This window comes from Suncus etruscus, chromosome 11 (genome assembly GCF_024139225.1).
Source record: "Suncus etruscus isolate mSunEtr1 chromosome 11, mSunEtr1.pri.cur, whole genome shotgun sequence".
Classification (NCBI taxonomy): domain Eukaryota; kingdom Metazoa; phylum Chordata; class Mammalia; order Eulipotyphla; family Soricidae; genus Suncus; species Suncus etruscus.
The window spans coordinates 9,803,017-9,869,381 of NC_064858.1; the positions used below are offsets into that span (position 1 = coordinate 9,803,017).

Below are 66,365 nucleotides of genomic sequence, written 5' to 3' on the forward strand. Positions count from 1 at the left end.
CAGGACATACTCCTGCCTGTCGGTGCTTTGTGACCTCTCCAGATAGGGCTTGAGGGAATACTCTGGGATCAAAACAGGGTCAGCTACATGCAAGCAAGTGCCTTCCCCACTGTACTATCTCTCTGGCTCTTATTATTTGAGGAGGGGCAATTCAGGGTCACAACCGTAAGTGCGCAAGGCTTACTCCTGGCTCACTTTGTGCTTGGGGGACCATGTGTGGTGCTAGGGACTAAACCTGGATCCGCTGCATGTGAGGCAATTGCTTCCCCACTGCCCTATCTCTCTAGTCAGACCCTTAAAGCAAACCCCCCTTTACTACATGTGACTTATCTGCCTCCTTTTGGGAGCTCCAGCCTCTCTATTTACTATCTTTTTTTTTTTTTTGGTTTTTGGGTCACACCCAGCAGCGCTCAGGGTTACTCCTGGCTCCAGGCTCAGGAATCGCTCCTGGCAGGCTCTATGAGGGGACCATATAGGATGCCGGGATTCGAACCGATGACCTTCTGCATGAAAGGCAAATGCCTTACCTCCATGCTATCTCTCTGGCCCCTCTATTTACTATCTTGATTTTTTTTTTTTTTTTTTTTTTGGTTTTTGGGCCACACCCGTTTGACGCTCAGGGGTTACTCCTGGCTATGTGCTCAGAAATCGCCCCTGGCTTGGGGGAACCATATGGGACGCCGGGGGATCGAACCGCTGTCCGTTCCTTGGCTAGCGCTTGTAAGGCAGGCACCTTACCTCCAGCGCCACCGCCCGGCCCCAATTTTTGGTCATACACAGCAGCAGTTCTCAGGGCTCCTCCTGCCTGGGGGGGGGGGGGAAGCGGTGGTTGGAGGGAATATGAAGTGCTGGGGATGGAATGGGGCCTCCCGCGTGTGCAGCCTGCACCCCAGCCCTGAGACATGCCACTCTGGTGCCCTGAGTCTTTATTTTCTCATGCTGCTGGTTGAAAACACTAGGACAAGCTCCACCTCCAAGCTGCATCCCCAGCCACAGCCAGGAGAATAGGAGAAGTGATGGGGTTACTCCTGGCTTGGTGCTCAGGGGCCCATGAGGATTGAACCCAGGCCTCTCATATGTACTCCAGCCCTTTGGGAATCTCTTTGGCCCCTGGTTGTGTGTGTGTGCGTGTGTATTTGGGCCATACACAGTGATGCTCGGGGTTACTCCTGGCTCTGTGCTCAGAAACAGCTCCTGGAAGGCTCAGGGACCACATGGATTGCCAGGAATTGAACCCAGGTCCATTCCAGGTCAGCCTCGTGCAAGGCGCCCAACCACTGTGCTGTCTCTCAGGCCCCTCCTTTAGTTTCTTGAATCTGACTGTGGATGCTCCTTAGAATTTGAGGCTGAGGGAGCATACTGCCTGCAACTTAAGTGTTCCCCCCAAATTGGAGACAGTTAAAAAAGCCAATGAGGAGAAAAGTTCAGTAAGTAGGAGAAATCACTCAATGGGCAAAACATGATCTTCTCATGTCGGAGCCTGGGTGTGTGTTCAGGGTGGAGGGGAGGCAAGATACAATGGGGAGGGCACTGGCCTCTCATACAGACAACATGGGTTCAATTCTCGGCACCCCATAGGGTCATCTGACAACCTCCAGGAGTGATCCCTGAGCATTGCCGCATGTGGCCCCCAAACTTAAAACAAAACCCAAAACAAAACCCAAAACAATACAATGAATAAATTTATTTATGGGGTGGGCAAAGAGATAGTCCAGAGTATGTTGTTTGCCCTGCATGAGGCCAACCTGGGTTCAATCCCAGGCATCCCATACAGTCCCCAGAGCCAGGAGTGATTCCTGAGTGCAGAGTCAGGAGTAACCCCTGAGCATCAATGGGTGTGGCCCCAAAAGCTAAACCAACAGATTTCATAATAGAATGGGGGTGAGGGGAACCCTAGTTTCTAAGACGTCATGAATCTTGTCTAACATGACAGACCCAGGAGGTGTCGACAAGGGTCGCTGCCTCCTCAAAGACTTTCACATTCCCCAGGACCCAGAAATACTTGAGCCCATACGGGGCAACCCAGGAGCATCCGCTGCTCTCCGATGCATATTTTCACTTCCTCCTGGGGCTCTGTTGGGGGGTTCTATATGCTACCATCCCTCCGTCCTGGAACCCCAACCCCAACACCCATCTCGGGAGGCCTTGGCCATCCAGGCTGCTTTATCCAGGAGTGGAGCCGGGCTCCCCAGCTTTGACGAATCTGCTGGGATTTGCAGGATTTGCTCCATCACGCCAGGCTCCCCCGAGTCACAGCTCACAGTGTTTGCTCTCAGGGTTCCATCCGTACCTTCTCCAGCTTTTTTTTTTTTTCAGCTCCCAGGCCCCAGCGACTCATCAGATCTGTGGCTTACACCGCCCCCCAAACCCTCCAGGATTTAGGGCCTCTCCCCAAAGGGTCTCTGGCACACAACACCCTCCAATCTCTTCCCCACGCCCTGGCCTGGGGCCTCCTGAAATGTAAATCTAGTCTCCCGCGGCTTCTTCCCCCATTTCTGGTCACCCAAGACTGTTCAGATCCTGAGCCCCCCATATACCCTCTTCCCGCAAACCCAGCTCCACCTGGGTCATCCCTCTTTCCCTCTCCCTTCTCTCCAGGACTGAGGAATCAGCTCTCCATGCTGCCCCCTCACTTCAGCCCCCCAACACAGGCTTGTCACTTCCATCTTTTCTCTAGGGCCTCAAGTTCAGGCCTCCACCCAGCTTGTTCCATAACACACAGGAGCCGGAGGGCTGAATAAGGGGGGGGGGGGGACAGGTGAACTGAGGCCGCCCCCCCCCCGCAATCAAGGGCGCAGGTGGAGGAGAAAAATGAGGGGGACTGTGGAGCAGGGGCCAGGGGCTGGAGCGGCCCAGCGTGGACCCCCAAAGGGGCTGGAGGGATGCAGAAGGGCCAGAGCGGGGTGGAGGTGAAAGTGGGGGTTCCTGCTCCTCCGCGATCCTCCGGCTCTAAGCAGGCACGGGGTGCTGTCCATGGTGCCCAGGCGCCTCCCCTCTCCCGCCCTCCCCTCCGGGGTGCCCTGGCACCGCCCCTCACCGCTTGTAGTCGGACGAGAAGATGCCCCCACTGGCGGGGTCGTGGCCATACTCGGGCTCCCCGGCCCCGGCGGAGCCGCCGCCCTTGTCCTCGCTGTAGGCGGGCGCGGCCGACATGGGGGCTGTCCGGGCGGCTGCACTGCGGAGGTCTCGGGGGCTGCAGCGGGGTGCTCGGGGGTCTCGCGGGGTGCAAGGCCTGGATGCATCAATCAGGGCGGAGCAGCCGCTGGCAGCCCCAGGGTCGCGCAGGCGCAGACAGGTGCGCGCGGAGTGGGCGTGGACACGGGCGGGGTCTCGTTATGACCACGCCCCATGGCCCGAGGCGGGGCGCAAGGCCTGATGCATCAATCAGGGAGGAGCAGCCGCAGCCCCAGGGTCGCGCAGGCGCGGAAGGATGCGTGCTGGGGTTTGTGGGCGTGGTCTCCATCTGACCACGCCCCAAGCCACGCCCCAAAGCAGGAGGCAGGCCTAGGGATGCGCGGCCTGGGCGGACCCGGCTTCCCAGGGTCGGGGTGGCACCGCCCTGGGGGGCTCTGGGGGGTTCAGACTCGAACGCCCGTGGGCACCCACGCGCTGGAGGGGTCTGCGATCTCGGGGTGCTAGTGCCTTTTCCGCCCGGGCCTGGGGGGAGGGGGTTCAGGGGCCCCCAAGAGCCCCGCGCAGCCAAGTGGAGCCAAGTGGAGATTTGGAGAATCTTTTAATGCGCATCTGCTCGGTCCCCGGCCCGCCACACGCTCCTAGGTCGCCTAACGCAGGGCCACGCCGCAGTCCGGCGACACCTGGGAAGGGAGCGAAGGGCCGGGACGTGAGAGGGGCCTCCGCGGACAGCCTCCACGAAGGCCCCGTGAGCGTGCAAGGCAAACGCCCTCCCGCTGCGCCACTGCTCCGGGCTCCAGATGTGGGCTTTTTTTGGTTTGTTTTTGGAGCCACACCAGGTGACGTTCAGGGGTTCCTCTGACTATGCGCTCAGAAATCGCTCCTGGTTTGGGGGACTCTATGGGATGCCGGGGATCGAACCCAGGTCCGCCCTAGGCTAGCACATGCAAGGCAGACGCCCTACCATTGGACCACCGCTCCAGCCCCAAGTGTGGGCTTTTTGTTTTGCTTTTGGGGCCACACCCGATGACGCTGGGGGGGGGGGTCCTCCTGGCTATGCATTCAGAAATCGCTCCTGATTTGGTGGACTATAGGGGATGAAGGGGATCGAACCCAGGTCCGCCCTAGGCTAGCGCGCGCAAGGCAGACGCCCTACTGCTTGCACCACCGCTCCGGCGCCCAAGTGCGAGCTTTTTTGAAGGTTCCCGGGAAAGGGCCTGGGTCTTGGGGGCGCGTGCGGCATGGGAGACAAGGATGGGGTGCAGGTGGGGACCTCACCGGGCTCACGGTCCCCAGGTCCGGGTGCAGGTGGACGTGCTCCAGGTCGGGGTCGAGCAGGCGCAGCGCGAAGTGCAGGCAGTTGCTGCGCGTGGGGTGGTAGCGCGGCGGGTCCGAGTTCATGGCCTGCTGCACGCGGCGCTGCAACGCGGCCTGGTCCACGCCGCCCCGTCGCCTCAGCACGCGCCACAGGGGCCGGGAGCGCAGCAGTGGCCGCTGGCCCTGCTTGGACACGACGCCCTCGCACGAGCCCAGGAGGGTGCCCCGGCTCCTGTCCATCGGGCACTTGCCTGCGCCAGGGACAAGTCAGGGGACTGGACTGCGGCCTAGCCAGGGCCTGCCCGGTCCCCCCACACCACCCCGACTGCCCCCGGGCCCCGGGCTGGGCGTCCCACTCACCCTCAAAGTGGATGATCTCTCCGTGGCCACAGTACACGCCCACGTGCGCGCCCACCCAGCTGCCCACGGGGGACTGGAGGCGGAAGAGGAAAAGGTCTCCGGGCTCCGGCTCCGAGGCCCCCAGCTCCACGGTTTTGAAGTGGTTGCCCAGGAAGCCCTCAGACAGGAAGAACTGCAGGGTGCTGGCCGCCCCTGCCACCGCCTATGACAGAGGGGGCCCTAGGGCGCACTGGTCCTCTGGGACCTCAGGGACCCCACTTTCATCCTCCCCTCTCATCCCACCCCTCACCCTGTCATCCCAGAGGCCGCTGGGTCAGCCGGTACCTTGACAGAGCAGACGACCTGGGGGATAGAGAAAGGGGGTGAGCTGTGGTCGCACCCCAGGGTCCTCCCTTTGGACAGGTGTGTGGCCACTAGTAGCATGGACCCAGCACCTCTCTGCTAAGGGACAAGACACACCCCCACACCCACCCCAGCTCTGTACTGCTGTCTTTGCTGGGGATTGGGGCATTGGGGGGCCTGAGCAAAGGGATCTCATTTCCTACTTAGGTGACCCCTGCAAGCCCTGGGGGCCTTGACTTTGGGGAGGGGACAGACACTCTGAAACCCTCTGGGGGCACCTTACTTCTGTGCATTCATCAGATTATCTGAAGTGATCAGCTGCGAAGGGGTGGACAGCAGGTCCCAGGGGGTCAACAGGCAGGCGAGGGGATTAAGGGGCTCTCTGTGTATTACCTGGGACGTGAAACTCATCTGGAAGGAAACACCTGTGGTCAGCAGCTGTCGATATCAGAAGTCCAGACCCCATTGTACCCCGAGAACTCTACGGGCCTACTTCCCTGCTGCCCCCACTGTCCCATGGCCACATTCTGGGAGTGGGGCCAGGCCACTGGGCAGGTTTTCAGCTGCTACAGGCTCATGTGCCCTGCCTCTAACTCCCCTGGATAGGCCCAAGTGTCCAGTGGGAGTTATAGTCAGCAGGGGGCCCCTGAGCTGAGTTGGGGGCTCAGTAAGATGCCCCTTCAGAGGGCCTTGAGCCCCACCTGATATACTCAGTGACATTCATTGCCAGCAAAGGCACAAATGTGTCAATCCTGACCATGGGGGCTGGAGCCATAACGCAGCGGTAAGGCATTTGCCTTGCACTAAGCTGACTCAGGACGGACCTCGGTTTGATCCCCGACATCCCATATGGTCCCCCAAGCCAGGAGCGATTTCTGAGCACATAGCAGGAGTAACCCCTGAGTGTTACCGAGTGTGGCCCCAAAACAAAACAAACAAAAAAATTCCGACCATGGCCGCCAAGAACTGTGTCCTTCACTCCTCAGAGGGAAAACTGAGGCTGAAGGCCCAGGGAGGCCAGCCAGGGAGGGGGAGAAGTGGGCTCTGAGGATGGAGGGCGGCTGCAGTGATTGTCTATCCCCTCCTCCCACCCCTCACTGCTGGAAGGACGGACCCCATGTGCCCTCCCAGGAAGTTTCCCCTGTCTGACTGTGCTGCACCTCTTATCTGCTCACCTCCCCAAAAGATGGGGGGCTCTCCACAGGGTGTTGGGACAATTTCTCGGTACCCATCAACTTTGCAGGGTCTTGGTCCCAGGGGGATCCCCATTTCTAAGCACAGCCAGGGCTGGCCCTTGGCTCTGGTGGGTCAAACCCACATCTCCCACTCATTCCTGTGGAGCTTTGGGGGTCAGGTCACCACTGTCTGTGGGGACAGAGCTCCTGGGCACCCCCTCCCTGGGTCCCGACAGCTCACCTTCCAGGCTCCAGTGAGATAGGCCAGTCACCCCACTCCAAGGGGACAAAAGGCACAACAAAGAGCCTGAGGGCCTGGCCTAGCGCCTTGGCCACATCAGACCAGGGTGTGGCTCCCACCCCTGCTGGCACCCGTCCTCTCACTGGCCCAGCCACTTGGCCTCCAGGGCACCTTCATGCCTGCCTCATAAAGTTGGAGGAAACAGGGGCCGGAGAGATAGCATGGAGGTAAGGCGTTTGCCTTTCATGCAGAAGGACGGTGGTTCGAATCCCAGTATCCCATATGGTCCCTCGTGCCTGCCGGGGGTGATTTCTGAGCATAGAGCCAGGAGTAACCCCTGAGCGATGCCGGGTGTGACCCAAAAACAAAACAAAACAAAAAAGTTGGAGGAAACAGCCCAATCTCAGCACCCCTGAAGACAGCAGAGACTTCAGAGGGTGTTGATGCACAGAGCAGTGTGCATGCATGGTCCTAAGCACAAACTCAGCTTCATCTGAGGCTCTTCACCGCTTCTTGTCCACTTTTCTATCACTATCAACAGAGTGGGTACAAAGAACTGGGGAGCTAGAAGGAAGAAAGGGCCAAGTGTGTGTACTTTGCATGCCAGAGGAGTGAACCGCCAGCACCCCAAGGTCCTCTGAACACTGTCAGAAGTGGCCCCAAAGCACTGCCCAGGGGTCACCCCAGGAAAAACAAAGCAAAGTAGCAAGTGTATGGAGTTTTTCCTTTATTGCTTCAGAGCCTCGCTCCATGGGCTTGAAAATTTTTACTTTTAGGAACATGAATGTATCATGACCCTCCCTCTCTGCGTTTCTGCTCTGAGGAACAACAACGTGGCACCACCTTCCCTCTGGTGGCAGGACCCTTCATTCACTTCAGCCTCCTGCACAGTTAGGGGCACAGAGCGTCTCCGGCACACAAGATGCATGAATCTGTCCCAAATGTTCACATTGCCCAGTCCCATGAGCAAAGCTGGCTTGAGGTGGCCACTATTTGCTGCCTCTCCCTTCTGATTTTTCACCCTTCTCTCCTCTCTTCCTGCCCATGTTTCTCTCAGTATGACTCAGCCTCACACCAAGACACTCGGGGGATCTGTACAGAAAAGAGACACGCTGTGCAGAGTACAGCAGGGAGAGCTTTGCATGGGGCTGGCCTGGGTTCGGTCCCCAGTAACCCATAGGGTCCCCAAGCCCATCATAAGTGACCCCTTAGCATCACCAGTATGTTCTCTCATATTGACTACGTGTGCATCAGCAGAACTATTCCCACATCTCTGCCCCAGCCTTTCATCACGTGTTAGATGCACTTAATCCATGAGTGCTTCTGAGCATGTAACATTTTTTTGTTTTTGTTTTTGTTTTCCCAGCAGCACTCAGGAGTTACTACTGGCTCTACGCTCAGAAATCACTCCTAGCAAGCTCAGGGGAGCATATGGGCTGCCGAGGATTGAATCCAGGGTGGCCGTGAACACGGCAAAAGCCCTACCTGCTGTGCTATCATCCAAGCTCTAACAGTGATAACTTCTGTTTTTAATGATCTTGTGCTTCCAAGAGCTAGAAGGAAAAGGCTTTTACTCACTAGGTACCCATCACTTCCAAAGCACCATATGGGGACCCTGGGCAGTCCCTGTTACCCCATCCCCCAATTTTCTGTGTAATCTTACCTGATGGTAAAACCAGCCTATTTCTGGGAGGGGTCTATGGAAGGTAACAGAGGGGTTGCCTCAGGAGTACAAAGGGGATTGAGAGATTCTGGAAGCCTGAGCAGAAGTAGGGAGCATGGAGAGATGGCAGATTCAGGATTAAATTCAGGGTATCTTAAGGGGCTGCTTAAAAGGTTAGCCCAGAAGCCACACATGGTGGCTAGGGTGTATTATTAATAAAGCTTCATGTCTCCTGAAATCTGACTGCTGTGGGTCATTTCCTCACCCCTATCCTGGAAGGGGATGCAGGCGCCTGGCCTGGCTGAGAAAGGCCTCACCATCCATCCACCATCATCCAGCACCATCGAGGACTCTTATTCATTCAGGGGTCCTCAAACTATTTAAACAGGGAGCCAGTTCACTGTCCCTCAGACCACTGGAGGGTCTGACTATAGTAAAAACAAAACTTATGAACAAATTCTTATGCACACAGCATATATTTTATTTTGCAATGAAGAAACAAATACAAATACAATATGTGGCCCGAGGGCCATAGTTTGAAGACCACTGAATACTTTAGTCCCCCTCCACTGTCCCATCCGAAGAACTTCCTCCAGCATTTCTGGGCTGTGTGGCAGAGCTTTATTCTTGTCCATGGAAATTATTCTTGTCAATGGAAAACTGTTCCACTCATCCAGATGACTGATTCTACAGCAAGAGCCAGTATCTTGACATCTTTTAGTACTTGGTTTAGGGTGGGGGGGGTCACACCCAACATTGCACAATGTCAGGATCAGCGGCAGGCCACTTTCACCCCTGCACCATTTCTCTGGTCTCTCTTGGCATCTTCATCTTCTACAATCACTCACCCGCATCTTTCTGGGTGAGTAACCACAGTAATTCCCAGAACTGGTTCCTGGCACATCCTGCTAGGTTTACCCTTATCTGGTTTCCCCACTGTCCCTTGATTTGTTTTCAGCAATTTGGCTTGCATGTACCTAGGAGTGGTTTCTTTCTTGGTGATCTGCAGTTCTAAGGCATTATTTTCCACGTGTATTTGTCTTTATGCAAAGGAAAGATTTTTTGTTTTTGTTTTGGGATCACACCTGGTGCAGCTCAGGGATTACTCCTAGCACTACACTCAGAAATCGCTCCTGGCAGGCTCAGGGACCATATGGGATACCTGGGTTGGCCAAGTGCAAGGCAAATGCCCTACCCATTGTACTATCACTCTGGACCTTGGAAGGATTCCTTTTCATTTACCCTACCCCTTTTCTTCTTACAATTCTAATACCATCACCCTCAACTGGCAGATTTTCTCCCCCACTCAGCCTCCATATTTTTTTCTGTTTCTCAGCTGAAATCTATCACTTCATAATTTCTCAATTTTACTAACCCCTTCTGACACTTTCACTGACAACTCATTAAAATTTTAAGTCCTAGAATTTTTTTCTCTATTTTATCTATTAGAATTCTTGACCAATTTATTTGTGACCATCTTTCCTTTTTTTGTTATTGGGCCAAATCTGATGATGTTCAGGACTTACTCTTGGCTCTGCACTCAGAATCATTCATGGCAGGCTCAGGGAACCATATGGGGTGCCAGGGATTGAAGCCCGGTCAGCAAGCCATAAGGGAAGTACCCTCATTGCAGTACTCTAGACCTTAATTTTAGTTTTTTTTTTTTTAGAAAACATATTTCTTGAAAGCAACTGTTTATTAATTGACCAGATTACAAAAATATGGTAGGTACCTTAGTTCATCATTCTAATCAGCCAGTTGATCTGGTCTTCCCTGTTGCCAGCATCTCCACCTTCTGCAAGATGGGTGGTCTTTTTCTTCTTCCCACCTCGAGAAGATAACTTAAAGGGCCAGAGGAAGTTGTTTGCCTCTTTGAAGCGTTTTCCAACAGTGCAGATCTCATGAATCAGATCCTCCATGCAAACAATGCCGTATTTACCAAGAGTTCTGGCAATCAATGCATTATCTGTTAGGGCAATTCGCTTCTGGTGGATTTTGCCATAACCACGCTCATAGATCAACTAATTTACTGACTTCAGGTTTGGATACCCCATGCAATATAGGGTTCTACAATCCTCAGCATGTTAATTGAAGCCTTGTTGAGCTTAACAAAGGTGCCATTGAAGATCTGGCGAAGGCGAAGAAGTTGCAGCACCTTTTGGACCTTAGGGCTCACACCATTGATATCTCTGATGCTGATGACAAAAGCCAATTTGGGTTCAGCAGGAACGTAAAAGTTGCCAGCTTTTCTCGCCATCCTAGCCATCCGAATCTCTGTCCTGTATATCTGTCGATACTTCTTGTGATAATGCTTAGCTTTTTCATAGATCAGCTTTCTCCTTGCCTTTTGAAGCATCTTTTGGGCAAACTTCTTTCTCAGGCGCCAAATCTTCAGCTCTGCGAGATTCTTGCGCTTTCTCTTCAAGGTTTCTGGAACATCAGGAACATCAGAAGCTGCTGCTGCTAGCTTAGCAGGAGCCTTTTCCGGTTTAGCAGGAGCCTTCCTTTTCTTTTTTTCTGCGCCCTCCATAGTTCCAGTCGGAAAAGAGGCAGGAAAACATTTCTTTAAAATAAAAAAACTTTGGGCCCAGAAAGATAGCACAGTGGCATTTGCCTTGCAAGCAGCCAATCCAGGACCAAAGATGGTTGGTTCGAATCCCGGTGTCCCATATGGTCCCCCGTGCCTGCCAGGGGCTATTTATGAGCAGACAGCCAGGAGTCACCCCTGAGCACCTCCGGGTGTGGCCCAAAAACCAAACACACACACACACACACACACACACACACACACACACACACACACACACACACACACACACACACACACACACACACACACAAACTTTGATTGGTTTTGGGACCACACATTAACTCAGGGGTTAATCCGGTTCTGCCCTCTGGCAGGCTCTGAGGACCATACAGTGTAACCCCTCCCCCAACTTCCTGCCAGTCTCACTTGGAGAGGGAGCCCCCCACCCATAGCTGGGAGGGGTCTGGTTGGTAATTTAAGGGGTTGCCTGGGAGAGGGGTGGGAGATTCAGCAACAGAGCCTCAGCCAAGAAGACTCAGCATGGAGAGATGAGAGGATAGATGCAGGCACAGGAAAGAGGCTGCTTTTTATCTTTTTTTTTTTTTTTTTTTTTTTTTTTTTTTTTTTTTTTTTTTTTTGGTTTTTGGGCCACACCCGGTAACGCTCAGGGGTTACTCCTGGCTATGCGCTCAGAAGTCGCTCCTGGCTTGGGGGACCATATGGGACATCGGGGGATCGAACCGCGGTCCGTCTCCTAGGCTAGCGCAGGTAAGGCAGGCACCTTACCTCCAGCGAGAGGCTGCTTTTTAGAAGCCATGTGAGACATGCACATGGCGGTTAGGGCCTTATAATAAAGGTACCTGACTTCTACTGATTGGCTGTGGGTCATTTCCTCGCAGTTGTCCTGGGCCTACGAACCCACCAGGCTGAAAGGGGTTCAGGTGCAGTGCCGAGCCGAGAAAGGCCGAGCCGAGAAAGGCCTCACCGTCAATCCACCATCATCATGGACTCTTATTAATTTAATTAATACAACAATATGGGATTGAATATATAATATATTTAACATATAGTGAATATATAATATATATTTCAATCTATGTATATAATTGAATATAGGAATTGAACTAGATCTGTCCCTGGTCAGCCGTTGGCAAGGTAAATGTCCTACCTATCTCTCTGGCCCCTTATTTTTAGTTTGTTTTGGGGCCACATCTCGCAGTGGTCAGCACTCACTCCTGGCAGGACTTGGGGACCAGATGGGATGCTAAGGAGCAAACTTAAGTTGGCCACTCTTGTGACAAACACCCATCCTACTGTCTGAGAACTCTGGCCTGGCTTTAAGTGTTTCTAAGCTCCCTTCCCACTCCTTCCCAACCACCATGTGTGTGTTTACCTCTCTCTCAGGCAAGATTTCAAACGAGACACTGGGGACAATGGATTATCTTTCCCCAAAGAACCACATAGCTGTGTTCAGGGCTTAATCCTAGCCCTATGCTCAAGGCTTACTCCTGGTGAGACCTGGGGAAACCACATGGGGTGCTGGAATAGAATTCAGCAGGCAGTGTGGCAGGCAAGAGCCTCCCCCCACTGCTTTGTCTCTCGGGCCTCCCTGCCCCATTCTTCCTTGATTTTCATTATATCAGAGACCCTAATGGTATCATTTGCATTTCAGAACCAGCTTGATCTTTTCTTAGAGAAAGGGAGCAGAGGTTTGCTGGGGGCCACCAGCATGTGGAGGATCCATGATTATTTCAGTGGCTGTCACGTGTTAGTGACCCAGATACATGTGTTCTGCTCTAGGGAGCTTAGCTGGATGTTGCAACCACGGCCTGGACAAAGGTCTCCGCTGACGTCCTTCAAATTGTTCTCACTCTCTGACCATCAGTTGCCTCAAAGAAGTGGTGTTTGGAAGGAGAGACTGACACTGGGTTGGCCCATGTGAAGATATGGTTGGGAACGCAGCTCACAGGGCACAGAGGGTGCTATGGGCGACTCTGGGTCATTCCTGGCACAGAACAATACTAAACACAGAACAGCCTTTGAGATTATGTTCCCTGTGGCCCACTAAACCAAGACAAACTGGGGCCAGAGAGATAGGACAGGGGAGGGTGCCTGTGGGTATGCCCTCCCCCACCTGAATATACCCCACCTGAATGATCAGAATTGCCCACACCTGGAGAGGAGTCTGCAAGGGGGAAAGAGAGAGGATAAGAAGGAGAGTTAGAGAGAAGTGGAGGAGAGGCATCAGGAAGGAAAGCCATCATCATCAGAGATACAGCATCGGATTCAGCATCAGCAACTCGGTATAATCAGAGAAACAGGAGCAGTCAATCACCAGAGGGAGTTGGTCAGCCTGGAAGCCAGTTAGGAACCCTGGTAAAAGCAGCTGAAAGGGAGACAGAGGCCAAGAGAGCCCAGTGGGAGCAGAGAAGTAGTTGCTAGGAAAAGGCTTAGTATAGAGGCCATGAGGAGGTGTGCATGGTAGAAGGGACTGTGACATAAAGCTGGCTGACTCCTGGAACTTCTCTGACTGCTTTGTGAATTTCTCCGCCCTCACCCTGCAACCTTCAGACCTGCCAAACTATAGGGGCTACAGGAGCTGGATCGAGCCCAGAAAGACCTCACTATCCCCACACCAATTCCGGGACTCTTTAATTTATATTAAGACAAGTGCCTGCCAGCAACCCCATGGTCCACCAAGCTCCACTATCATCCACCAAGTAGTGGTCCCTGATAGGTCAGGAGCTAGTCCAGACCAGCACCATTGGGTGTGGCCCAGACACGAAAATGAACATCAGAAGGCAGAAATCAGAGTGGCAGCGCAGTGTGGTCCAAACACCAACCAACCAAAAAGGCACCTGGAAACAGGAATTAGCAGTAGGAACTTCCTATCTTTCTTTAACCAGCAGCAGCATTCGACTAATAAGGGAAACCGGGAGGAGGCTCACCAGAATTTTTTGCTCTCCCTGCAGTGCTGTGAGACTGTGAGACTGTCACTATGGCAGATCACAAAGGGTTGTCACTTGCAGCTTGTGAAAACGGCCCCCAAGAAAGACGTACCATCTTTGAAATCTGAAGTCTGGGGCTGGAGGGAGGCAGTTCAAAGCACCACAAGGCTCTGCCCAGCACTGGCAGGCCCGTGGTCCTGGAACAGAGAGGTTTCTTCTACACTGAGCATTCCTATACAATCAGCCTTTCTGGAGCGTCCAAAACGTTCCTGTCTGCCTGTGAACTGCTCTCAGGGTCACTCCTGGCTCTACACTCAGAAATCACTCCTGGCAGGCTCGGGGAACCATATAGGGTGCTGGGATTCGAACCACCGTCCTTTTGCATGCAAGACAAACACTGTACCTCTATGCTATCTCTCCAGCCCCTGGGTAATGATTCTTGAGCTTCTTCACAATGAGAACGCATAGGGGACTCAATATTTGGGCCGGGTTCAGGCTTCCCTTTCAACAGCAAAAAACTCCTGTTTGGGTCGAAGTGGTTCAGTGTCTAATCTGTGATTAAAAGTCATTAGCAGGGGGCCGGAGAGATAGCATGGAGGTAAGGCGTTTGCCTTTCATGCAGGAGGTCATCAGTTCGAATCCCGGCGCCCCATATGGTCCTCTGTGCCTGCCAGGAGCAATTTCTGAGCGTGGAGCCAGAAATAACCCCTGAGCACTGCCGGGTGTGACCCAAAAACCACAAAAAAAAAAAAAAAAAAAAAGTCATTAGCAGTTTCTGCCTATCAGACATGTCCTGCAGAATCTTTGCTTTATTTAAATATCCCACTTAGCCCACGCTTCTCCTGATATTTCATATCATGAGATATGGGGGACAATGTATCAGGAATTAGAGCAACTTTAGGGTGAAAACAACTTTAATACATGAACCGGAATAAGCTTAATTGCCACAGAGGCCCTGGAACATTCTGAACTCCAGGGAGCTACTGAAGATGTCTAAGCCAAGAGGATTTTATAATAGTGAAGCTTGAGAAAATAGCTGGGGGCTGTGAGACAAACAAAGGCCACAAGGCGGGTGTTTTGGTTGTGTTTCTGGATGGGGCCAAATGAATAATCCAGTGACTTGTGGTGGCCAATGCAGTGGCACGAAGAATAGGTAGGGGAATGGGAGTTTGGGGAGACGACAGCTGACGCCCCGTTAGCCTTTCCATTTTCCCTTCCCAAGTTGGCTAAAGATTTAAGTTTCCCTAACCCAGTTCTTTTTTGTTTTGTTTTTGGTTTTTGGGTCACACCCAGCAGCACTCAGGGGCTACTCCTGACTCTATACTCAGAAATCGCTCCTGGCAGGCTTGGGGGGCCATATGGGATGCCGGGATTCGAACCACCTACCTTCTGCATGCAAGGCAAATGCCTTACCTCCATGCTATCTCTCCAGCTCCCCTAACCCAGTTCTTGATTCATGTCCACAGGTAAATAAAACCTTGCAATACTCATTCCCAGTGCAGCAGCTTCAGTCCAGCTGATTCAATCAGATGGATTTTAGAGATTCACTTCCATTTTTTGAGGGGAGGGTACATCCAGCAATGCTTATGGGGACCATAAGGGGTTCCAGGAATACAACGCTTATGAGCCACCTGTTAAAGACAAGCACCCAATAGGCCATGTACTGTCTCTGGTCCAGAGACTGATTTTAAAGTAAGTTTTCAGGGACCAGATTTGCTAGCACAGCCGTAGGGTGTTCTCCTTGAACGCAGCTGATCCAGGACAGACAAGGGTTTGATCCCTGGCATCTCAGATAGTCCCTCGAGCCAGGAGTGATATCTGAGTACCACCGGGTGTGACACCCCCCAAGGGAAGTTTTCAAAGCCGATCACGCAGTTTTCCAACTCTAAGATTATAGACACACGCTATAAACACATATATAACATTCACAGCTGCACGTTTCCTGATCTTAGATTAATTTCTGCCATGAACCTTGTTCCAGATGGAGCGGTTGAACTCTTAACTGCAGTTTTTCGGCGCAAGCCGGTCCCTTTGCTTGTCTTGTTGGGGGGCTCCCATCATAGCAGGTCACCCCAAGAGAGGAGGGAAAGCTGGGGACAAAGTGGCTGTCTTGAAGAAAGGCCCAGCACGGTCAGGCACCAGGCTGGGAAGGCGCCGGACCACAAATTCAGGCTTGTGCGGTGCTGGAGGGATAGTATAGGAGGGGAGAGCGCTGGCCTTGCAGGCGTGCCGACCTGGGTTTAAGACCCGTGTTCTCCGAGCTTATCAGGAGTAAACCCTTGAGCACCGCCGGGTATGGCTCAAAATCCCAAAATAAATAACATAGGGCCGGAGAGATAGCATTGAAGGTAGGGTGTTTGTTTGCCTTTCATGCAGAAGGACGGGGGTTCGAGTCCTGGTATCCCATACAGTCCCCGAGCCTGCCAGGAGCGATTTCTGAGAGTAGAGCCAGGAGTGACCCCTGAGCGCTGCGAGTGTGATCCAACCCCCCCCCAAATTAAATTAAAGTAAAAAATAACATAAAGAAATAAATCCAGGTGGGTGGGCCACGGCCACGGTGAGGGGGCCCCCAAAGCACGACCCCCATCTCCGCTGGACTAAGGCGAGGCCCACTACTCCCTGTCCCCTCTCCCCCAGCGCTGACCAGGCCCGAGCCAGGACAAGGCCCGGTCGCCGGCTCGTTAAGCCCCTTTCACAGCAGCACCGGGGCCGCCGCCCACTCGGGGCCCCCAGACTTTCCGGGAGCCACGCACAGGAAGACGGCCGCCCCCGGCCCGTGCCGGTGCAGAACCCCGACGTCAAGCCCTGGAGCGCGCCTCGCTCACTGACAACCCGCGGTGCTGACGTCACAAGCGCGCCGCCAGCTGGGCGCCGACGTCACCGCGGCGCGACTTTGTCCCGCCCCGGAAGTGCGTCTGGCCTTCTTCCGCCGGAAGTGGGCTGCGGAGGCTGCGCAGGTCCTGGTGCATCCTCTCGCTGCTGCATCCTGGGACTCTTCCGCGCAGGTTGTGTTTTTGGGGTATTTCTTGTTTTTTTCGGGGGGATTGGGCCACACCCGACGCTCAGGGGTTCCTCCTGGCCATGTGCTCAGAAATCGCTCCTGGCTTGGGGGACCCTATAGGATGCTGGGGGAATCGAACCGCGGTCCGTCCTAGGCTGGCGCGTGCAAGGCAGACGCCCTACCGCTTGCGCCACCGCTCTGGCCCCTGCGCAGGTTTTGGGGGCCACAGCTGGCGACTTTCGGGGGTTACGCCTGGCCCTGAGGTTCAGGAATGATTCCTGGTTGGGTTCAGGGGAACCAAACGGTTGCCAGGGATTGAACCTGGGTCGGCCAATTCTGAGCAGTTCTTAAGGTTCATGATGAAAGTTTGGGAGCTGCGGGGGCTGCGGTGGGAGCAGTGGAAGGAGAAACACGCAGCCAGGGCGGGCGAGTGTAAGTCAACCCGCATCGATGAACGTGGCAGCTTCCTGAGCCTGTTTTCCTGGTACCGACGACCCTTAGGGTTTGGGTAGTGCAGGGCTGGGAGCACTGAGCAAGTCCCTTCCCTTCCAGCCTGCTCGCCAGGAGGATGCTCTTTTTGCATTTGGAGACGCATATCTGCCTCCGGGATCTATCTCTCTTCCCCTCGCTTTCTCGCCCACAACCAGTGGTGCTCACACTGGCGGTCCTCACTCTGGGATACCCAGTGCTGGGCGGCACACCCCACCCGGTGTCTTTTCTCTCTTCAGGGTCGTGAGCGAGTCATTCTTACTTGGAGATGGAGATTGTGGGGTAACGTCACCGCCTTGACTGGCTCCCAGACCAGGGAAGCAGACAAGAAGGTCAGTGCCAGCTATACTGCTCTGGGGCGATAAGAACAGGGAGCCCCCTGAAGAGGTCCCAGCTGGACTATCAGCTGCACCCAGATCTCTAGAGCATCTCCATTTGCTTGCACATTTCCCGAACCCCTCTTTGCTCAAGAGGATTTGGGCTATAACATCTGGAGGAGGAAACTGTTCTTAATTGTAGAGTAACAGAATACGTTTGCCCAGAAGTGCTGTTCCCTTAGTAAATCAGTCCTAAAATAGAGTCTCTGAGTGGTTAAAGGTTAAAAACTGCCATGTGTTGGGGCCGGCACAAGCCCCACTCAGCCCTTTCCTCCTGGAGACCAAGCACAAGGAGTCCTTGAAGTCAAGGTGACTCTCTCTGCTGGGAGCCTCCAAAATGAAAAGGTAGATTGAACAGGTCTTGTGTGCACAGTAAAAGCAAGACCTACTCATCTACCCACAGCATTTAAGATTTGGAGAAGGAAGGCTAGAGAGCACAGCCAGGAGGGCCCTGTCCTAAATCAAAGCTGACTGCTGGGTGGGGTGTCCAGAGGACTTTCCCTGCTGTGATTTATTTACTGGTGAGGGGAAGCCCACCCACTGCTTTTGCTGGTCAGTGATGCCTGTTGGTGCTGGGGGTTGAACTGGATTGGCTGCACTTGAGGCCAGCATCTCATCCCTCATCTCCCTCATCTGGCCCAGAGCCACAGCTCTCTGGTCATTCATGTCCCTAAGACCAACATGATGGAGTCACCATTAACATGTTTTAGTCAATAAGGGTAGGACCATTTAGGCAACACACCTCAATAAGAACATACGTGCTTGTGTTCTCTGGACATATTCCTGAAGGCTACACACTGTAACATACCTGACTTGTGTCATGACTGTCATAATGACAGACACGTGCCTTCTTTTGAACTGTACAGTAATTGAGGGCTGTGGTGACAGGGTTGACTTTTTGAAAATCTTTTTTTTTCCCCCAACAGATAAATCAGCAGAGAGCATGGCCCAGAGGTAAATCCTGCCCCTTATCGAGATTTACTTCGTCAGATTTTAAGGAATTCAAGGTATTGGATTCAAGGAATTTAATGGATTTTAAGGATTTGGAATACTTTACCAAAACTCAGGATTTGGTTTGATTCTATTTTATAGTCTTTTTGTTTTGCTCAGGGGTTACTCCTGGCTCTGCACTCAGAAATCATTCCTGGCAGACTCAGGGGACCACACAGGAAGCTGGGAATCAAACAGTTGTCCTGGGTTTGGTCACATGCAAGGCAGATGCCCTACTGCTGTGCTCTCTCTCAGCCCCTATTTTATATTTTTTAAAAGTCTTGTAGCCCTGGAAAACAAGTAAGGCATTTACCTTGCATGCAGATGACCCAGCTTGAACCTGTCAGCTCTGGGCACCACTGGGTGTAGTCCCAAAATAAACAAAACAACAAACTTCTCCTAGAATAGTAACATTCAGTGTTCTCTCTTTTTTTTCCCCCAAAATGGAGGGAGGGAGGCAGAGTTTGGACCATACCTGGCAGAGGCTTCTCCTGGTGCCAGGGGTCACTCCTGAAAGTACTAGGAGGACCATTATGTGGTTCTGGGGGAAAAACCATGTTGGCATCATTTGTAGGCAAGCACTTTGCCTGCTGTTGTGTGTCTCTGGTTTTGAACAAAGGTCCTTAGTTTGGAGTAATTAGGATCCTTGAAATTAATCTTGAGCCTTTTTCTGTTTTGTTTTTTGGGCTATACCTGGCTGTATGCAAGGCTTACTTCTGGCTCAAGGATCACTCTTTTTTTTTTCTTTTTTGTTTAAGGATCACTCTTGGAGTGCTTGGGGGACCATATAAAATGCTGGGTCTTGAACCTGGGTTGGCCATAGGCGAGGCAAATGCTCTACTTGCTGTACTATCAGTCCGGCCGCTTCTGCCTTGTTTAAATTAAATGAAGGTTGTGTCAAAATTAACATAAAAGAATTTTTTTTTGCCAAATAAAACTATTGACACTGAGATTTTATCCGTGTTCTCTTTATTCCATGGAAGTCTTTCTTAGCAGTTAGAATCCTGAATTCAAACTTGTTGTGCCACATCCTACTACCTTCTTAGGGTGTTTTTAGTTGATGATGAACCATCTGTCAGCCTGTGGACACCTGGAAGGCACTCTTGTCCATCCACTGTTGCGTTATTCCACAGCCCAACAGGCAGTGTGGCATGAGACTCAGGCTGTCCCTGGGACCTGACAGGGAATCCTGTTGTCTGAACAATCCTAGATACTGGGATTCCAGGCACGAGTTGGCAGGAGAGGGCAGAAGTCAGGCTCTGCCTAGTAGAGAGCGGCTGATGTGGGCACTGGGATGCCTTGGTAGATCTTAAGGCTGCCAGGCTGCTCCAGAGAGAAGCAGGGGTGCACATAGTGGGGAAAGTGGCAGCTAAAGGTGAAGAGGTGCTGAGAGATGGCCACATTGAAGAAGGACAGCTTTGCACTGTCGTAGTCTAAGAGGATGCCAATCCTCCTCGGGGGCACTGTTATCCGAATATCTGGTGTCTTCTGGTCATGTAGAAACTCATACTTGGGCCTAAGGGTTCAACATTTGACAGAAGGGAGTTCAGAAATTCTGAAGATGAGCTTTTTACTGGTGGGAGGGCACACCCAGGGGTGCTCAGGGCTTACTTCTGGCTCTGCACTCAGTAATCACTCTGGTGGGGCTCATGGGCCCCTATGGCATGTTGGGGAATGAACTCAGGTTAGCCATGTGCAAGGCAGACGCCCTCCTTAATGTACTAATTGTACAACAGGTTACTTCTAAAACTTACCTTCTCTTTTCTAAAAGACACCCTGAGAAATATTGCACTCTTGTTGGGAGAACCAAAGCTGGGACTCTTGCCTGCCAAGTCCCTGCTCAGCCTCCTGAGTTGTCTCCGGCCACTATTATCAAGCAGAACATGAATGGCTCAGAGAGCAGGTGTGTGGCCTGGCATACCTGAGACCTGGTTTGTCCCTGGCACCATCGGCCCCCTCCAAGCACTACCAGGATGAACCTGGTATTACCACACTCCCTGTTACTTGAGCACTGCTTGGGTGAGCCCCCAGAAACATGACATCGTCCTGAAAACCTCTCCTGTGTCACCTGCCCACAGCGCCACTCACCGCCCAGAGGTGACCGTGTGCCGCATGCACCAGGACTGGCGGTTGGCGCCCAGCTGCTCTTGCCTGGGCACGTCCTCTAGGACCACACCCACCGTGTAGTCCAGGCCCGTGTCCACCTCCACCTCCCAGTAGTGGCGCCCTCGGACAGGCGTCAGGTCCCCCAGCACGGCCACACACCTGGAGAGACAGGAAGCAGTGTGACTCGGGGTGACCTGCCACTTTCTCAACAGACATGCTCCCCCTATGCTGAAGAGGGATGGGCAGTGTGGAGGGGAGAGGTGAGGTGAGGTGAGAGGGTCCCTGTGATAGCACAGCCAGGGCTCCCAGGAGGTAGAGGGATGCTGGGAGCTCTGTTGGGTCCATCAGTAACTCCTCAGCCTGTAACTCTTCTAAGCACAATGGCAAAGGCCTCCCAAGTGTCCCAGGCTCAGACCTGCTCCTTTGAGGTACCCACTGGAGATGCCTCTCTACAAGGGGCCTCCCCAAATGTCACACTGCTTCCCAAGATTCATTCAGGGGTTATTCACTCCTGTTTTTGGCGCTCCTCCTGAGTTCTCACTCAGGAGTTCTGGAGCCCAGGCTTTGGGTAGGGTGGCCACACACCCATTTCTGCAGACGGAGAAGGCCCCAGTCTGGGACCCTTGCCATCTGCCTGGAAACCCTAGGCTGAAACTCAGTTCACACAGGAAAGACTTTGATGCTCCAGGTTGGCCAGTAGGCACCTTCCTGTCCCGTCCCATTCTGTCCCCACGCACACCTATGTATCACACTTCAACACCCCCCAACAGCCCAGTGGGGTACCTGGAGAACTGGGTGCTGCTAGGGGGTGGCCCTCTCTTGGTGTATTTCTGCTCTCGCCGCTCTACCCTAAGTCCGTCTTCATCTTCAGAGATGCTCAGCCAGGGGTGGCAGGTGAGGCGGTTAAGGGGGAAGCAGCTGCCTATGGGTGTGTGTGTGTGTGTCACAGAGCTGCCCACCTCTACACTGATACCTCCTCTCAGAATGACTTCCCCTTCCCCGGCTCACACCCTTGGGGGCGTCAGTTCCAGCCCTGCCAGGAACGGTCATCAAATGCATCAAGAAAGGACCCAGCAGGAATGAAAAACAAACAAAATGACCAAGCAGTCTGGGGCAGCTGTGCCTGGGGTCTGCACAGTTTATGGAACAGGACTGGTTGATCAGGTCACAGGGAAAAGATGGTGCACATGGAGGGAACATGCATCTCTTGATGGGGCAGAGGGCACACATGACCCCATGACCCACCACCTGCCCCAGGCTGCAAAGCTTGGGTCCATCGACTGAATAGCAACTGGTTGCTGCCAGCCCAGCAGGGGGCCATGGGACAAGCTAGTGGCCAGTACTGGAAGGTGGCAGAAGAGAGTGGGGGGGGGGGCAGCAGGAGAAGGAAGGTCCCAAGAGCAGGGACGTGTCTGCAGACCACCCCAGGAGTCTGGACAGAAACCCAAGTTCTGCTGATGGTGGGGGAATGAAGGTTTGGCCCACACCTGGGCTGCTCGGGGTTTACTCTTGGCAGTGCTCAGGAGTCCATGTGATGTGCTGAGATCAACCTGCCCTGCCTCTCCAGCTCTGCTGTTCTGTTTTGGGGGGCCTTGGAGGCCACACCAGGCAGTGCCCTGTGCCTAGGGATCATTCGGTTTCTGGGCTCCTTCACCCTGGGGTTCAGAGACGATGCTCACCACACACTGACCTGTGGTGCGCACCATGGCTGGCTGGCTGCGGGCACTGGGTCCTCCCACGTTGAGGGCCCGCACGCAGATGGTGTAAGTCTGTCTGGGCTGCAGTTGCACCAGTGCCTCGCAGTTGGGGATGCCCACCACCGACCTGCAGGGGCAGGCACAAGAGGCTGAGCCCCTGACCCCTGGACACACAGGCAGGAGCCACCGTCCTAATAACGAGTTGAGGGCAGGGTGCAGGGCCCTCTGGGCAGCTCCAGGCCCAGGTGCCGCCCATTGTTTTAGTCATCATCTCCCATTTGGGTCTGTGCAGGCCGGACCCTGCTTTCCCGCTGTCCCACATGGTGGTCTCAGGTGACCAGCAGGACTGATACCCACAGGAGTTGCTGCCAAATGCCCCACACAGAATGTGCCTTCTCTTACTGTCCGCCCAGCCACAGTATGCATGGATAGATGCTCATGTACATCTGGCTCTGGATCGGTCTTGGGCCATCACCCCCACACCCCAGTGACTCACTCAGTGACACCCGACATGCCAGGTGCCTCCTCAGGGGTCAGCTCCAGTGTGTAGGAGTCTACAGGGTTCATATTCCCCGAGTCCCAGAGGACAAGCGCAGCCTCCTCGCAGCTCCTCAGCTCCCGACTCCTGATGATGGGGGGAGAAGGAGCTGCAGGGGCAGAGGTAGTCTTAGCTCAGGGCAGCCTCTTAGGGGCACCTCAAGATCCCGCCATAACAGCAGCTCTTGGCTTCCTTGCAAGGGACCCGTACCCCAAGACACCACCTTGTTTTACAAATGAAAACAAGAGTGTCCCAGAGTGTCCCCAACTGTATGTTCACATGTCCCCTGGGAATGGTTCCCAGAGGGGTGGCCCAAGTCAGGGCCGGAGTGTGTGGGGTCTCCCAGAGAACCCTGCCACTAAGCTCCTGCCACTGCAGGAATACACAAAAAAGCAGGCTGCCTGAGTGCCAGGAGGGGCCTCTGTCCTTGAAGCCAAGTGGGAGTGGAGCTCTGTGACCCTGAATGAAGGAACAGGCTGCCCGCCCCATTCTCAGGACTCAGGTGGCTGCATCAGAGACGGTTGTATTATGGACATCCTCCCCAACCAACAACTTGGCAAAGGGATGGGCTTCAGGAGACAGTGATGACAGCACCCTGGCCCACACCCACGGCATAGCCTCCTCACCTGTCATGTATACAGCTCGCTCACTGGCTGGGCTGCAGCCGGCCCGGTTCTGAGCTGTGACCCAGAACTCGTACTGGGTATTAGGTGCCAGGTTTCTCACCAAGCAGTATGTCTCTTTGACAGTCATTGTCAGCTCTCGAAAGAAAAACAGGTAAGAAGCCAACCTGAAAACAGGCCTGAAGGCTCTAAAGTCCCATGGTGCCAAGCCCCCAGGAGAGGGCACCATGCTGCCCCCACAACCCTAGCCCCAGCCTCACCCGCCTGCTGGTTTCCGGGTGGGCCATCCTGAACAGGCTGGTAGCTCAGCAGATAGCTCTCCACCGTGTCATCCGAATATAGGCTCCAGCATACTCGCACCGAGGAGCCTGTGGCCGAGTTGGGGGCCTGCGGGTTTATCACTGGAGCAGAAGGAGCTAGAAAGAAAAAGACCAGTGCAAATGAGGCCCCTTCTTGGCCCTCCTTGTACCCTGGTCTGGGCAGTGGCAAGCAACAGAGTGGAAGAGCCTTAGCCAGGGTCCTTGCGGCCACTAGGTAGAAATGGGTGTGGCCAGGAGCCTCCCTGGGGCCTGTCCACCCGTTGCATCCCCCTTGCAGGCAGGAGCAACCCCTGCCCTCACGATGCAGGAGATGCTGGTGTCTGGCAGTTCTGCCCATGTCCTCTCCCAGCAGCATTCTTGGGGCATCAGGTCCCCTGGCGAGGGCACAGTCTATCAGTGGTCCTCAAACTATGGCCCGAGAGCCACATATTGTATTTGTTTCTGTTTTGTTTCTTCATTGCAAAATAAGATATATGCAGTGTGCATAAGAATTCGTTCATAAGTTTTGTTTTTACTATAGTCAGACCCTCCAATGGTCTGAGGGACAGTGAACTGGCCCACCTGTTTAAAAAGTTTGAGGACCCCTGGGAGGAGCGGCTCAGCTCCACTGATCACAAATTCCACACAGCTCATTGGCTCTCAGGGGCTGAGAAAGCAGCCATCAGGAAGGGCTGAATTCTGGAATGTTCCTACAAATGTCATTGTTGTAGCTTTTTAGGGTTGTTTGGGATAATAAGTAGCAGTGCTCATGTTAAAACCCTGATCCCACAGCAGAATTTTTTTGTTGTTTGTTTGTTTTTGGGTCACACCCGGCAGTGCTCAGGGGTTATTCCTGGCTCCAGGCTCAGAAATTGCTCCTGGCAGGCACGTGGGACCATATGGGGCGCTGGGATTCGAACTGATGACCTCCTGCATGAAAGGTAAACGCCTTACCTCCATGCTATCTCTCCGGCTCCCTTTTTTTTAGGTTTTGGGTTACACTTGACACTGCTCAGAGCTTGTTCTTGGGTCAAGAATCAAACCTGGGTTAGTCATGTGCAAAGCAAGCACCCTTCCCTCTATCACTCTAGCCCCTACAGCTGCACGTTTAAGAGCTCCTGACACCAGTGTTTCACCAAACATGACCTCAGCAGCTTCGCACCAGACACCCATGGGACTTATGCATCCATTTTGCAGCTGAGGGGAACAGGGCCAGATGTATGGTCAGACAAGCCATCCAGACTCACTTGAATGGGAAGGTAGGGGTGGAGGACCACTGCCTGCTCAGTTGCAAAACTGGTAAGTTGGGGAGACATACACCCAAAATGGTGTTGATGTGCAGACACCACAATGAGACACACACCTGGGATGGAGTGGATGTGCTCCATCAGCTGCTCCACTTCAGAGAAGTCCAAGGTCTGGTCCTCCAAGTCAGACCGGCCCACGATTTCCACATCTGTGTCTGTCTTCAGGAACTCCCCCAGTCTGTGGGCAGACACATGGCAGGACACAATGCCCATCTGGGCCCACTCATCTCCCCATTGGCTGCCATAGCTTCCACACCAATGTAAGAGGTTGCCCGGGGGGAGCAGGAGGAGTTTGTGCCTTTGAGGTTTTCACAGGTGAGCGGGCAGCCTGACAGTGCTCGGAGCTTACTCCTGGCTCTGACTTGGGAATAACTCCTGGTAGGTCTTGGGGGACTGTATGGGATGTCAGGGACTAAATTTGGGTCAGCCATGTGCCAAGACCAGAGAGAGCCCTGCCTGCTGTCTTATGGCTCCAGCCCCATGTCTAAACATATATGGCATTTAGAGGCAAATGACAGTCACACACAGAGCAGAATTACCTGTCAGCCATCACCAGAGCATCCTGAAAAGGAAAAAAGTGATTTTGGAAATCAATGTCTCTTTCAAAACACACATATAGGACCTGTGGAAAAACTGGAAACTGGGAGAAAGACACTCTCAGCCTCTAGCCCCCTGGACCAAGGTAGTATAGATTCCACAATGCTCCCAAAGAATGGTCTGTTCTCATCTGTCCAGTGTGGTCTGCCTGGGTCCCTCTCACTGACACCCTGGAAACAGAAACTACAGGTGCCTCAGCCAGGATGCCCCCTCTGCCAGGCTTTGAGAGGTCGTCTAGGGTGGCCAGAGGCTGAAGGGTGGTGGGCCTACCCTCAGGAAGTCGGCCTTGCCCTGGTGGCATAGCTCCTCCAAAGTCTCCATCAGCTCGCGGCATGTGTCTAGGCTCTCTCCGCAGTGCAGCAGCTGCCTGTACAGGGTGCCCAGCTTCTCCCGCTTCCGCTCCCCGAGAGTGCAGAGCTTCTCTTCATACTTCTGGGCCAGCGTTTCCAGGATCTCGGAGTAGTGGGACTCAAAGTTTTGTTCTTGCTTCCCAAAGTTCTCCTGTGAGACAGCAGACCACAGCCCTGCTCTCTTAGAATGGGGGAGACACTGGGGTGGATGCTGATAAAGGGCAGGAGTCTTCACTCAGAACCTGGCACCAGACTAACCCCCACACTGCTATCCAGTTGCCTCAGCCCTACCCTGACAGCACCTGGCCGTGTTGGCTAAGCTACACCCAAAATGCACATGGGTTAGGGTAGGGAAAGAGAGACTGGTCAGTAGCCGAGGGACAGTGAGCAGAGGAGCCACGGTGGGAGGGTATGTGTTGGCCTGTGAGAGACCCAGAGAGTGTCTGTACATCACTGCGTGTGAATGAGTGACTGTGTGTGTGTGAACCCATGAGAGACCCATGGTGAGAATGAAGCCTCGGGCTCCAAAACCAGGACCTGGAGAGATGAGAGTCTGGTAGCAAACGCCAATGCAAGAAATAATCCACACAGTGAAAGGGGGGTAAGAACGGGCTCAGAATTCCAACTCTCAAGCCAGGAATTCTTTTTTTTTTTTTTGGGTGGAAATATTAGCTTTATTCGGTGGACAAGACTGAAGCCCAAAGCCTCAGCATCAGTTCCAGCCAAAAGCCCAAGCCAGGAATTCTAACTCATAAGTCTTCTGCTCCTAAGGAAGGAAGGTAGCTTAGTAGAGGAAGACTGGAGAATGAATGCCCTGTCTTTCTGTGAGAATTTTAATTAGCAAGAACCAGACCCTGGGGTGGAGAAAGAATACTGAGTAGGGAGGGACCCCATAACCCAAAATTAGGGAGTGTGTCTGTCTGTATATCTCTGTGTGTGCAAGGAGCAGGCAGCAGAGACACAGACAGAGCCTGGAGAGAAGGTGCTGGCTGGGCCCTACCTCCACAGTGATGAACACCTCCTCCAGGTGGCTGGCGAAGTTCTCCATGTCCAGGATCTGCTGCTCCAGCCTGCTCATGTTCTTGTGAATCTCGTCCTGTCCAGCAGTGGGAGAAGGGACGTGTCAGCTCGGCCCTTCACTCCTCCAGTCCAGGCTGCTCAGGGATGGCTGTGCCCAGACTTGGGCAACCAGGGAAGAACCAGAGGACAGCATGAGGGAGGGGCTCAGACCAACTCACCCGGGCACCTTCCAGGGCCTTGCTGAGTGGGGTCACCTCATGCTCCCGATGCTCCTCGGACACCATTGCTGAGCCCGTCACAGGGATTCTGCAGGTGACGCAGAAGCCGTTGGGCGCCTCCTCCTCGTCATCCTCCTCAGGGATGACATAGCACTCGTACTCCTCACTGGCACGACCGTGTGTGTAGTAGTAGGCCTCTCGTAGGTCCTGGCATGCCCCCGTCAGGCCCCAGCCCGGGTCCTCAGGCCCCACAGCTTCCCCGCCAGACCTCCAGTTTCTCTGCTTGAGGGCAGTCTGGGTCTTCCTCAGGGAGTATGGTGCGAACTCAGAGGACCCAGCCTGCAGGGCACCGTCCCCCACAGACCTGTCCCCCAGCTCCTCGGCATCTGCTAGCTCGTATAGTCGAGCCAACTCCTCTGGATCCTTCCTAAAGTGCGGTGGTGCCCGGCTGCTCACAGCCCGGCCCAGTTCTGCAGGGTGCCCAGTGGGTCCAGGCAGGAGGGGCAGTCGGTCCTCAGAATTGTATAAGTCCATGGGGTAATAGAGGCAGTCGTGGGGGAGGGCGGGCCCTTCGGCCTCCTCCTCCTCCTCCATGGCAGCTTGCTGGCTAGCAAGGACCTCCCAGGACACACGTTGTCAGTCTCCGGCCCTAGGACAGAGGAGGGGAAAGAAATGCTGGTCTCTTACAGGGTTGACTCAAATCCACATTTCAGCTTCTCGGTCTGGGGAAGATGGTCTGACTTTATTATTTATCGTTTCCGGCCCAGAACTGGCTGAGCTCAGGGATCACCTGTGCTGGTGCTTGAGACCATATGGTGTCTGGTACGGAATCCAAGTGGGCTTTGTGCAAGGCAAGGGCCTTCTCTATTATGCTATCTCTTCATACCAGGGCGATCTCTCTAGAGATGCGCTTCCTCCCAGGGTGGACACACATGACTGAGAATCCCCACAGCCCTCACACATGCAGCAGCATCTGGTGGTTATTTGGGGGTGATCCTCAAACGTGCCCCTCATTTTTTCATGGAACATAATGGTTCCAGTATGGGAAGACCCTGAGAAATAATCTACAACTCCTGCTACACGGTTCAATCTCTGACACTGTACATGGTCTCCATGCACTGCCTCTGCCTTCACTCTGGCAAGTCCCCGAGCCAGAGTAGAGGGTCCCGGTAGAGGAACACTTGCCTGCTGAAGGGTCCGTGCTGTCAGGGATCAGAAAGCAGAAGCGCCTGCAGGCCTGTCCTCGGCCCTCCTGCAAGGTGACCTCTGCCCACAGCAGTAACCCGAGCCAGCCCTGCAAATAGCAACAGGCCAGTGTGTAACCCAAATAAGGGCCTGCAGGCTGGGCACTAGGAGAGGTGGGGAGCTGTTTGGTGTTTCATAGGAGGGCCCTTTCAAGTTGCCCGTGAGCGCTTCCACCGCCCTCAACAACTGCAGCACAGTCCTCTAGAAATTGCTTCAACTCTCCCAGAAGCCAGCAGCTGGCCTTGCCCAGGCTGGCTTTCCCAGCTGCTTCAACAACCCAACTCCCACCCTTACTTAACTCATCACGGGGACTGTATCTCAGCCTCATTCCCGTTACTTTAAACAGGTGGCCCTAGGTAGGCAGGTGGCTTTGAAGGGTGTCTGTTCGTCTGTGGGAGTTTTAGGATGCAACTGTATACAAGATTACAGGTGGAGGGCCGGAGAGATAACATAGAGGTAGGGCATTTGCCTTGCATGCAGAAGGATGGTGGTTCGAATCCCGGGATCCCTTATGGTCCCCGGAGCCTGCCAGGAGCGATTTCTGAGCGGAGAGCCAGGAATGACCCCTGAGTGCTGCCGGGTGTGACCCAAAAACAACAACAACAACAACAAAAAATAAACAAAAAAATGCAGGTGGAGAGCTGGGTATAGAAGGGTTGAAAGGCAGACATCTTTGGCATGCTCCCTTGCGTGCCTCCAGATTGGCACGGAACACACTTACACACTTGGCAAAATAAATAAATAAGGGCTGGAGAGATAGCATGGAGGTAGGGCGTTTGCCTTGCATACAGAAGGATGGTGGTTCGAATCCCGGCATCCCATAGGGTCCCCCACAGAGCCTGCCAGGAGTGATTTCTGAGCGGAGAGCCAGGAATGACCCCTGAGCGCTGCCGGGTGTGACCCAAAAACAAAAAACCAAAAAAAAAAAAAAAAATGCAGGTGGAGGGCCCAGAGAGATAGCACAGCGGCGTTTGCCTTGCAAGCAGCCGATCCAGGACCAAAGGTGGTTGGCTCGAATCCCAGTGTCCCATATGGTCCCCCGCGCCTGCCAGGAGCTATTTATGAGCAGACAGCCAGGAATAACCCCTGAGCACCGCCGGGTATGGCCCAAAAACAAACAAACAAACAAACAAACAAAATACAGGTGGAGAGCTGGGTATAGAAGGGTTGGAAGGCAGACATCTTTGGCATGCTCCCTTGCGTGCCTCCAAATTGGCACGGGACAGAAACTTGGCAAAAAAATAAACAAATAAATAAGGGCTGGAGAGATAGCGTAGAGGTAGGGTGTTTGCCTTGCATGCAGAAGGACAGTGGTTCGAATCCCGGCATCCCATAGGGTCCCCCCCATAGAACCTGCCAGGAGCGATTTCTGAGCATAGAGCTCCTGGGCGCGCTAGGTGTGACCCAAAAACCAAAATAAATAAATAAATAATAAGCAAGCTGTTTTAGTGGAATAGGTGTATTCTCTCTTTTTTTAAATTTTTGACATGCTTATACAATCAACTGTTCACATTCAATCCCGTACTTGGAGGAGCGTTCTCACTAAAAGCTTTGTCAGTCTGCTGTCTCCAGTTAAGTCTGGCCTGTTCCTAGATGGGACCTAGGAGATGGGCCCAGGATGCTGGAGGAGGCGGGAGCGCAGTCAGGTGGGGTTCCCTGACTCCGCAGAGGCAAAAGGCCCGAGAGAGGAAAGGGCAAAAGTCAGCCTGGCTGCCCTCGGCACTTCCGCGTTTCCGGGAAGTCGGCGGGAGGCGGGGCCGGCGAGGACGGCCGGCGTCCTCATTGGCGGAGAGGGACCCGCCCCTCGCGACGCAGCCAATCACGGCGAGCGGCAGGAGCCACGCCCCCGCGGGCGGCCAATCGGAGGCGGCGAGGGCGGGCGCGCAGGCGGCCCGGGGCTGGTCGCGCGACAGCCGGGCCCGCGGCGCCCAGCGGCCATGGCGGACGAGCAGCCCGACAGCCTGGAGGGCTGGGTGCCGGTGCGCGCCGGGCTGTTCTCCGAGCGCGAGCGGCACCGGCTGCACTTCCTGGTGGGCTGGAACGCCGCCGAGGCGCGCTTCGCTGTCACCTGCCACGACCGCACGGCGCAGCGGCGGCTCCGCGCGGGGGCCGGGCCGGACGCGGCGCAGGCCGGGGCGTCGCTCGGCTGGTCCGGGCTGCTGTCGGCCGCCGCGCTCCGCGGCGCGCACCGGCAGCTCTCGGCGCTGTGGCCGCCGCTCGAGCGCTGCTTCCCGGAGTTGCCGGCCGAGCTGGACGCGGGGCGGCGCGGCGGCTGGACGCTGTGGGCGCGCGCGCCCGAGCCCGACGACGCGGAGCTGCAGGCGGCCTGCGCGGGGCTGGAGCGCTACCTGGGCCTGGCGGCCGACGGCTGCGGCGGCGCGGCCGTGCGCGACGCGCTCCTGCCCGCGCCCGGCGCGCCCGACGACTGCGAGAACCCTCGAGAGTTCCGGGAGCGCGCTCTGCGCGCCAGGAGCGAGGAGGCGAGCGTGCGCCTGCGCCAGGTAACTTGGGGGGGCGTGGCCGACCTTGGGCTGGAGGCGGGGCATAACCTAGGGGCGTGGCTGACCCGAGACGAGTGACGGGTCATTGGGGGCGTGGTTGACCTTGGGATGAGGCGGAGCTTAACACGGGGCGGGGCTGGCTGTGCGTGAGTTTGGGGCGGAGCTTCACCGTGGGGGCGTGGTCGACCTTGGGATAGAGGCGGGGCATAACTTAGGGGCGTGGCTGGCCCGAGACGAGTGACAGGTCGTGGCCGGCACGTGGGGACGTGGTTGACCTTGGGATGAGGCGGAGCTTAACACGGGGCGGGGCTGACTCGGGGGCGTGGCCTGGCTGTGCGTGAGCTTGGGGCGGAGCTTCACCGTGGGGCGTGGCCGACCTTTGGGATGGGGCTGGGCATAACTTAGGGGCGTGGCTGGCCCGAGAGGAGTGACAGGTCACTGGGTCGTGGCCGGCACATGGGGGCGTGGTTGACCTTGGGCTGGAGGCGGAGCTTACCACGGGGCGGAGCTTCACTGTGGGGGCATGGTCGACCTTGGGATGGAGGCGGGGCATAACCTAGGGGCGTGACTGGCCTGAGACGAGTGACAGGTCATTGGGGCGTGGCCGGCACTTGGGGGCGTGGTTGGCCTTGGGATGGAGGCGGAGCTTAAAACGGGGCGGGGCTGACGCGGGGCGTGGCCTGGCTGTGCATGAGCTAGAGGCGTGACAAGTCCTTGGGGCGGAGCTTCACTGTGGGGCGTGGTCGACCTTGGGCTGGAGGCGGGGCATGGCCTGGGGGCGGGCCTGGGAGGCATGGCCTGCAGGTGTTCTGGGCGGGGCATCAAGGTGGGGGCGTGGCCTAGACATGGGGGCCTGGCTGACCCTGGAGGCGTGACCTGGCTGTGCTAAGGCGGGGCATGACCTGGAGGCGTAGGTCCTTGGAGCTGGGCATCACTGTGGGGCGTGGCTGATCCTTGGCATAACCTTGGTCTATGGTGGGGCTTGGCATAATTTTGGGGCTGTGATAGACATTTTGGGGCGTGGGCATGGGCGGAGCATAATCTAGGGGTTGTGGTGGGACCTTGGAGGCAGGACCGAACTTTGGGGGCGAAGCCTGGTGAGGGTGTCATTAGGCAGCAGAAGCATTCTGGCCTGCTGGTTCCAAAAAAAACAAAAAAAGCCCTTTGCTTGTTTATTGGTTGATTGGTTTTTGAGCCACCTACCTGGTGCTCAAAGGTTACTTATTATTATTATTATTATTATTATTATTATTATTATTATTATTATTTCATTTTCTGGGTGGTGGTAGTGGTGGGGTTTTTGTTTATTTTTTGTTTTTTGGGCCACACCCAGTGACGCTCAGGGTTTATTACTGGCTATGCACTCAGAAATCGCTCCTGGCTTGGGTGACCATATGGGACGTAAGGGATCAAACTGAGGTCCGTCCTAGGGTAGCACATAGCAAGGCAAACGCCCTAGTGCTTGCACCACTGTTCCGGCCCCAACTCTTTTTTTTTTTTTTTTTGGTTTTTGGGTCACACCCAGCAGTGCTCAGGGGTTATTCCTGGCTCCAGGCTCAGAAATTGCTCCTGGCAGGCACGGGGGACCATATGGGGCACCGGGATTCGAACCGATGTCCTCCTGCATGAAAGGCAAATGCCTTACCTCCATGCTATCTCTCCAGCCCCTCGGCCCCAACTCTTAATTTTTTTTTACTTAAACATTCCTTTGAGAACCAGGAGATAAATTTTTCAGGCCAACCCCAGCTCAAGTACCAAGTAATCCAGGAGGATGCCCTCAATAAGTAACCTTTTACACAGAGCTCTGAGTAAGCTGGGAGTGACCCCCTCGTAATTTATTAACAAGTTTGGGGGCCAGAGAGATAGCACAGTAAGTAGGGCATTTGCCTTGCAAGAGGCCAACCTAGCTTAGATCCTGGCATCCCAAATGGTCCCCGAGCCTGCCAGTAGTAATTTCTGAGCACAGAGCCAGGAATAACCTCTGAGCACCCCCTAAAATCTTCCCCCCAAGTTTGGTTCAGGTATGGGAGATGGTGCAGTGGAGGCATCTGCCTGGCATGTGCCCAGCCAAGGTTTGATCTCCCCACATGGTCCTCAGAACACTGTTGGGTGCAGCCCCCCAGGGCAACCTCTGCACAAAGGCACCCACAGCCCTGCAGCCTCCAGCCTCGCTCTGACTCGCTGCTGGACTAACACTCACTGAAGGGCCCCCAGACCTCATGAGAGCCGCTTGGGAAGGCAGAGTGTGACCTCATCAAACCTGTCCAGTCTAACAAGTGATGCCAAATGTTCCCCCAGCCCCCAACCGTGCCACGTGCTCCTTGGGCTCCCTCCGAGCACTGTTGTATGTGCCCTCTCTGCCAGGGGAGCCACAGCCAGGCATGGGAGGAATGGCCCTGCCCATGTCCAGGGTCGGTCCTGTGTCCAGAGGTCAGTCCTGTGGTTGGGGCTCTGGCGGATAGCACTGCCACACACATCATGGGTCTGTCTGGCGTGTCCACTCAGGTTTAAGCCCTTTGGCCTTCCAGGTTCTGCAGGGACATGACCAGGCCAGCACCATGGTGGCTCTGATGAGGCTCTATGCAGAGGAAGAGGAAGCCTACCAGGCACTGGTCACATCGACCACCGCGTATTTCCAGAACCTTCTGCAGCCCTTTAGGGACATGCGCGAAGTCGCGACTTCATGTAAGCTCGCTATTTTGGTATGTTCTCTTTGTATTTTTATTGGCTCAGACTTGCTCTCTGTCCCGTCCTCTTTGCTCTCACTCCCTTCTCAGCCTGTTTGCAGTCTGGAGCCGCCCCTGTTGATTCAATCTCGAGGTGCAATTTACTTTAGAACATTAAAGGGGGGACCAGAGGGCATTTGCTTTGTATATGGCCAACCCAGGTCTGACACCTAGCATCCCATATGGTCCCCTGAGCCTGCCAGGAGTGATTTTTGAGCACAGAGCCAGGAATAACCCCTGAGTGCCGTTGGGCATGGCCCCAAAATAAAAACAAAATAGAACATCGAAAGGCATTTTATGGGGTGGCTCCTCTTCACACTCTCCAAAGCTGCAGATTCACAGTATTAAACACTTTTCTTGTTTTTGTGAGGCTGATTGATGAGTTTATTTCTGGCTTCTGAGGGATCAGACAGAGGACTCAGAAATCAGAGCAGATGTGCAACTGCATGGTCTGCGGTACAGTCCCTTTCATTTTGCAAAAGCTGCCAGAGCAGCCATGAGGGCAGGTGAGAGGAGGCAGCGCTACCCAGGTGCTATGCCACAACAAAGGAGCAATTCTGTTCATCTGCTTTCCCCTTTATTCCCGACACTTTTCCTTTCCACCAAAGTAAAAACTCTAGTGAGATGTCCGGTGGGCCAGAACCATAGGACATTTGGGAGGATATTTGCTTTGCACAAGGTTCAATTCCTGGAGCCCACATAAGGTCCCCGAAGCTCACCAGGAATGATCCCTGAATACCTCCAGGTGTGAACCAAAACAAAACAGACAAACAAAAAAGAGATGCCAGGCCTAATGGCCAGATTATAATCATGTATGTGCAGGTTTCAGATCTTAGCTGCTACATTACGTGTTCCCTTTAGAAAACAATCTATATTTAAAAGCTTCCTGCTGCCCCCATGAGACCCCAGCAGCAGACTGGCTCTGTAGTGGCAGGACTAGCTCCTCCACTCAGTGCTGAGCAACAGCGACCTGTCTCATGGGCACAGACAGGCACACAGAGAGACTCCCAGAGAGCAAGTGTTTGCTTCCTTGTGCTTGATTTGGAGCCACACCCACTGGCGGGTGTGTGGGGGGGGCTGATCCTACTCTGGCTCATGCTAGGGTGCTGGGTGCTGGGGGTGGAATCTGATCGTCCCCCGGAGACTGAGCTCTCTGAGGCCCCCAGTGGGTTTATGTCCCAGGTGGACCCCAGCTGCTGAAAGACTAGAAGTGCAACCCTGCCCTCCCTTGCTTACACCATCTCCCTTCTCCCTGAAGAAATCTCTGGAGGAGGAGGAGCTGGGTCCCCGAAGGGTAGATGCCCTGCAGAGGGAAGCCCAGGAGTGGGCGCAGCGGGTCCACGAGGCCGTGGTCTCCATCCAGGACATCACAGTGGATTATTTCACAGCGACAACAAAAGCTTTAGCAGGTAATCATGGAACAGGCCATGCACAGACACACACCTTGTTTTGGGGCCACGTCCAGCTCTTCTCAGGGCTTATTCCTGTCTCTGTGCTCTGGGACTCTATCTGGTGGGGAACAGAGGATGGACCCTATGTGGTGCCAGGGGATCCAACAGGAGTTGGCTGCATGCATTTTTGCATGTTTCTGAAAAATTTATAATGATCAAATAAGCACTAAAATAAAGACCTCTTCTTTTAAAAAAAGAAAAAAGCTCTGAATACTCACTTTTCCTTTTAACACTTATAATTTTCTTCATTGATGTCGGCCCACTAGGAATGCTGAGGCAGATGGAGAGGGACAAGAAGAGGTTTGGCCAGGCCGCCTGGGCCACCGCTAGGCCCCGCTTAGAAAACCTCAAGTTGCAGCTGGCTCAGGAGACACTGCAGCTGCTGAGGGCCAAGGAGCTGTGCTTAGGCCGCAGACGAGCTGCGATTCGAGGGAAGGTAAGGCAGAGACACTCGGGGGCCTGAGAGAGTCCAAGGGTGATGGAGCTTGCCAGGTCCCATCCAATTTTCTCCCAAGCACCACCAGGAGTGATCCCTGAGCCCAGAGCTGGGAGTGCACCCCCTAGTCAACTACATCAGTTGTGGCCCCCCCCAAATACACTTGAATATTAAACATTGCTTTTCTTTGCAGGCACCTTCTTCCTTTTTTTACCCCCAATATTTGGGTCACATGGAAATGCTCAGGGGTCATTTCTGGCTCTGTACTCCGGAAACCACTCCTGGCTGTGCTCAAGGGAACATAGGGGATACAGGGAATTGAACCTGGGTTGGCCCAGTGCTTTCCCCCTCTGTATTATCACTTCAGTCCCAGTGTCATGATGTTAAAGTAGAATATACCTTATACATTATGTACTTTTTACAGTAGCATATACATTTTTTATGGAACATAAATGTTTCATATTTCATGATAAGGTTTATTTTTTATTTTTATATTTTGGTTTTTGGGCCACATCTGGTAACGCGCAGGGGTTATTCCTGGCTATATGCTGAGAAATCACTTCTGGCTTGGGGGACCATATGGAAGGCCAGGGGATCGAACCGCAGTCCATCCTAGACTAGCTCGGTCAAGGCAGATGCCTTACCGCTTGCGCCACCGCTCCAGCCCATGATAAGGTTTATTATTTGTAACAATTAATGAATAAAATATTTTTATTTCCAGGGCCAGAGGGACTGCACAGTGGGCAAGGTCCTTACCTTGCACTTAGCTGACTCAGGTTTGATCCCTGGCACCATACATGGTCCTCGATCTAGCCAGGAGTGATCCCTGAGTGCAGATCCAGGAGTAAGCCCTAAGCTACCAGATGTAGTCTTTATTTACCCCCAAATTTTTTAATTAAGAAAAACAGAAAAGTATATATTTATTTTTTAATATTCAGTATCAAGAAAGGAAACTAACTCAAATGCTTCTAAAGTTTGCTGTTTTTATTTACATTATTGTGTTACCTCATTGGGCAGTGCTCATGGTTTTCTTCTGGCTCTGCACTTCGGGAGTTCATGGAACCATATTTAATGCTATGGATTGAACCTGGTTAAAGCGAGCACCTTAATCCCTATATTCCCCCAAAATTTGCTTTTCAGGGGCTGGAAAGGTGGCGCTAGAGGTCAGGTGTCTTCCTTGCAAGCACTAGCCAAGGAAGGACCTCGGTTCGATCCCCCGGCATCCCATATGGTCCCCCCAAGTCAGGGGCAATTTCTGAGCGCTTAGCCAGGAGTAACCCCTGAGCATCAAACGGGTGTGGCCCAAAAAACCAAAAAATAAAACAAAAAAAACCCAAAAATTTGCTTTTCATATTTAATTATTTTAACTTCCTCCCCCACATGAAAACAAGATGGAAGATCTTCCAGAGGAAGAAAAGAACGTGGATGTTGTGGATGAATTAGAGCTGCAATATTACGAGGTCCAATTAGAATCATATGAGATTAAATTTGAGATATTAAGAAATGAAGAAATACTGATAATTACACAGCTGGACTCTATTAGAAGATATATAAAAGGTAAAATCTATATTAAATACACAATAAGATGTTTAAGAGAAATTCAGTATTTTTCACTGCGGGTAAACTATTCAAACCAGTGTTTCTCAATGTGGGATAGCAAATGTTCTCCTGTAGGCTTCCATAATATTTTAAAGATTCTAAGTAAATAGGGGCCCATATATTGTACACATCGAGGGGATTAACTGGTAAGATGGGAGTCACAGGAAGGAAAAAATCGGCAGGGATGCATGGTCAAAGAAAGGCCGAGAAAGTTGGTCTACTAGAGACCATCTACTGAAATTCCCTAAATAGTCGCATTACCATTGTGTGATGAGGAGCCCAACTGAGGAATTGGGGCCTTATCACACACCATTGCTGACCTTCCTCTGCTGTCTGGTCCTGCCAGACCTCAACCCTACCATCCCTGTAATACAGAACAATCCTCTTTCAGCATCACTAAGGAATTACAAACACTCCTGAAAAGTAGCGGCAGTAGTTTTCTGTTCTCAGGACAGACTCGAGGCCCTATGTTTTTCAGCACCGTAACCAGCGAGAGATCAGCATTGCTTTGGGTCACACCATACAGTGTTTGGGCCTTCCTCTGGCTCTACTTAGGGATCACTCCTGGCAGGGCTCAGAGAACATACACTGTGTTGGGGATTGAACCTGGGGCAGCTGTGTACCCTACCTCTTGGACTATCTCTCTGGCCCCCCTAACATCACTTTTGAGCCTAAGTTGTCATTCTGCTTAAATATCATCAAGGCCCCTTTACCGGTCTGCTACTTCGAGACTGAGAGTTTTCTTTTTGGGGGGCGATTTGACACCAGCAATCAAGCCCTTTAATGATGCACCTACCAGGCTGGAGAGATAGCACAGTGGTAGGAAATTTGCCTTGCATGCAGCCCACCCAGGATGGACTTGGGTTTGATTCCTGGCATCCCATATGGTCCTTGAGCCTGCCAGGAATGATTTCTGAGCTCATAGTCAGGAATACTCCCTAAACACTGTCGAGTATGGCCCCAAAACAAAACAAAACAAAAAAAGAAACTTCCCAGGGGTTGGAGTGATAGCACAGTGGTAGGGCGTTTGCCTTGTATGCAGCTAACAAGGGATGGACCTGGGTTCGATTCCCAACATCTCATATGATCCCCCGACCCTACCAGGAGCAATTTCTGAGCACAGAGCCAGAGTAACCTCTGAGCACCACCGGGTTTCGGCCAAAAAATAAAAAAAAAAAAAAAAGATGTACCTACCACGACCCCCATAACAGTTGTTTGTGGGCTGAGATGGGTGGGTGGATGGGACCAGTAGTGTGGTGTGTGTGTACTGAGAGTGAGAAGAATAAATAGAGGAGTCAGCACAGTGCTCTTGGTGCCTTTTTGGACCCAGGTGGCCACATAAGCGTGTGCTGGCACATAGACGAACACAGACATGTAACTGCAGGACTACTCCCAGCATTCATGGACATGCTGGGGGGTTAGCGGTGTTGGAGAGCAACTCCTAGGATTTTTGGGGGGAACACGCAGTGCTGGGGGTAGAAACAGGTGCCTTTGACCTAGACTCCTTCCACCCTGACACTGGTTGATACAAACATCATGTCCCTAGACAAGGAGGAGGAGGTCATCTACTACGATCCCTGTGAGAGTCCCGAGGAGCTGAGAGTGGCTGATGGTGCTGCTGAGCTGCAGGCTGAGGAGGACAAGGGCTGCAGCGGGGATCTGGGAGCACTGCGCCGTCGCTGCCACCAGCTGGAGGCCCGCCGGGGCTGCATCTGTGCCAGGAGAGCCCAGCTCAGGAACAGGAAGGTGGGCACTGAGGTGGTCCTCCCTCCCTTCAGGACAGGAAGGTGGGCTTGGAGCTTTCATTCTCTTTCTCCCTCATCATGTCCTGTCTTGAACACATAGCTCTCTCCCCCCTTATATTTCTCTAAATTTTCTTAAAAAAAAACAACAACAACAAAAAAAAAAACAGGGCCCGGAGAGATAGCACAGTGGCGTTTGCCTTGCAAGCAGCCGATCCAGGACCAAAGGTGGTTGGTTCGAATCCTGGTGTCCCATATGGTCCCCTGTACCTGCCAGGAGCTCTTTCTGAGCAGACAGCCAGGAGTAACCCCTGAGCATCGCCGGGTGTGGCCCAAAAACAAAACAAAAAAAAACAAAAACAAAAACAAACCTACGCTAGAGGTAAGGTGTCTGCCTTGCAAGTGTTAGCCAAGAAAGGACCACGGTTCAATTCCCTGGCATTCCATATGGTCCCCCAAGCCTGGGGCAGTTTCTGAGCGCTTAGCCAGGAATAATCCCTGAGTATCAAATGGGTGTAGCCCAAACCCCCCCCCCAAAAAAAAAAAAAAAAAAAACCTAAATATGGTGGCTGGAGCAGTGGCACAAGCGGAAAGGTGTCTGTCTTGCTCATGCTAGCCTAGGACGGACTGCAGTTTGATCCTCTAGCATCCCATATGGCCCCTCAAGCCAGGAGCGATTTCTGAGCACATAGCCAGGAGTAACTTGAGCGTTACCAGGTGTGCCCCCCCCAAAAAAAAAGATGAAAAAAAAACAAAACAAAAAACTAAATAGAAAGATTACTTGGGAGGGGGCCGGAGTGATAGTGCAGTGGTAGAGCATTTGCCTTGCACACAGCTGATCCAGGATTGACCTTGTTTCAATCCCTGGTGTCCCATACGGTCCCCCAAGCCAGGAATGATTTCTGAGTGCATAGCCAGGAGTAACCCCTGAGTGTCACTGGGTGTGGCCCCAAAGCAAAAATAAACAAAATAAAAAATAGGTTTACTTGGGAGGCCCGAGAGATATTCTGGGATTATAGTATGCACCATGCTTGCAGCAGGCCTGTCTGACACCTGGCCTCACCTAGTCTCCTGAGCATGCCCAGGTTATCCATGAAGACCTTGAATGCTGCTGGGGTGGGTCCCAAGTCAGCCCCACATCCTCAGGTCCCTAGTACTGTTGGTTGGTGATGGCTGAGCCAGTCCCTGGGCCTCTGGAGCACTTTGTGGGAAAGCTTCCTCTCTCCCCACCAATGATTCTTCAGCATTTCCAACAATTTCTATACTTTTCATTCACTTACTCACCAACTATTTGTAGGTTTGTTTTGGTTTGTTTTTGTGTTAGGGCCACATTGGGCAGTGCTCAAAAGATATTCCTGGCTCTAAACTTTGGGGACCATGCAGAGTTGGGGATCAAATTTGGCCTATTTGTACAGAAATCATGTGTTTTTGAGATCTGTCTCTTCCCTGCATTGGGATTTTGGAAATCATGATAGAAACTTGTAATAGGGACCCAGAGAGATAGCATAGTGATAGGGCATTTTCCTTGCATGTGACGACCCAGGAGGGGACCCGGTTGGATTCCCAGAATCCCATATAGTCCCCACGCGTTTCCAGGGGCAATTTCTGAGTACAGAGCCAGGAGTGGTCCTTGAGCACCGCAGGTTGTGGCCCCAAAAACCAATCAATCAATCAATAAAGCTTTTTTATTTTTGTTTTTGTTTTTGGGTCACACCGTCAGTGCTCAGGGGTTACTCCTGGTCTATGCTCAGAAATCGCTCTGGCAGTTCTGGGGAGGTGGGGGACCATATGGGATGCTGGGATTCGAACCACCGTCCTTCTGCAAGCAAGGCAAACACCCACCTCCAGGCCATCTCTCTGGCCCCAATAAATTTTTTTTTTTTTTTTTTTTTAAAGAAACTTTTAACAGTCAACTATAAACTCAAAAATGACTTTATTGTAAATTACTGTTCACAGAAATAACAGATAATATTCACATCATTTCAATCCTCATATTTGGTGATGGGTTGGCCAAACTGGATGGTGCTCAGGGATCATTCCTGTTGAGGCTTGGGAATGATGCAGTGCAGGGGATGGAACCCAGGTTTGATGCATGCAAACCCACAGGATCTTCTCTCCCATTTGATTAACTTTTTCCCTTGATTTTTTGGTTAGTTTTTGGGCCCCACTCACCAGTGCTCGTGGCCTACTCCTGCCTCTGCACACAGGAATCACTCCTGCTGTGCCCTCCCTGCTGTATTCTCAGGGTTTATTCCATGTCCTGGCAGCAATGGGAACACCGATGGGCACAACAAACTCCACTGCCACCAGAGGTGACATCTGAGATTGCTCACACTCACTGAAATGAGGGTTTAAATAATAAATATGGTTGCCAGGGATTGAACTCAGAATTGAACTCAGAATACCTGCAAAAATATGTATTCACCATCCAGCTATAACCCAGCCCTGAAATATAGTTTCAGTATAATTCTTAGAGCTTCACAGGTTTGTAATTATCATTTGGGGGGCAGTTGAGCCCTACTCAGTGGGATTATGAAACTATTCCTGCCTCTGTGCTCAGGTGCCTTGGGGACTAATTTGGTGATGGGGATTCAATTTGGGGGCTAGCTTACATGCAGGGCAAGTGCTTCCCTTCTGTATTTTGTCCAGCCTGAAAGTATTATTATTCACAGCATTATGGAGAAACATGTTTAAAGACTTCTCATAGAAACGATCTCAGGCCTCTCCACTGCAGATGGCAGGCAGGGGCTGCCCATGTGTCTGGCTGTCACTTGCATCATGGTCTTTTCTTGTCCCAGAGCACACTTCCCTAGGGGACCAGGGAAGGGCTGCAGTGCCATGCAGAGGTTAGAAGGCACCATCTGCCCTATGCACATTCTCCTTTTCCCTCCTGGAAATGCCTCGAGTCTTCTCCAAACCCAGCAGGTAACTTACTTCATTCTCCATTCTCCAGGATCGGTGCAGAGAAAAACCATCAACTCAGGCTGCAACAGGCCCACAGAGAGCACAAGGCGTTGTCATCAGCACCACGGAGCCCAGATGGTGAGTGGGGACACTGGGGCCTCAACCTGGGGTGTGTGTGTGTGTGTGTCTGTGATGGGGAACAGAGCCCGAGGGGGGCTGGGGACCAGCAGGTGGTGATGCTGTGCTGAGACCCATTTTTTTCTCTCGACTTGGGAAGAACTTCCAAATATGTTCTCTGTGTTACAGAAAAGGGACAGAATCAAAGAGGAAGAAGGAAAGAGGAAAGAGTGGGTTGAACAAGAGCGGCAGAAACGCTGCAGCGGCTGCGCGCCTTTTAAGGAGGTGAAAGCTGGGCACGATTTCAGGGAGATGCTGGCCCTGCACACACCAAAACCCAGGTTCGGTCCCCAGCACACCATAGTGCCCCGAGCCCTCAGGAGTGGTCCCTGGACTCAGATCCAGGAGGAAGCCCTGAGAATGGCTGGGTGTGAATTCCCCCCCCCCCAAAAAAAAAAGAAAAAAAGGAAAAACTAAATGGGACCATCCAGCCCAGGCCACTTCATGCTCTGCAAACCTCAGTTTGCTACAGGCCGAGGCTCCGCTCAGTCCAAATCACTCCCTGTGGATGGCTCCGAGGAACCAAGCCTGGGCTTTACTCCATGCTGGGAACCTCACCATACCCCTAACCAGCCCAAGCCACGCCCCAGACAAGCACACACCCAGGGTCAGGCCTGGTGTAGTCCTCATGCTAACATCCTTACTTGTTTTCCTGCTTTCAGAGACATCAGGGTCCACCGAAACCAAAGATGCACTTGGGATCAGGGAAACCAAAGATGCACTTGGGATCAGAATGTGGAACCCCACCCCTGGCCCCGAGCCTCGACCTGCCAAGCCCAGAACTCCAAGATTCCAGGACAACTGCGCCTTTGGGTGACCAAATGCATTGCACACCCAGGGACAAGGTGTTACCACCCCCTCCACCTCCACCTCCACTGCCACCGCCACCGCCACCACCTCCACCGCCCCCTCTAGCCCCTCCAGCTTGTCCTCCGCCTCGGGGCCTGCACATCCAGACTTTGGGGAACAATGACCACAATGACCGACCGAGGCCCTTGGTGTGCGACTCATCTGCTCAGACACTCGTTGCACTCTCCGCTGGAGCCCGAGGTCCAGGTAACCCCAGGGTGTCCCTGCTCATGCACTGTGGCAGGACTGGGGGAGTATCTTAGGTTCTTCTTACTGACTACTCAGCAGTGAGCTGAGTGCCCTGAAGTCTCCTGAACAGAGAAGACGGGCTTGTTTATCTGAAGGATGTCTGGACTCAGGAATGGACACAGCAGATAACCAACATGTGGGAACTAACTAGCATAGCATGTGACTGAAGAACGGGGTGGACATGCTTCATCATATAGTGAAAAGGTGCATGGGAACCAGCATGTCACGTGATCAAAGTAGTATGTGGTGGGCATGTAAGAAACAGTATCCCGGGGCCGGAGAGATAGCATGGAGGTAAGGCGTTTGCCTTTCATGCAGAAGGTCATCGGTTCGAATCCTGGTGTCCCATATGGTCCCCCGTGCCTGCCAGGAGCAATTTCTGAGCATAGAGCCAGGAGGAACCCCTGAGCACTGCTGGGTGTAACCCAAAAACCACACACACAAAAAAAAAAAAAGAAAAAAAAGAAACAGTGTCCCATGATTATAGCACATGATTGCCACATGGGCACCCAATGGCATGTGCTGGAGCATGAGAACCAGTAGCAGGGACTGACTGGAGGGTAGGGGCTTCTTGCTGGCCCAGGAACCCAGGGAATAGTAGCTGTGGTGCCAAGCTACCCTATCTGCCCCTGCAGGTTCCATGGATGAGGTACTGGCCTCTCTGCGGCAAGACCTGGCTCCCCATGATGCCAGGGAGGACATTCTGGCTGCCATCCGTCACGGAGTGCGGCTGAGGAAAGTGGTCCCGGGCCAAGCTCTGGGCCCCAGCGTACCCTGCACCAGTGACCTGGAGAGGAGTATCAAGGCTGCGCTACAGCGAATCAAGAAGGCATCGGCAGACTCAGAGGAGGATGAGCAGGAGCAGGGGCTGGGCGAGTGGGAACACTAAGGCATGGGCGTCCCTGAGGTTAAGGCAGGGGCAGCATTGGGGTGCCGGCACCTCAGCCCATGCCCATGGTTCCACCAGGAACTATCTGCAGCAATGAGAAAGGCTGGGGGTGTGTAGCAACTCCAAGGGACACACACGGCAGTGGCGCCAACTGACCCAGTGGGTTCAAACGTGGGGGACAAAGGTGAGCTGCAGGAATGGGCAGCACCCCTGATCCAGCACAGAGTGGCACTGGGGAGGGTGTGCGCAGTGGTGAGCATCTATCTCGGCTGTTTTCTGGGGTTCAGGGATGCTCACAGGTGGGGAGGAGGGCTTTTAGCCTTTACACTTTATTTGTTTTGTTTTCTGGTTTTTGGGTCATATTCTGCAGTGCTCAGGGATCATTTTTTTTTTTTTTTTTGGTCACACCCGGCAGCGCTCAGGGGTTACTCCTGGCTCCACACTCAGAAATTGCTTCTGGCAGGCTCAGGGGACCATATGGGATGCGAGGATTCAAACCACCGACCTTCTGCATGCAAGGCAAACACCCTACCTCCTTGCTATCTCTCTGGCCCCAGGGATCACTTCTTATGGTACTCAGGGGACCCTGTGGGATGCCAGGATGGAACCCGAATTGGTTTTGTGCAAGGAAAACACCCTTCCTGCTGCCCTATCACTCAGGCCCAGTTTTTACATGTTGTTCTATACTGTCTTGGCCAGTGGATAGACCAACCCCCTAAATACTGATATTCTGGGAGTTGGAGAGGGGAGGAGCTCCGTCTTAGCTCTCCCACATGTCCCTTTCCCTGTGCCAAGGCCCTGCCCATCACCCCCTCTGAAAACACCCTCTTGGGTATTTTCAGGCTAGCTCCATCCTCTTCCTGACACTGATCTCTGTCCCAGGGCCCTCTGCCTAGAGTCCTTAGCTAAGGGGGCCTGACCACACTTTCAGCCTTAGGTCTGATGGCTGTTAACGGGTTTCCTCTGGACTTCTGTGTGGGGAGCGGATTAAAACACTCAACTCTGTTTAAAGTTTCCCCCCAACAGACATTTATTAAGCACCTACTGTGTGCCAGGCACTGTGTGAGCATCCCAAAGTGCAGTCACTGGCTCAGAAGGAAAACCAAGAGGAGGGGACATTCTCATCCCTACAACCTGGGGGTGGGCCAGGAGCACAAGGCCCTCGCCAGGAGAGATGTCCCAGAGGTGTGTCCATGATTGGGACCGGCTCTGCAAAAGGCAGTTGTAGAGCAACCGTGCGTGCTAAGAAAGACGGAAGACCACAGACCTGGAAGTTCTGGGAGCTGCTGTGCTTGAGACCTGGAGGGAGAAGATCTGGCCTGTGTCTGCATTGGATGTGGGAGGAGGGCCGGCCCTGCACTGGATTCCTGAGTTGAGAACCTTTGGGAGAGGAAAAAAGGCGAAGGCAATCCACGCAGTCATTGGGTCGGCAACTCACCAGGCCCTCGGCTGGTGGTCAGGGCCTGGATGGGGCCGTTGGCTGATGGTCAGTGCCTGGATGGGTCCAGAGCTAGTGGTCGGTGCCCAGCCTGGACAGGCCCCTGCGGAAGTCATGTAGGTCATCGATCTTGCCGTCCAGCACCTCCAGGAAGCTCTTCAACTCCACCTGCAGGTGGCGCTGCCGGTACTTGCTCTCCTCCACATCTGTCTTCAGGGCCCTCACCTTGTCTTCCAGGTTCTGATTGTCCCTCTCAGCTGCCTGCAGCAATGACAAGGAAGCTGAGTGTGGGGACAGCCTGGGGTGTGTGTGCCCCTGAACAACAGCATCCCCCATGCCCCTCTGGCATAGTCTGGGCAGAGGTGCCTGTGGGCAGGAGCCCACCTCCAGCTGATTGCCTTAGGTGGGGCTTCCCTTAGGAGCCAGAAAGTCTGACTGCCCGGCCCCCTGGCCCATCCCAAGGGACAGAAGGCCATCTGGCTCCAGCAGGGCCAGCAGACGGGCCTGGTGAGTGGGGACACCGAGTGAACAGTAACCACAGACACCACCCAGGGGAAGAAGGCTCAGCTGAGAGTGGAGAGAGTCTCTCTCGCCACACAATACACACACCCACTGCATTGCCCAGGAGTGAGGAGAGTGAGTTTAGCACCTCACCTCTAACTTCTCAGAGATATAGTCACACTCAGACATGACGTGTGGGATGATCTCGCTCTGCTTCCGGAGGTCCTTCAGCTCCTGCAGGTTGGAGGAGACTCGCTCTGTGTCAGGGGTCCTCAAACTTTTAAAACAGGGGCCAGTTCACTGTCCCTCAGGACCATTGGAGGGTCTGACTATAGCAAAAATAAAACTTATGAACGAATTCTATGGCACACCTGCATAGATCTTATTTTGCAATGAAGAAACAAAACAGATACAAAATACAATATGTGGCCCGCGGGCCATGGTCTGAGGACCACTGGGACTCTTGCCTATACTCTGCTTTGGCAGGAGGGCAGGAGGCACCCACAGAGGGGGAGACCAGAAGTGACAGTAGAGGAACAAAAGCTCTAAAACAGTCCCTGTCTGCAGACAGGGAAACATGTCATGAGGTCTGAACCCAGTCGGTCCCCATAGTGTGGTGGCTTGGGGTGAGTCCCCACACAGCAGCATTCTAGGCCTTGCCCACATGTCCCACCTCGTGGCACAGATGCGGCCTGTCCAGCCAGCAGTGTGGTGCAGAGCTCAGTGCCTGGGTTGCCCCAGCTGTCTGCCCTGGTTGAGGGACCCTGGAATGCCCCAATCCCTCACCGTCTCCTTCTCCTGCAACTCCGACTATCCCAGTGCTGTCGATCCTCCTGTTGAGCTGGCTTGTTCCTCTCCTTCTCCCGGTTGATCTCCCCACACTGTTCTTCCAGCTCCTCAATCTAGGTGGGAATGGCCAGTGCTATCAGGACCCTCCTGCCTGAGGCCCAGTCTCAGCATTCCCTGAAGCTCCCACTGGTGCCAGTACCACCGATCACTATGGTCAGAAAAACAGGCCTGTGAGATTGGGCTTAAGGTCTGTGACAAGCAGAGGCCCGATGTCGGTCCAGAATGACTGGCCTCATTGGCAATTACATCCTGCATGAGTGTTTTGTGTAAGGAGTGGAGAAGCCTGTTGGACAGAGGTCATTAGTGGATAGGACTACAAGCAGGATGTTCCCACCTCAATCCCACACCTCCAAACTCACCACACTACGCCCGCAGTCATGCAGCACCTAAGGGCCTCAATCCTCCACGGGGTTACACTGACCATCCTCAAACCACCCCACTGAATGGTGGCCCAGCTGCAGAGTGGATCACTGAGACTCAGGCTGGGTGTCAAGGCCAGAGGGCCACGGCTGTGGTGGGCAATCTAAGGAAGATAGTGCCCCAGGACTACTCTGCCCTGTCTGAGCCCAGGAGAGCAGTGGGTGTGCCAAGGCCACTCCCACTATGGGGTCACCTGCAGGCCCAGGGCAAGACCGAGGGTCCCTCCCGCCCACCTTGCTACGCAGCCGGTCATTCTCGTCACGGCACACGGAGAACTGGCGCTTCCACTGCTCAGCGCAGGCCGCCGACTCCTGCAGCGCCGAATTCAGTCGGGCGTTGCTCTCCCGAAGTGTCTGCAGCTCCACCTCCCACTTCTTCACGTTGGCTGCACTGCAGGAGGGCAGGTAGGCAGGTGGGAATGGGGCCACACACCACGCCACACCCCTTGGGCACTGGCACGGAGGCCTCACCTCTGTGTCAAGGCCAGCTTCAGCTTGTTGTTCTCGGAGCGCAGGTGCGAGTGGATGGGACCAGCATCCCTCGAGGCCTTCTCATCGTCTGTGCCATTCACGCTGGAGGCCTGCGCAGAGGACGGGCCTTCACAACTGGATTCCTGCCAAAGTGCATCCCATCACGTCACTCTGGGACACAGGCAGGGCCAGGGACATGGGCCTGAGAGCAGGGGGCAGGGGGCGCCCCACAGACACAATGGGGCCCCACCTGTCCCATAGTTCCACAGGATATAGAACTTGGATAAAGCCGCCCCTCCCCTGAACAGCTCAGTTCAAACCACTCAGGCCTTCAAAGGTGGGCAGTGGCCCATCAGGACGCTTACAGCAGGGCCCAGAGCTGTGGCTCAGACCCAACCAAGGCGACCTGACATAGGAGTACTAATGTCCCTCTGAAGCTGGAAGCCAGGCCTCACAGATGCCAGGGATTCTTGGGGCAGGAACCAGCGTTGCTTGGGTAATACTCAAGATTATTCGGCATCATTGGCCCATCTGGCCATATATCCACTTATATATGGACACATATATCTGGACATATATCCACTTCCACAGACCCTCTCCCTGAACAAAGAGCCAGGACGGAGCTGTGGGGGCAGAAGTCAGACAGGCACAGCGACAGTCCCTGCAGGTGGGTGACTCCCCCACTCCTCTCTGCAGAGCTGACTCTGCTGGCTCCAGTCACTTCCTCCCGATAATGGGGTTCGGCTCATACCCTAGCTGCTGCCTCTGTCTCTGGGAGCAGCTGAGCCTTCCCCCATCACTTCTGTGAGGCTCAGGGTCAAGTCTAGTGTTAGCCATGACTTACATGGGTCTCTGACTTTCAGCCCCAAATCTGGGCTATCCTGGTCCAGCCTTTCCAGGTCCCCACCGCCTCCTCACCTGATTCCTACAGTCCCTGGCCCTGAGCTGGCTCCCTCATGTCACAAGGACACCCTAATACTGCCAGCCACTTTAAAATAAATCAATAAGTGGGCTGGAGAGATAATACGGGGAGGGAGGGCACCTATCTTGCATCAGGTTCAATCCCTGGCAGCCCACAGAGTGTGCTGAGCTCACTAGGAGTGACCTCTAGCAAACACAGACTGAGAATGGGTGACAGCCCACCCAAAACCAAAAAAGCCTCCAGTGTGCCCTGAGGAGAAAATCATGGCAACCGGCCCTACATGGCCATATTCCCTTCCGGACAGAACACTTGCCTGGGAATGGTCACTTCCAGTCTCGAGCTTGTCCTGGGACTTCTCTCGGGCTAGTTTGGCAGCTTCTCTCACCTCTTGAAATTTCTCTGCAAACTAAACATGAAGAAGACTTTTGCTTTTTTGGTGTTTGTATTTGTTTTTTTTGGGGCCACACTCATTTGATGCTCAGGGGTTACTCCTGGCTAAGCACTCAGAAATCGCCCCTGGCTTGGGGGAACCATATGGGATGCCAGGGGATCGAACCACAGTCCTTCCTTGGCTAGCGCTTGCAAGGCAGACACCTTATCTCTAGTGCCACCTCTCCGGCCCCTCTTTTTTATTTCTGTTTTGGGGCCACACCCGACTGATGCTCAAGTTCATCAATCGCATTCATATGTGGCTGATACTTAATGTTCAAGCAACCAATTCGGTCCCATTTTGGAAAGAAAGTTTTACTTGAGATGAGAAGGAAAGGACTCGAAGGACTGGACCTGCCGGCGATGCCACTGGCCAGGCTCAGACCCCCTCTAGCCTCTGGGCTCCTGTGGACAATCTGAGAACCCTGCCATGTTCAGAAGGGCCCCTCCCTGTCTCGAAGAAGAGAAGCTTGTGGAGCCCCAGGAAGAATCATCCACACTTCCCAAGGGATCTTGGGAAGATTCCTTTCCAAGAACTCTTACAAATCAGGGCCATGAGAAAAACAATCCAGAAAATTGGGGGGAAAGAAATGGCTAAGATCTGAAATGCTTTCAGGGCCTGCATGACTGAATGGCCTCTGCATGAATGCTAGCAGGGAACTGGCACTAATGTGCCAGTTTTCAGAGAGAAGGAAGCATAGAGGTGTTCCGAGGAGATAGCTCAGGGTCCAGAGAACAGGCTTTTCCTTCAGGAGGCCCTGGTGTCAAGCCCTCAGTACCTCAAATTCCCCCAAGCACCAAGGTAGAAGTAACCCCATACACTGAAAAATAAATTTCATTTGGAAACTACAAAGTGCTTCATCAACAAGTGACTATGGTAGATGAAGAAAAGGAGCAAAATGTAAACACTAATCTAGAGTCAGCAGGCTGCCTCAACAGGGTGCAGATCTGGAGAGGGAGTGAGGCACATGGTGTCCAGCACATGTAGCATGGCCTGCCTGGCACGTGCTCTCCCACCCGAGCACATCCCTGGCCCCCAGCATTTCCAGCACTGTTTCTGTATTTTTCTTTTTGCTTTTCGGACCACACCCGTTTGATGCTCAGGGATTACTCCTGGCTAAGCGCTCAGAAATTGCCCCTGGCTTGGGGGGACCATATGGGACTCTGGGGGAATCAAACCGCGGTCCTTCCTTGGCTAGTGCTTGCAAGGCAGACACCTTACCTCTAGCGCCACCTCACCGGCCCCATCTGTATTTTTCTAATAAAAGAGATCCTTAAAGTCTTCAGGCAATCACGTCAATCACAATCACTGCTGGAGTGGAGAATATTCTGTGATGCGGCAAAGTCTGGGCCAGCATGATATGGTTGCTGAGAAATGGAGCTGAGAATGGGATCTCACTGACTTATGCACCTGGCCCAGGTCTTGGGGGACTGCCTGGCAGGCCATGCCAAGAACCCTACCGCTGGATCAAAGCTGAGAGGATGGTCTCTGGTTCAGGCCGTGACCACATGCTGCCTAGAGGGAGAACCACAGGCCCCCAGGGTCCTAGTTCTGTGCCACCCTCAGTACAACCTCCCTTCCCTTCACACTGAGGTACAGGCTGACAGGGTCAAAACTTCATGTTTTGGGTGTTTGGGGCAACAGCTAGTGATGCTCAGATAAAGTTACTCCTGTGCTCAGGGATCAGTCCTCGTGCCGTTCAGGGGTCCTGCATGTGCTGGGAATAGAGCTGGGGTTGGCTGCAAGCAAGGCAAGTGCCTAAGCCCTGGGCGAGCTCTCCAGCCCACATAACTATTTTGTGAGTACACTAGGTCCAGGCTGTGCATATGCTTATACACATAAGCATGCACACATGTGGGTACGGGACCACACATGCATATACCCAGGAGGGTACCATGGGCATGGTCCAAGGATATGTTGGGCTAAAGGGCAGTTTTGTCTGCTTCTCACCTTGTCCAAAGGTTCACCCTGGAGGCCCGGCTGGGGGTGCCATTGGAACCCATGGAAACACTGTCTCAGATAAGACTGTAGTTTGCGGATGGTGGTGTAAAATGCAATTCTGTGTTGATCACTTTGGGCCCAGCATTCGTGAAAGCCAAAGTGACTTGAAGACACCCATTTGCCACCATTCTCCCACCCCCACCACACTGGCAAGGATGTTGCTAGCCCCAAGCACCATGGCTCTATGCCCACCTCCTGACCCGAAATTGCTCTGTGCCATCTAGGACCTTGAACTCCAGATCTGTGGTCCCTAGAATGACACCCTGAACCCCAGCTATTTTGGCCCCTGAGCCTCTGAAGTGTGGTATGTGCTCACCTAGGGAGGGGCAAGTACCTTTGTCAGCTGCAGCTCAGAAGAGAAACCCAGGCCAAATACAGAGCTGGCCCTGCTGTCAGCCCACTGCCCGAACTTTTGTGACGTCTTGGTGAAGGTCATGTTGGGCGTGATGGTGCTGTTGATGATCACCTGCAGAAACACAGCCAGGCACAGGCCACCCTGAGCAAGCTGCCATAGCTGCTCCTTGGGCCGGCCCAAGTTCTCCTTCTCGGGACCCCTACTAGGGGTTCTGTACACACCCCACACTGCCCCACACAGCTCCATGCGGAGTCCCTGAGGTTCACTCCTTTGGCTTTGGTTCTGAGCCAGAAAGGACTTCGGAGTCCAGGGTTCACTTTCTCCCATGGATCACAAATCTGGTGGCAACGGATCTTCCTAGATGTTGCTCCCATAGAAACGGGACAATAATACTCAGGGGACAGAAAGACAGATGAGCCAGAAAAATCATCACCCAGAAAAAATCAGCACCGACAGGGTGCTGGGGGAGAGAGTCAAATGGCTGGAGGAACATCTTATATTCTAGGGGTCTCCAGTCGGTTCCTGGCACCCCAGCACCCTGGGCTGGACACCCATTGGGCCGCACAGCACTGCATCAGAGGCTGAGTATTGAACTGTTGAGCTTGAAGCACTGGCATGAGCATCATCATGAGAGACTCCAGGTTCCAGAGCACTACAGGGGGATCCAAAATGAGCCCTAGGATAAAACCCCTCAGAGGCCACCTAGGCCACCACACACTCCATAGCAGCTGGTCCATATTCAACAAGGTCAGAAGCAGGAGTGTGACCCCAAGGACACAGTCCAAGGAGAGCACTGGATGAAGTGGACACAGGTGGGCATCTGTGCTGGCGAAGGCTGACAGTGTGGATAGCCCAATATGGTAGGAGCCACAGGCACATCCCAGAGGGGAACTTCGACCCTGCACTTAAATGCCACTGCTGGTGGTGACGGACATGCTAACAGGCAAACAGTAGATCCAGCCTTTTCAAAGCTCTGTGTGAAAATAAAAAAGCAGGGTGGGGGGGCAGAGCAATAGCACAGGTGGGGTAGGTACTTGTCTTGCAAATGGTCAACCTGAGTTCAATCCCTGGCATCCCATAGGGTCCTCTAAGCACCACTAGTAGTGATCTGAGCTCAGAGCCAGGAATAGTTCCAGAGCACCTCAGCTCCTCAGCTATGGCTTCCCAAAATAAAACAATAAAAAGCAAGAGGGGGCCAGAGCAATCTTAGTCAGTGGTGGGATGTTTGTCTTGTACATGGCGTTCTATATGGTACCCTGAGAAGTGATTCCTGAGTGTAGAGCCAGGAGTGACCCCTGAAAACCAGTGGGAAGAAGAAGAGAAAAAAGCAAGAGATGTGATTCTATCTTCCATTGAACACTGTGTTGTGTTGCTTGAGATGGGGTAGTGAGGGGGAGGTGGACTAGGGACAGTACCTTGGCTCCATCCACACTGATGATCCGGTAACTGTTCCTGGTGACATCATAGAAGAAGGAGACGGTAACAGCCTGCTTGCTGGCGGGCACCCAGTTCTTCTTGGTGCTGGGATCTATCTGGAAGACGTGGGCGCGGGTGGTGAAAATGGGCTGCTCTCTGCAGGAGGCAGGAGAGGTGCATGAGAGGACAGCTCAAGAGTCACCAGAGACAGGCTCGCATGCAAAGCCTGCATTTGGGCAGGACACAATACACCAGGAGTTGAGAGGCAGCGGGCAACCAGCCAGGGCGCTTGGCCTGAAGCAGGCGCAGTTCCCAAGCCTCTGGCTGCCACCTCAGGTGTCCCATCCTGGTTCTCACATCCCCGTGGACATTTTTAGGGTCTGGGAACTGAACCCCTATTAGGGTTATGCATTTTTGAAATTTTAGTCTTCCAACTCTTGGGGGTGCGGGGGAGTCACAGCCAGCAGTGTGCAGTCCTAGACTGGAGCTCAGGTTGCACCTGCAAACTCAGAGGACCATGTGGTGCTGGGAACAAGCCCAGGCCTCATGAATGCAAAGTGCCCACACAATCCTTTGAGCATCTCTCTGGCCCTGATCTTGCAACTGGCCGTCCGATGCTCTCAAATTTGCAGTGTCTGGAACTATGCATCGCTCATCATTTACCAAATCTGTGCAGGAAACACGCACCTCCACTTCTACTGCTTTTCCCTCTGAGTTATTCCAGTGGATTCTCCCCCCTCACACACACTATATGATCTTGTCAATTTTTTATGTGGTTATAGCCAAATCAGTGTGTTATGTGTGTCTGGTTGAGTGAGGAAATGAATAAAATCCTGAAGCCAAGCACTCAGGAGAGAAAGGTGAGATGGGTGAGAACCGGAGTACATTTTCCATCACTGTGGCATTGCGATGGAGAACACACTCCTCATTCAGGGCCAAGGTAGCAGAGGCTCATGGGAAGACACTGGTTCACATGTCTGAGGCCCTGAGTTTATTCCTGTGCTGATAAAACAAAATACCAAATCAAAGACACCCCAAAACCCGGAATAAAAATTTGGGGGGCTATATCCAGCACTGCACAGGGAATAGTCCTTGCAGAGCTTGGGGGACCCTGTGGGATGTTGGGGATGGAATCCAGGTTGGTCATGTGTTGTGCATGTAAACATTTCAATGGGATTATTGTTACTGACCCTACCCTGATCGGTGATTGTGCCCTACCGTAGGGTGTGACCTGGCATTCTGCTCTCACCCTAGGGTGGTACCTGATTCTGCTCCCACCATTGGATGGTACCTGATCCCACCATGGGGTGATACCAGATTCTGAGGGATAAAAGCAAGGGTCTGTGGAAGGCTTTTGGCTTTTTGGCTGGGACTTTGGGCTTCAGTCTTGTCCACTGAATAAAGCTAATATTTTCACAAGCCTGACAGTCTGCTAGCCTTTTATCCACCGCTTCACCTCAGAACCGCCGGCTGAACAGGGTGGCAGACGTGTGCTCCAAGCTGAAGGGGAAAGACCTCATCCTCCATCCCTTCATCAGTCAGCCCCATCAAGGGAAAACTTGGCAACATAATGGCGCCCGAATTGTCTACAATTGTCATGTTGCGCAAAGCCAACACTCTCCTCCTGGTTCTATACTCTGGCCCTTTGGAAGGAAGACTCTTTTTTTTTTTTTTTTTTTTGGGCCACACCCTGTGACGCTCAGGGGTTACTCCTGGCTATGCGCTCAGAAGTTGCTCCTGGCTTCTTGGGGGACCATATGGGACGCCGGGGGATCGAACCACGGTCCGTCCTAGGCTAGCGCAGGCAAGGCAGGCACCTTACCTCCAGTGCCCCCGCCCGGCCCCCAGGAAGACTCTTTTTTAAAATTTTTTTTATTTTTGGTTTTTGGGCCACACCGGTGGTGCTCAGGGGTTACTCCTGGCTCTGTGCTTAGAAATCACTCCTGGAAGGCTCGGGGAATATGGGATATGGGATGCAGGAGATTGAACATGGGTCTGTTCCAGGTTGGCCATGTGCAAGGCAAACACCCTACTGCTGTGCTATTACTCTGGCCCCCTGGAAGGAAAAGTCTTTAGCAATTCTGGAAAACTATGAGAAAGATACTGTGACCACATCTGGGCTCCAGCTTGATGCCCCCACCACATTCCCCCCTCACACACACACTATACGGTCTTGTCAATTCTTTATTAGCCAAATCACTGTGTTATATGTGTCTGGTTGGCAGAAGATTGGCAGAACCAACCTCGGTACAGCTGGAAATCACTCAAAACAGGAGCTGAGGCAGCATGGTTCGTGCCACAGAGGACACAGAGCCTTGAGAAAATATCCAGTAGGACAATGTGGGCTGGGGAAAGTCTCACTGGACCCTCTGACACCTTTGTAAAGCTCACCCCCAACTTCTAGGAAACAGTCCCCAAGTCCCCAAGTCCGAGCAGCTGAGGAAGGACAGGCATGGGCTTGAGGACAGAGAAGTTCTCGAGTCTCTGCAAGCGTGCAATCTCACGCAGGAAACAGGTGCAGCACGGGGCTCCCTGACCAGCAGAATGTCCCCCAGCAGATCCACCTTCCCACTCCATTTTGTCCTGTCTTCCTGGGGGTCTCAGAGCTTGGGGGTACATTTTAGACCCACTCCCTGGCCAGCCACGGCACTTGAAATAGAAAGCAGATGTCTGGGGCTGGCAAGTGCTCCTGCAGGCAGTGTAAGCTCTTGTTCCCCGCCACCGAGTGAACACACGCTCACAAACCTGACAGTAATCATTCCGAGAATAATAAGACCTCGTGCCACATATGTGCATTGGGAAGATGGGAACTACTTCAGAGACGCAGCTCTCACTCTGAGGGGTTTCCGACTCAGCACGAACCAATTCTGCAAAGGTCTGGCAAGACATCTCTCAGCAGAAGGTAAGGTGCAGAGGAGAGTCCTGCTCGCACCCACCCTGGCCTCTTGCCTGTGGTGCTTGGCTCTGTGCTCTTGCTGCAACAGAACTGGGAACAGGCAGTGGCCAACCTGGCATGCCTGGGATTGGGACCCAGGCACTCGGACATGGTTCTACATAATGTTCCCTGCTGTGGGGGATCTAAGTGCTCCGTTGCAGGACACCCCCCACAGCAGTCAGCCCAAATGCTAACTTGAGTTTCGATGAGACATGAACATGGCATCAGGGGGCCTGGCAAGGACAGTTCCTCTCATACTGCTGCCAATGTCCAGGGCAAAGGGTGAGTGGGTGAGCTGGAAGGAACAGGTGTGGGGGCCCTCAGTGCCCGGGGCAGGCAGACAGCTGTAGGGGCTCTGCAGGAACAGGCTGGCCTACACATTTAGGGCACATGATCATGAGGATCATGGCAGCTTTCAGGGAGCTGTGGGTAGGTAGGCCCCCACCTTCGAGGCCTTCAAAGTCAGTTCTGTCCTAGGGGACCACTACACACACCTGCAGCTTTGAGCACTGTCTCCTCCTGGTGACACTCCAGCTCAAGGTCTCTCTTCACTCCACGTATCCCTCTCTGTTGCTCATGTCAGCTATGGGTCCTGGCCACATCTCCCTCCCTGCCCCATCCATGCCTGGTAGAGCAGAGGCAAGAACCTGGGAGAAGTGGCCAGAGTGATCGCATAGCGGTAGGGCGTTTGCCTTGCACACGGACGACCTGGGACAGACCTGGATTCAATCCCCAATATCCCATGTCGTCTCTTGAGCCTGCCAGGAGTGATTTCTGAGGGCAGAGCTAGGAGTAACCCCTGGGCACTGCCAGGTGTGACCCAAGGACAACAACAACAAAAAAGAAATGAGAGAAAATTGTGACTTTACTGTATGACACTTCTTCACTCATGGGAAACAGCAGTGTCAAGTACACGACTGAGCAGGAACATTCTTGCCCACTTCTGTGTCTTGTACAAACAGACCATATGACCATGATACTGAAAAGTCTGGAGCTGCTGCCTGGGTGTGGGTCAAGCTGAATCCAGGAGTCTCCATGCAAGGTCTCCTTGGGGAAGCTCATACCTGCTGCCAAAGGCTCCTGGTTTTGTGGCCAGACTCCCAGCACACAGCTCAGCCCAGAAAGGTGGACGGACAGCCAGTGGGCCACTGACTAGCTCTCTAGTGCTCCTTTTTTAGGGGTTCCTGGGCTATCCCTGCAGTGCTGGGGTGGTTCTGAACTGGAGGTTAGCACGCATCTTTCCTCAGTGCTATCACCCTGGCTCATGTCCCCGACAGAACACACTGATCCACCTGCCGGGTGCCCCTCAACAGACCTGCTCCCTTTCCCAGCAGATCTTGCTTAGCAGCTTCCGGAACCAGACTGACTTCAGAGGCCAGCGGGTATGAGAAAGTCGGACAGAGATTAACTGGGATTTCCAGCACCCGGAAATGCCTTAAGTCAATACCTCAGCACAATGGTGCTCTCTGTGACCCTTTCGAGATCAGCTCCGGCTCGACCAGTGGCTGGCCACTCCCGGCATCTGTCCACACTTCACCCAGAGACAGACGCAGGGGGAACTGGCTCCCCGAGGCTGGGCATGAAGTCAGGAACCACTCCAGTCCTCTGCTGGGCTGCAGGGCTCAGACAGGGCCTTCTCTATCCTCTCAGGAGTGGAGCTGGCTGAGGGCCCTGTTCTCTGACTCAAACACCTCTGTCTCTCAGCTAGCACCAACTTGATCTTCTCAGTGAGCACAATCTCTGTCTTCTCAGGGAGCATGATCTCTGTCCTCTTGGCTAGCACCATCTCTGTCTTCTCAGCAAGCATTACCTCTGCCCTCTCAGTCAGCACCTCTGCCCACTGGGACAGCACCACTTGCCTTCTTGGCCAGTAAGACCTCAACTGTCCTCTCTCTAATGCTGAGACAAGCTCTCAGGCACCTCTGCTCTCCCAAGAGGGCGACTCCCTAAGCTCTCCCAGACTCTGCCTTGCTCACAGATCAAGCCCAGCTTCCTCAGTGGGCCAAGCTTTCAGAGCATTTCAAATTCACGGGAGAAGCCAAGGAGAGGCTTTTTATAGTTCCTCCCTGAAAACAAGTGCTAGAACCTTCAATTAGGCTGTGGGATTCCAACTTCCATTCCAGCCTTCAGAATATTCCCTTCTTAGTGAAGCAGAGCTGATCTGAAAGTCAACAAGAAAGAGAGCAGGGGGCAGGGATAGCCAATTCCCTCAGCATCTCTGGCAGGGGGTTACTGGTACACAGTGGGGGCGGGAGGGGAGTGCTAGGTGCTGCCAGAGCGAGGACGGTGCCACTCTCTGGGGCACATGCAAGGGCTGGGCATCAGCATCAGGGGTGGTGCTGGTTCTACTGCCCCCACCCAGCAGAGCCATGGGATCCCCCCAGGCAGCGGCGGAAGCAAGGTGGCACCCACAGCCCAGAGGTGCCAGCCTTTGCCTGGCCAGTGCAGAGTCTCCTGAGATGAGCCGTGCCTTCTGGGGTCCATGAGTAGCATCTAAACACCCCAACAGATTCCCCATACACCAGTCTTTCTGGCGTCCTGACTCCCCTCTCCCCCACTGTGGCCCTCCATTCGCCCTGGAGGAGGCCTGACCCAGCGGAGGCATCACAAGCAAACAAAGGACCACTGACACCCCATCTCATGCCTCACCTGTCCGTGGACCTTCCTGCCATTCGGGGCCTGCAGCCTCACCCACCTGCTGTAAGAAAGGGCACCCCTTTTGAGTCTAGGTCCCCTTGAGCCAGCTGTACCACCTCCTGCCTTCCCCCAAAGACCTCCTGTCCCTCCAGACTGACAGGTACCGGCCAGGGCTGGGCCAGGGCTGCCCATAGACACTCAGCTCTTCGACAGAGCACAGCATGGGGGTAAGAGGTCAGGATGTAAACACCCATCCACTATGGCAGGGGCTCCCTGGCTGTCCTGGAGCCTCCCATCCGGCTCCATCCCCCAACCCTGCACAAGCTGCACCACACCCGTGTCCCCTCCCTCAGAACATAGAATCCTCCCCTGTTCCCCCTTCTCTAGTTCTCTCCACAAGCCCAATTAAAAGTCTCCCTAATTAAAGGCCCACAGGGCCAGTCTCCAGGCAGTGGGTCTGACTAATTGGGTCCCTATGGTCACTTGTAGACAAGGGAAGGGAGGGAGGTCAGCTCACCCCTAAGGGTGAGATCAGACCAGGGTCTCCCTGGGACAGGCCACATAGCCCCCACCAGCCTCCTATGGCCTGGAATAGACTTTTATTTGGGGGTGGCACACCCAGTGGTACACAGGGATTACTTCTGGCTCTGTGCTCATAAATGGATTCTGGCAGGCTTGGGGGACCATATGGATGCCAGAGATCGAACCTGGGTCAGCAAACGTTCTACCCACTTTGTTATAGCTCCGGCCCCTTGAACCCACATCTCAATGCCCAGCTCAGGCTGTCCACATAGCTGGAGGCCAAGTCTGAGCCTCAGCCTATGTGTGTGTATGTGTGTGTATATGTATGTATGTGTGTATAGAGGCAGGGGGTGTCATGGCACCCCATTTCTCAGAGGAGAAATAACAAGACATTGACCAGGCTCATGAAGGAAAATGCTATGTGTAGAGATTGGAGGAATAACACGGTGCAGAGGGCACTTGCCTTGTGTGGCCAATACAGGTTTGATCTGACATTCCATAGGGTTCCCTGAGCACTGTCAGAAGTGATTCCTGAGCACAGAGCCAGGACTCAGCCCTTAGTACACTAGGTATGTCACCCCTCCAAAAAACAATGTGTGCAAACTGTCTGCAGCCGTTGGTGAATGTCTACATTGATTCTGGGTAAGTATAGTTTCAGCGTGACAATCTAATCTCCTGTGTGTGTGTGTGTGTGTGTGTGTGTGTGTGTGTGTGAGAGAGAGAGTGCTTGTGTGTGCACGCGCGTGGGGGCGCGTACATATCCCTAACTGCATGGCTACCTGCTTGCTAGCCCCCCAGGAACCAGGTCCCAGGACCCTGAATGAGGTCTGGTGTGTCCCAGGACTCAGCCTCAGGCGTATGGAGGTGGTTCAGCCCCTTTGGTGGTATCTCTTTGGGCCCAATTTGTCCTCAAGCTGGGGATAACCAGTCCCTCGCATGCTGAGGGCCAGAGTGCTGAGGAAATGCCTGGGCCTTGTTCTGGGGGAGCCAAACAGGTTCCCAGAGATGGGCACACAGGCTCAGGGCACTTTAGGCACTCAGGCCACCAGTGGAGACAGAGCCCGGCCATGGCTCTGAGGCTCCACTTTGCAGACTGGTGGGGATGCACGCCAGGGGAGGCTGTGGGACATGGGCTGGGCTGAGGCCCTGTGAAGTGCTGGTGGATGTCCCAGACAGGATGTCCCAGCTCAGAGCGAGGCAAAGCTGTTTCCAACCTATCTGAGTAAAAGTTGGCAGTGAGGGGGGGGGGCAGGGTTAAAGCAAAAAGAAGGCGCAGGGGCTGGGGCTTCCGCTTGGCTCCTCCACATGCCTCCACATTCTCCAGCACAGACCTTCTGGTTGACCTATACAGACAGACATCAGCGGTAGGCCCACCTCAGACTACCACCATTAGCAGCATTTGGGCTTACCTCAAAATTCATGGAGGCGTTGGGGATGAGCCCTCTGCATGTGGGCACCACTGAGTGATACCTCTCTCACATTCACATCTCTGAGCTCCTTCCTGACTCTGTGACTGGGAGTGCCTGCTAATGGACCCTTTGCCTGCTCCACAAGTGCCTCCTTGCTCTCCATCCTTCAGACTCCATATTGGGTCAACCTCCTTTGCTGACGAGTCGCCTAGTCCTCTGCACTTGTGTCTCTGGCTCCACAGTGCCCCCTGGGTGAGAGCAATATATGCACATTCTTTGCCCGGGCGCTGCCCTCCAGAGAGGCCTCTTCCAACATGAAATGGCCCCCAGCAGAGTGCCCCCTTGCCAGGAAGGTGGGGACATTCAGTCTACACTCACAGAACTCCTGTGTGTGCCTTGATTCCCCACCCCCCCTTTTTTTTTGGTTTCTTTGGTGTCACACCCATTGGCTCTTCAGGGGTTACTCCTCAAGAAGTCACTGCGTCTCAGAAGTCACCCCTGGCAAACTACAGGGACCATATGGGATGCTGGGAAACAAAGTGGGGTCCTATTCCAGATTGGCCGCGATGCAAGGCAAATGCCCTACCGATGTGCTATCACTCTGGCCCCTTGGCTCCCTTTTTTAAAACATGAACCAGCACCCAAGGGGGGCTTCATGTGTACCCCAACACACTAGCATCCTGAAGACAGGAGGTGAGAAGGAAAACGTTCAGGTCACCAGGTTCAAAATACCCACAATAGGGACACAGGCCACAATCCCCCTGGGAACTCAGGCAGTTTACCTGCACACACTAAGGTGGCAAGACTGAGTCACTGGCCCTGAGCTTGGGGGCACTGGACTCAGGAGGGATGGAAAATGCACGGAGGGAAGGGAGAGGCAGAGCAGGGGGGTACAGAGTTGTGGAGTTACACACAGCACAAGGCGCAAGGGCTTGGGTAACCAGGATCAAGGGGCTCCCAGCAGCAATGTGATACCCAGCTGAACAAAAGACACCCCGGAGTGAAACCCAAGCCAGACAAACAGCCGGCTTGTTTGGTAAATATTGGCACAGCTGAAGTCAGAGCAGCTCTGATGGTGGAGTTGTGGTGGGGTGGAGTATCACTTACAGCCTCAATAGTCTGTAAGGAGCAGGGCCCCCCCAAGTCAAGTTAGTTCAGTGGCAGGCAGCCTCACATGGAGGATAATACAGCTACAGGTAGTAAAGGGGACCCCAGAGCCTGTAGGGCCTCTCTCTGGCCAGGCCTCTGGAGCAGAGCCAAGCAAACACGCCTGAGTCTAGGGCTGGGGCTGAAGAGCCTGCCTGGAGGGTGGCACTGGCACCAGGCAGAGAATGTGCATATAATGCTCTCATCTAGGACAGGGCTATAGAGACAGACACTATGTGCATGCAGGAGACAAAGGCGATTCGTCAGCAAAGGGGGGGGGGTTGTGATTCAATACGAAGTCTGAAGACCAAGGAGAGGTGGGCACATATGGAGCAGGCAAGGGGCTCTGCAGGGGATCAGTACTGGGAAGGGACCCCCCCCCCCGCCCAGGCAATGTGAAACAGGGAAGGGGGCACAGCAGGGTCTGTCTCACAGGGCATTTACAGTTATGGGGTGCTTTCAGAAGACACTGACCCAAGATGTAGGGGTGCCTGCTAGTCTAGCCCAGGGCTAGGATTACTAGGGAGACTTCAGAGAAAGTAGGATTACCGGGGATTACTCAGAGAAGACCACAGGACGCAGAGCTGGTGAGGCGTGAGACGGACTCTCAGTAAAGGTGGGGATGGCACATCTGGCCCCTCTGTACACAGCAGGGGGTGCACCTGCTCCCAATCTGGGGCCCTGGACTCACTTTACAAAACCTGGGCTGGGGGAGATCCAACTCCCAGTGGGGAGCACTTGGGCAGAAGGTGCAGCTGAGGGTGGCTGAACAGGCCCTAGGGACCATGGAGGAGAGAACTGGAGGGTGATCAAGGGCTCTGGGCATGAGGCAACAAAGGCCCATGGGGACCACAGAGATGCAGCATCCAGGGGGGTGGGAAGACCTCAGGGGATGGCAGGAGCCAGTCTTGGCCAACAACCGCTCACTCAGAAGTCGACAGAGGAGGAAAGATACAGGGAAGTGGATGCATGGGAAGTGGCTACTGGACAAGACAAAGCTGGAGTGGGAGGCAGAAGTATAAGAAGATGGCAGGTAGGTGTGTGGCCATTCTTGGGGACAGTACACACCATCCGTGTCGACATTTTTGGGTAAGGAGTGCTAGAGGAATGCGGAGGGATTCTGGAGAAGCAGAATCTAGTGCCGTTATGCCCGCACTCCATCAGCATACTTCATGCTGCTTGCGTTTATGTTAGGTCCCACACGCACCACAGACAAACACAGGAGATCCTTGGAGAGTTTAAAAATACACCTGTCGGGCCGGGTAGTGCGCTGGAGGTCAGGGTTGTCGCTTGCCTGCGAAGCGCTAGCCAAGGAAAGGACTCGCAGGTGATCGTATCCCGGTCCCCGGCGTCCATCATAGGTTCCGCCCGCAGCCAGGGCAGATTTTTCTTGAGCACATAGCCCAGGAGTAACCCCTGAGCATCAAACGGGTGTGGCCCAAAAAACGCCAAAAAAAAAAAAAAAAAAAAAAAAAAAAAAAAAAATACACCTGCCAGACGATCCCGAAGTTCCACTTGTGGGTCTATACCCAGGGGACTTAAAAGCAGGATTTCAAGGAGACGTCTGCACCCTCAAATTGACTGCGTGATTCACCAGAGCCAAATACAGAAGCAAAGAACCGCCCGCCTGCTGAGGAGAGTAGGCCAACTCTGAGGGGGTTCTTCCCGCAGAGAGGCTGGGCGGGTGGTGGGGGGTCGAAAAATAGCTCCTAGCACCCCCAGCCTCAGCCATGCAGGTGCACCAAAGGGGTGGGTGTTAGGCAAGGCACCCTCAGACTGCCCTGCCTCTGCTATCGGAGTCCACTCTCTGGAAGGACGATGCTGGGGCCCAGCCTACCACCCACCTCTGTCTGAGCTGCTCAACTGGCCTTGGCCTCAGCCCTGTGTCAATATGCAGCCATGTGGTGACATGGAGCTAATGGGGACTGGTAAGTGGGAAAATTGTGATGACGGGAAGGGGCCGTGGGGATATGAAGATAATAGGGAAGGGGCCATGAGAACTCACAGAGGACAGGAAGGGGCTATGGGGGACTCGGAAGAAGAGGACGGGGAAGGGGACATGGGCGGGACACAGAGGGAGGGGGGAAGGGACATGGCGGGAGGGGAGGGGTTGTCTGTGTTGAACAGGTGGATGAGGGTGGCTGTGCTCCCAGAGTGGTCACAGCTTCTCTTGAGAGGTGTGGTGGGGAGAGAGAGAGAGAGAGACAGAGGAGACAGAGAGAGACAGAGATAGAGAGACAGAGAGAGACAGAGAGACAGAGTGAGAGAGAAAAAGAGAGAGAGACATGGTTCCATTTAGAAAAAGAATCCTCCGGGGGGGGGGGGGGTTCCTTTCTGCTTCCTCCACAAACTAAAGATTTTTTTTTTTGTGACATTTCCTTTAAGCTTTCCTGAGTAAACGGTTTTCATTTCCACAGAACGATTTGATCCTGATCATACTGAGTTTCAATATTTGTTTTTTGATCACACAGGCTTTGAAGGGGGGTTGTAGGAGGGGAGAGTTAAAATGACCAGATCGGCTCTTATCTTTCATCTCGATACCTACATTCGCCAACTCCTTCCCGACATACATTTTCTTTACCTATGAAATCCCGAAAGCCTCAAAGCTTGTCCTGCTCCACGAACGCCCTTTCATGGTCCGCCACGGTCATGGTTCGCCCCCGCGCGCCCCAGAGCCTAATCTCCCCCCGTCGCGTCGCATCGCGCCTCGGGGTCCGAGGCATTCTCTTGGCAGAGTGTGGGAGGGCTCCGGGGGCGCGATCAGCTCCCACGCAAGGGGGTGCGGGGGGTCCAGCCACGCCCTGCCCCTCCTCCCGCACCCCCGCGCAAAAGCGAAGCAGCCTCCCACGCCGCACCCCATCCCCAGGGGCGCGGAGCGGTCTCCATCGGGGTCTGGGTCAGCTCCAGGGCCGGTGCTTGCCCCCCAACCCCCGCTTCACAGGGGCACCCTCTTCTTGGTCCGCACCCCGACACCCTCTCCAGCACCCCGACAGCCAGCGGGAGATGGTGGCATACCGCAACTCCGATGGGCTTTCTCCGGGGAGAAAGCTCGAGGCGCCCCGGGTTTGCTTTACCGTCGGGAGTGCCCATCCCTCCCGCCGGGGATATGTATGCCACCCTGCGCTCCAGGCTGGCTGGGGGCAAAGACGGGCAAAGACGGGGATGTCGCTCGGGTCCCCCCCAGCACCACCACCAGGTGCCCGGCGTGCCCACCGCGGGGAGGGCGCGTGGCGCGTGCATTCCCATCTGGCGCGCCCCCTTTCCAGGAAAACTTCGCTCCCGCCTCTTGGCAACATTCCCCACACCCAATCATCGCCACTGGGCACCGCTGCCAACACTCCCAAGGTGCGCCCGGAGGCGGTCCGCGGGGTGGCCTGCCCAGGCTGGGGTCCCCGGTGCCCACTGGCCGTTGGAGGCGCGGGGCTCGGGCGGCCACGGTGCCGGCGCGCTTTGCGCTCTGGGCGCACGGCGGGTCCCGACTCCCTCCCTTGTGTGTCTTTCTCTTTCTGCAAGGGGTTCGGGGCGCACTCACCCCATCTTCGACGGGGCCGCTGGCGTTCGCTCTGCGGCCCGCTCGCTCCCCCAGCACAGGCAGCTCAGCCCCGGCGCTGCTCCATGCCCTCGGCTGCGCGCACCGGCCGCCGCCTGCGGCGGGCAGGCACTGGGCGGCTCTCGGGCACCGCCCGCCCGTCCGCCCCCGCCCGCGCCTTACGTAACCCCGTGCCCCAGCCGTGCCCCCCGCCCTGCCGCAGCCCTCCGCGCCCCCCGGGGGCCCGGCCCGCGCCGCCAGAAGCGTCATCCTGCTGGGCCGGTCGGCGAGTCCCACTCCCCGCGGGGGCGCACTTGCGGCTGAGGTCGGGCGCGGGAGGGGGTCCCGGTCCTGCGGCGACACCTGCCCGGCAGCCCAGCCCCGTCCGCGCAATCTACGCCCTCAGCAGCTGCGGGGGGCTTCAGAAACCCTGATCCGGATCCGCGGCAGGGGGAGTAATCTACCTGCGCAGATTGCTCCCAGCTGAGGTCCCTGGCTTCTGCGTGTGCTGGTTGTACACAGGAGAGGGGAGAGAAAAGGGGCGCGCCTGACCTTCACCCCTCACCCGGAGTCACTTCCAACCTGGCATTTCTGGAAAGGCCCAATTGAATCTGTTCAGCTGTGCCCTGTCCCTTCTCATCCATGCCCTCCAGTCACCTTCCCATTGTCCCCTGGACCATCCTTGCTGCCTCCACTTGTCTCCACTTGCCCCCCAGGCTTCCTGCACCCAGGACCTTGCTCTGCTGTCATCTTTGCTTGGAAAGTTCTCAGCTTGGTCTGTTTCTTTTCTTTTCTTTTCTTTTTTTTTTTTTTTTTTTTTTTTTGGTTTTTGGGCCACACCCGGCAGTGCTCAGGGGTTACTCCTGGCTCCACGCCCAGAAATTGCTCCTGGCAGGCACGGGGGACCATATAGGATGCCGGGATTTGAACCAATGACCTTCTGCATGAAAGGTAAACGCCTTACCTTCCATGCTATCTCTCCGGCCCCACTTTGTCTGTTTCTGTTTCTCTTCCTCCCCCACCGTTTTGCCTGGTCAGGTAGTGATCCTCATGTACCCTACTGACCTGGACACTTTTACTTTAGTGGCTTAACTGTGCTGCTGGGGCAAGCGCGCACGTGCACTCGCGCACACACACACACACACACACACACACACACAATTGCACGCATGCATGCACAGTGCACACCCAACCAGACCGCAAGGCCACATGAGTCCTCCCCAAGAGTCCTCCCCTCGTGTCAGTGAGCCCTCCCCACACCTGGGCCCAAGTCCTCCCACCTATGCGGATGAGTTCT

At 54.0% G+C, this 66,365-nt stretch overlaps 5 protein-coding genes, 1 non-coding gene and 1 pseudogene across 6 annotated transcripts in view; 2 read left to right on the forward strand and 5 right to left on the reverse strand.

Annotated features, from left to right (window-relative positions):
• AP3B2 (adaptor related protein complex 3 subunit beta 2) overlaps positions 1 to 3,290 on the reverse strand; it is a 15,674-nt gene extending 12,384 nt beyond the window's left edge. Inside the window, exon 1 of the mRNA XM_049783280.1 lies at positions 3,038 to 3,290. Within this exon, the coding sequence (XP_049639237.1) occupies positions 3,038 to 3,153 (116 nt within the window). The 5' untranslated portion in view covers positions 3,154 to 3,290. The remainder of the gene's footprint in view (positions 1 to 3,037) is intronic.
• Positions 3,291 to 3,504: 214 nt separating this feature from the next.
• Positions 3,505 to 8,574, reverse strand: LOC126022939 (uncharacterized). The gene is made up of 5 exons (XM_049783948.1): positions 8,548 to 8,574; positions 5,134 to 5,151; positions 4,810 to 5,011; positions 4,411 to 4,700; positions 3,505 to 3,657 (listed from the first exon to the last, which is right to left on the reverse strand). Exons 1-5 carry the CDS (start codon positions 8,572 to 8,574, stop codon positions 3,505 to 3,507), a joined length of 690 nt encoding a protein of 229 aa, XP_049639905.1.
• Positions 8,575 to 9,911: 1,337 nt separating this feature from the next.
• LOC126022382 (60S ribosomal protein L7-like) lies at positions 9,912 to 10,760 on the reverse strand (annotated as a pseudogene).
• Positions 10,761 to 17,849: 7,089 nt separating this feature from the next.
• Positions 17,850 to 17,980, forward strand: LOC126023119 (small Cajal body-specific RNA 15). Its single transcript, XR_007500327.1, has one exon. It is a non-coding gene; the product is annotated as a small Cajal body-specific RNA 15 (non-coding RNA).
• Positions 17,981 to 19,828: 1,848 nt separating this feature from the next.
• On the reverse strand, positions 19,829 to 27,914 carry FSD2 (fibronectin type III and SPRY domain containing 2). Its single transcript, XM_049783950.1, has 12 exons — positions 27,321 to 27,914; positions 27,083 to 27,178; positions 26,003 to 26,233; positions 25,675 to 25,697; positions 25,192 to 25,313; positions 23,790 to 23,945; positions 23,533 to 23,667; positions 22,865 to 23,015; positions 22,362 to 22,495; positions 21,455 to 21,593; positions 20,654 to 20,830; positions 19,829 to 20,081 (listed from the first exon to the last, which is right to left on the reverse strand). Exons 1-12 carry the CDS (start codon positions 27,912 to 27,914, stop codon positions 19,829 to 19,831), a joined length of 2,211 nt encoding a protein of 736 aa, XP_049639907.1.
• A 2,588-nt stretch (positions 27,915 to 30,502) lies between these two features.
• On the forward strand, positions 30,503 to 44,147 carry WHAMM (WASP homolog associated with actin, golgi membranes and microtubules). Its single transcript, XM_049783951.1, is given in 11 exon segments — positions 30,503 to 31,066; positions 33,595 to 33,768; positions 35,051 to 35,201; positions 35,510 to 35,679; positions 37,071 to 37,236; positions 38,825 to 39,065; positions 41,974 to 42,019; positions 42,021 to 42,062; positions 42,231 to 42,469; positions 42,766 to 43,157; positions 43,835 to 44,147. Coding segments are annotated over 11 exon segments (2,439 nt in total). The 3' UTR covers positions 44,089 to 44,147.
• A 1,369-nt stretch (positions 44,148 to 45,516) lies between these two features.
• Positions 45,517 to 58,685, reverse strand: HOMER2 (homer scaffold protein 2). Its single transcript, XM_049783952.1, is given in 14 exon segments — positions 45,517 to 45,787; positions 46,181 to 46,261; positions 46,814 to 46,837; positions 46,839 to 46,874; positions 46,876 to 46,929; positions 47,530 to 47,686; positions 47,767 to 47,909; positions 49,002 to 49,094; positions 51,454 to 51,585; positions 52,890 to 53,080; positions 56,084 to 56,198; positions 57,141 to 57,191; positions 58,475 to 58,520; positions 58,627 to 58,685. Coding segments are annotated over 14 exon segments (1,371 nt in total). The 3' UTR covers positions 45,517 to 45,598.
• Positions 58,686 to 66,365: the final 7,680 nt, after the last annotated feature.

Excerpts from the sequence above, each read along its gene's own strand:
- FSD2 (XM_049783950.1), bottom strand. The coding sequence starts at position 27,914 with ATGGAGGAGGAGGAGGAGGCCGAAGGGCCCGCCCTCCCCCACGACTGC. Across the intron at positions 27,179-27,320 it reads AGGCCCTGGAAGGTGCCCGG|GACGAGATTCACAAGAACAT; the intron begins GTGAGTTGGTCT and ends ACTGCTGGACAG. Across the intron at positions 25,314-25,674 it reads GCTCTGGTGATGGCTGACAG|ACTGGGGGAGTTCCTGAAGA; the intron begins GTAATTCTGCTC and ends GTCTGCCCACAG.
- LOC126022939 (XM_049783948.1), bottom strand. The coding sequence starts at position 8,574 with ATGGTGCTGGATGATGGTGGATGGATG. Across the intron at positions 4,701-4,809 it reads AGAGATCATCCACTTTGAGG|GCAAGTGCCCGATGGACAGG; the intron begins GTGAGTGGGACG and ends TCCCTGGCGCAG. Across the intron at positions 3,658-4,410 it reads ACCTGGGGACCGTGAGCCCG|GCCCGGGCGGAAAAGGCACT; the intron begins GTGAGGTCCCCA and ends CCCTCCCCCCAG.